The 72089-nt window shown below is 38.9% G+C and overlaps 1 protein-coding gene across 1 annotated transcript; it reads left to right on the top strand.

Moving 5' to 3' along the window:
* Positions 1-60970: 60970 nt before the first annotated feature.
* Positions 60971-71695, top strand: RXYLT1 (ribitol xylosyltransferase 1). The gene is made up of 6 exons (XM_084290116.1): positions 60971-61328; positions 61882-62058; positions 63024-63126; positions 67475-67789; positions 69772-69942; positions 70727-71695. Exons 1-6 carry the CDS (start codon positions 61184-61186, stop codon positions 71142-71144), a joined length of 1329 nt encoding a protein of 442 aa, XP_084146242.1. The 5' UTR covers positions 60971-61183; the 3' UTR covers positions 71145-71695.
* Positions 71696-72089: the final 394 nt, after the last annotated feature.

The following is a 72089-nucleotide window of genomic DNA, read 5'->3' as shown; positions in this document are numbered from 1 at the left end:
AATACAAATTACAGAGCATGAAATCTTATTCCTAAATCCTGCTAAGACACATATAACAATTTTATAAGTTAGAATTTTTAGAGCAATCTGAGCACAAAAAAAGTGAAAGAAAGATAGCTTGAGAAAAATGATCATGGATGACAGGCAGTAAAAGCAATGAACTTTTCACCTCAACATCTAGAAATGATCACAGAAGATCACCCAGCTACAGGTATTGAAAATCAGGCTAAAGGTTAGTTCTAATATGTTCAGAGTAGGAAGATAAATTAAATACCTCTCCTTGACATATCTCATATATATTTTTCCTCATTACTAATTAAATCCTCATTAGTAATAAAAATTAAACAGAAGAGCTTTGCCTTGATATTGAACTCCTCTGTGTGCTCAGCAACCTATCCACACAGCAAAGTATTTTCTTCCATGTAACTTCTCATCTGAAGTTTGGATGAGATTTATTTTGGATATTTGATGATTATTCTAAAACACTTAAATATCTGAAAATCATAATACACAACTCTTTTATATTTATAACAATTATAAAAGTTATTTTTTGGTTTCATGTTTCATTTTGATCATAATAATTTAAAACTGACTTGATGTAGCTCTTTATTAACATTTTTAGCAAATTTCTTTTGTAAATCTCTTCTTCACAGCACTTGGTTTCTCTGGAGTTAAGTCCTTGAACACTTGTGGTTTCAAGTTCATGTCAAGGGTTCAGCAAAATGTTCTAGGGAAATAAATTTTGTGAGCAGAATTCACTATAAACACTGAAATTTCCCAAAGTCTTCTGACTTCAGAAACTTGGGACAAGTTGGAGCAACAATACTTCCTTGATTAACGTTTAAGTGATTAGAGTAGAGGTTGTGAACTGTTAGATAACTGTCTTAACTTGAACTGTAGGAAACATCACTTCTTTTCTGTTTGACTTGTTTTTCTTTTCCCCTCACCCCTTAGAGCATTGCAGGGTGTTTGATGTTTGGAAGTAATTATGGTTGCCATATTACAGACAGTATTAATAACTGATAAGCTGGAATATAAGACTTCCTTTCATGCAAGACCGTTTCATGATGTCTCAAGTGGGAGCAAATGAGAGGAGAAAGAGGATCATAGAAGAGGGAGGGAAGAAGGAAGGGAGGGAGGGAGAAGAGAGATTCTTGGTCTATTAAAATGCTTTCATGGGTTCCATGACAAGCAAAATAGTCCCAGATAATAGTGGGGAACAAACCAGATCTCCAGTCACAGAATAAGTTTTACAAGACAGAAGCATAGAATGACACCTAGCTGCCTAACCTCAGGGAAAATCTCTGCCCATATCCCAAACCTGCCTATTAATTTAAGTAAAAAGGTTGTGGCTAAGACATATGAAATAACATTTTTGAGACTCCAGCATCTCTTGCCCCTGCATACCTTGAAGTTTCTGAGAAACTGTCTTTTCCCCAAAGAATAGAAAATATCCTAGATTTTAAGCTGTGTAAAAATTCTATAGCAGATGAATTATCTCTCAGTTTTTACTTCCTTATGCACAATACGTAACTTTCCCAGCAGCTCTCTGGTGTTCCTTTCTCCACAGACCAATTCTTATTTTCTCAGTTCTTCTCCTGCCATGTATCCCAAATAGAATAGAATGGAGTAGGATAGGATAGGATAGGATAGGATAGGATAGGATAGGATAGGACAGGACAGGACAGGACAGGACAGGACAGGACAGAACAGAACAGAACAGAACAGAACAGAACAGAACAGAATAGAATAGAATAGAATAGAATAGAATAGAATAGAATAGAATAGAATAGAATAGAATAGAATAGAATAGAATAGTTCAGTTGGAAGAGAACTACAAATGCCATCTGCTGATTCTGCAGCTGTAGCAGCAGATTTGGACAATTTGGGGCTATAGTGACTGAGCTCATCAGTCTTCATTCTCCAGCATTTTTCAGCATAAAATTCACTGAGTCTTTTTAAATGTGAAGCGTGTGCAATTATGTCCTTAAATTTCCCTCCTTCCTGACTTGCCTCCATGTCTCTGGTCTCTGAGCATTTTACCACACAGTGAAGGGCGGAGAGAAGCTGGTTGGAAAAAGACAAGCAATTCTTATGGCAGTCTCTGCATAAATTAAGTATTTCCAAGCAATACTTCCATTAGCTCAATTCAGAGGAGCAAGAGCTCTTCTGAGCTCTGAAGAACATTCCCACAACAGTCCTTGGACAAACAGCCTTGTTCTTATCATACCATTTCTCCTCAATGAGATGCTCTGCTAACTGGCTGAGTATTTTCATTCACTGCTTTTTCTTCAGCTTTGCCTACTCATAGCTCAGCTGTGAAGAAATGCAGCTGCCCCTGAGAGATCCTTGTTTGCTTTTTGCTTTTATGGAAAAGCCATTTCCACTGTGTAAATAAAGGGCTGCTATTTCCCACACAAACAGCTGCTTTCAAAATGGGAAAAAGAGGGCATATCAAGTGGAGTATCTTTCTGCATCACTGATGTATCTAATTAGAGCCTTTGGTCTCCACTTCATACCAATTTTACCCTGGTGTAGTGTCACATAGACCTGAAGGAAGGCTGATTTAAAAGCCTGGGCTTTCCTAATCAGGGGGTACCCACAGCTACTACTGAGTTTATGCCTTGTCATACTGCAGCACAAAATGTATGCACAACACATATATTTTTAAGCTCTGTGGCCAGCTCAGAAGATGCATGGCTCTCTTGTTATAATTAAGATAAATACATAGCATTCCACCACAAGACTGTATCACCAGGTTAAAATAAATAATTGAGATACTAACAGAAGTGACTTCCACTAATGGCCTACTGTCTAAGCTAGCTCATGCATCATCAAAAGATGGTCATCAAAGAAATCACTCTGAAATGGGTCCAGGTCTTGTGATTATGGTGAAGGTTTGTTTATCTAGCTATTCTAATTCTGCTAAAGTGATATATTTTCACTTCATAAGTTCATGCTAAGCATCCATCTTTCATTTGTTGTTTGTTTGTTTGCTTGTTCATTCATTTCCACAAGCACCAAGCGCACCCTCCCACTCCTCTTTTAGGACTTTTACCATTGCCCCAGTGCTCTGTACATCTGATTCAGATTCAGTGTCCCTGTTTTTAAGGCTTGTCATGCATACGCCTATGGCAGTGAACTTGCTTTCTTTTATAAACCATTGCTTCTTATTAGTGTTTTCATCTTCAGCTCAAAAGCTGTGCACTTCCTTTCTTGCTGCCTTACAAGTCTGAAATGCCCACCCTACATCTGTTCTAGTTACATGGGTCTTCCGCTGTCCCTAATCTTCTGCTGTTTTCTTAAATTAAATTATTAGGCTGGTTTCAATGCAATCAAAAGCTAACAAAAACTTTGTCATATAACAATCATTCTCTTCTCTGGTTTTCCAGACACATCAAATCAGAAATCTTGATCTTTTTTGCTGCTTGGGGACCTTTACAGCCAACCCCAAACTTTTAACTTGCCAGTAAGGTATATAGAGCAAATAGATGTGGTTTCTTTAATTCCTGAAAAGACATTTTAACCTTTCTCTTGCCATCCTTTGTTTGAAGTGGAAGAAAGAAGTGTCTGAAAAAGGGCTGTATGTAGCCTATTAAAAATAATGTTAAAGATGAGACATGGGAAAGGTCTGTCAAGTTAATGAAGTTCTTTTGGAATTATTATTAAGAGACCATGATCTTTCATTTTCTTAATTAGAGTCTGAAGACTCTTCTTTCAGATGCCCAATTAAAAATTATACAGACAGTGCTATTCTGGATTTACAAAAGACTCTGTAGTAACCGTAGTATGACTATCTCATAGCAGTGAATACATGAAGTATATACATAAATAATCTGCAATATGCATACGATTACATATAAATAATGTGTATGCATACAAGTAATGTTAACACTGAACACCAAAAATTTCAATGCCCCATTTACATGATGAACCTCCATAAAAAAGAACAGCATTGCAATGTCACATTGTCTCAGACTGTCAAGTCTGGGATTTTGCTCAGTTTCACAAAACACTTCTGAAATTCCAAAGCCATCTCCAAGGGTCAAATGTGTGTGAAACAAGATATTTGAAGGGAAGGGCACAGAATAGTGTCTATTTCTAGACACTCTAAAGATGAACATAGGTGAGAGCTGAACACGATTCAAATAGATTGAAATATAAAAAATACACTTTTCTATTTTTTTTATTGCCCCTTACAATTCATTCTTTTGATTTGCTGTCTTGAGCAACATTATGTTAATTAACAATACATAACATCATTTTAGAAATATTTGTAATTATCTTGTCCTGTTGGGTTTATAATTAAAGTTGAGTTATGGCTTTAAGCAAGGGTCTTGAGAAATGAATCTCTGCTACATATTCAGACAGGTTTTCTCAAGTTAACCCAGACTGGCACTGCAAGAAAATCTTCATAAATATCCATGCACAATAACGAGGGATGAGGCATACCTTTCCACCCAATAAATGGGACAAAAGAGTAATATCAGCATTCCCAACTGACCCCAAACTGCCTTATATGTTGGTTATTGCTTGCAGATGCCGATATTCATGAGCACATCAGTATCCTTATGGGCTAGCAGGAGAAAAGTCCATCCAGAAAGCAGAAGGCTTGGTAAATGCCAGTGCAGTGAGTCAGCCAACATACATTTATTTCTATAAATGTTAAAGGACTAAGGAACCTTGCCAGAAAGAAAGGGGATTTTAAAATAATAGCAGAAATAAATAATAGCAAAGATAAATATAGCAGTATCCCATTACAATAAACCAATTTGCAGACCAGTGACAGAAAATACCTGATGATGACACAGACACAGCCCTTATAATACTCCTTAGGACTGTCAGTAGGAGAGGGGCAAAACTTTCATTATTCTGTCATTTGCCCTTTCTTGTAAAAAACAAGCAGCTAGATACTGATAGAGGATGTATTTATATCAAAGATACTCTGAAGGGAACACGAACAATAACCTCTATATTCATCCACATCCAAAGACAATCCTCTAAATATTTTAGAGTAGAGTAGTAAATAATAATAATAATTTTTTTTTTTTTTTAAAAAAAAAAGGAAAACAGAAGAGAATTTCGGTGAGGCCATAAAGGTGGACTTTGATAGCCAGCAGCTTGTTGGGACAGGATGTGAATGGTGTTGAGAGGGTGAAGGATTTTGAACATAAGAACTATATTTTCCATGCTAGAACTACTCGAGAAATATCCTGGGATTGATATACCCCATTTCTCCAGCACTTTTTAAAATCATTTAATTGCAAGCTCAAGAGAGTGAGATGATATAATGAATCAGAATCATTAAGGTTGTTAAAGACCTCCAAGATCATCTGGTCCAACCACCCCCCTACCACCAGTGTGACCCACTAAACCATGTCACTAAGCACCACATCCAACCTTTCCTTAAACACCCTCAGGGATGGGGGCTCCACCACCTCCCTGGGCAACCCACTCCAATGCCTAATCATCACTGTATCTGGCATTATCCAGTTGGGAATCGACAGGCTAATTAAATACATATAGTGACATAGGCTGCTTAAGATGTTTAAAGATATTTTAAAATGTTGTAATGAATTGAAAAAAAAAAAATCCAGGAGAAAATCTTAAGACCCAGAGATAAGAATAAGTTAATGCAAAAATGCAAAGTATTCTTATTACTAAAGCTCTTCTTCTTGGTAAATGAAACAGAAAGCAGATAGGAATGTGGTTCCTTCAATTTTGCTGCTAAGCATCAAAATATATATATTTCCACACCTCATGAGAAAATACTGGAATATGAAGCAAATGGGATCACTCATGAAACTAAGCCAATGTAAAGAGTGTAAATGAGAGCTTAGGCAGACAACATAAGAAAAAGTCTCATAGGATGACCACCCCATAGGGACAAGAGAGATCTGATAACTAGCACAGATATGGGAGAGAACGGATATCACAGAGTAATACTCAAACCAATAGTAGAAAAGCAAAGAAAATTACTACCTCAAAGACCTGTCCTTTCTTTATTTAAAAACAGAAGATAGACAATGCCCTGGTATCTTATATTGCAGAAAAGAAAATGAATTCTTTTACAGTATTTTTAATGTGTGCATTCATTCGTTTATTTATTTAACAAAATCAAACAATGAGAAGTAGCTTAAGTCCTCTTAAATAGCAGTTTGGATAGTTCAGATGTCTAAAGAAGGGAGAAACTGGACTAGCTGCTTTCAGCATGAGCCGATTTTATTAATAAATGTTGACACAGAGATTCTTGCCAATATGTTTGGCAAATAAAAAAAAAAAAGAGAGAGAGAGAGAGAAAGAGAAAAAAAAAAAAAAAAGTGAGTATATCAGGGTTATGTGCAGCCAGATAAACCAGGATTTGTACTTCACTGAGTTTCCGCAGCATGCAGTAAGAAGACCCTTGAGCAATACCTAATTTTCAGAAGAAACCTTTCAGGGTATTTTAGGTTCTGTCTACATGACTGCCTATCCTGTTCTCACGCACTGAGAAGTGGGTGATAAGCTGTCTTTGTGGCATTTGATCCCAGACATTCAAAAGCATATTGGTATATTCATAGTAAACACAAATGCATTCTTGCCTAAAGCAGATAAAAAATCTTTTGACCAAGTAGAACAGGCTCTGAAGTACACAGACTGCAGAAAAATATATATATATCTCTGAGGATACGTTGAGGATTTTAATTCCATTTTAAGGATTGCAGAACTTCTGTTTTAGAGAGTGAAATGATCTTAAATAGATTTAAGCTAATAAAAAGTACCTGGCAGGGTGCTCTCTTTCCCGCATTGGGACATGTATCTGAGCCACAAAAACTGTCATCCTTGTTTCCTTATTTACTTATTTTACATCCTTAATTACTGAATATTCTAGACCTTCCCACATATGGAACAATTGCAGCTTTGCAAAAACCCAGATTGCAGCTTTATATAGACAATTGCTACTTTTTGTATAACGCCCTCTGTTTTCTTTGAAAGCAATAATATCCTTGTTAGATCTTTGGTTCAATTCCCATTTCATTGCAGATTCCCCAGTCATCCACACAACCTAGTGGTGGATTATCTCAAACATGGGGTGAACCAGGCCGTCCCTGGCAGGGAATCTTGGTGTTTGGAGGAGAATCTGGTCATGTTTCACTCCTGCCACCTGAGGATGCCATCTTGTAACATCCCAGCAAATCCTCTGAGTCATTTATCTTCTTGCCATTGGCCAATGTATTGAAAGCATTTCAGAATTTGTGTGAAGTGAAAGGGAAATCTCAGTGTGCTTTACCAATCAAAATATCACATCACAGAATACCTGTAAAACGATCCTTTAAAAGGCATAGTAGATAGTAATCCAAAGAATGTGATGCTCTTCTGTGTTGCCAGACAACTAATGCATCTGGTATCTTAAGAATGAATGAGTAAACCCCTGATTTGGAAAAAGGAAACAAATAAAATAAAATAAAATAAAATAAAATAAAACAAAACAAAACAAAACAAAACAAAATAAAATAAAATAAAATAAAATAAAATAAAATAAAATAAAATAAAATAAAATCCCTGTTCCAACAACAGTTGAGTATGTATGTGCTTTCTGCTCTAACTTTTCCATGCCTGAGAAACAGGCACAGCTATTCCTTTACTTTACTCTTCATAATACTCTATGCCTCTACCACCAAGGCAGCAAAGGTACAATCTATCAACTTACTGAGTTGTTAGTCAAATTTAATTTGTTGATTTCATTTTTTGTAGTCATTTATACCATGACACAGATGATCATTAATTTCTCCTTCTGACAATTGATGGTTACAAGCACAAGAGTTTATTTAATGATCCAGTCTTCCCCTGTGAATATTCCAGCCATTACTATTCTAGTCAGACCTAGCAAGTACTTTGACAAATTCAGTGCATCCACAAACAGCTTATTAAATTCTGTTAAAATGACATTTGACATTACCAAAATGTGTTGCTTTCCTTTAAACAATCGTGAAGGCCAAGTTCTTTGAGAACAGAGCTCTGCTACTGCATCTATCACTCAAACATCACCCTACTTGAGCATGGGATGCTGTGCTCTGCACTCAGTGCACGGAAGTCCCCATGAAGACAAAAGATGGGGCACATCTACTTGGCTGGGACAGAGGAAAGTGATCTGACATGTTGGGAGCACTATGCTGGAATGCCAGAGCCGTGCCCATGTGTGGTTCTCAGCTACAGAAGCAGCATCTCTGCTCACATGAGTGAGACAGCTGAGAAGCACAGTGTGTCATCTTAAAGGCAGCACCACATGAAAAACAGGGACTCACCAGCTCAGGTGAGCACAACCCTACTGCCTGGTGTGCATACAATGCAGTGGTGGCGGTTTGCCTAGGTCCACACCGAAAATTGGAGATGGAACACAAAGCTGAAGCAGATAACTACTGGAAAATCTTAACCTGCCAGCCACCAGCCTTTACTTCCTCTTTCAAAGGAGAGTCATAACTCTGAGGGTCATAAACTATCATGGGAGTTTGTGGGTAGAGTAGGGCCTTACAAACAAGGCATCCCCAGTCTTTCTGGGGCAGGGCTGTCCAAAGCTGCTCAGCAGGGCTTTCACTCACTGACACAACTCAGCAACAGTGGGAATAAGATTGGGCTAATGCTGAACATTTACAGAAATTTAACTGAGATTTTTAAAGCAAAAAATTATAAATATCAGTTTATTAACAGTCAAAGGTATTTAGGAAAATTACAGGAATGTGCACAGTGAGGACTTTTCTGAGGCTGTGACAGACTGACCCAAGCCTCCTGGATCATGGTTTGCACCAAAGATGCTCTGGTGCTGTTATTTCAACAAAAGTTTTTATATGTTTCCACCACAGTTTCAAGTTAAACTTTACTGTTAACTTGAGTTGAAAACAGATTTGACAAACAACTGATTAGGTCATTATACTTACTGAAGCCAGTTCAGATTTCTCCCAGGTATTTTTTAAAATTCTGGTGTCTGTTGTCTGTTATCAGCACCAGCGTAGAAATTTCCCCACTGTGCCTGAAGAATATTTAGTTATTTTATGAGTGTCTGGTCTGCTGTATAGTTTACCCAGCTCCATCTAGCCCTTTTACTGCCGTATTCTGATGCATTCCAAGTGACTTGGAAGATGGAACTAGCAAAAGTAGTACCTTATTTAGCAATTGAGTAACAGATAAAAATTGCAGTCATTTTTTATCTTTTTATTTAAGTGCACAAATGTGTGGAATCCTTTGCTTTTCAGTGAAGATTTCTTCTAACCCTCATTTTAGAAATATTCTACTTATTTCATTTTAAATCATATTCAGTCTGCATAAAATACAGCCCTGAAAGCTTCATTTAAAATAGTTGTGTTCATCTGAAGCATTTGCTTTTACCATGACCAATGGCAATAACAAAATTAAGAAAAACTCTTTATAAATAGACACTACCTGTAAAATCATGATTCCTACTAAAGCAGAGCAGCAGGTCCCTTTGCTTCCCTCCCCTTCTCAGCAGTGTTACTCCTCAGGTAGGAGGTGTGAAGCATTTTTTGGACTATTCTTCCCAGTTACATTAAGCGGAGGTAATAAAAAAATAAATGGCACTTTCATGATCATATTATTCTGGATTCACATTCCAAGAAAGAAACCTAGAAAATTCTTCAGTCCAGGCTATATACGAATAAATAATATACATAAGATATATGAGAAACACCCAGAAACAAGCCAGAACTGTTTTGTGTCAGAACATTTTTATTAATGTGGTGTACAAACATTTCTCTTTCCCATCATGATCTCATATCATTCCAATACTATAAAGCAACACATAAAAATGACTATCAGAAAGAAACGCTGGGGGGAATAAAACCTTTTTGGGATGATATCCTACCTACTCCACCAACCTCATTTCTCCGGGTTTGGTGTGGTATGTGTGGTATGAGTGCAAAGGAGTCTCTTTTCCTTGGTGTGACCCCAGGAGGGGTGTCAGACGGTGATAAATCTGCCCAGGGTCAGAGCAGGAGGCCCATTTCTGGCACACACAAAGGGAGGAAGCACGCAGCTGAGTCCAGGAGTCACCATGGTCTGCTGGTCCAGCTTCTTCCACCAGACAGGGCTGCATCTGCTCCCCTAGAGCTCCCACTGCTTGGAGTAGGCCAACGAGGAGAAGACTTCAGGTTTTTTTCTAATGGTGGCTTCTTTGTCATCCTGCAGGAGTGGTGTTCTTCCCCTCAGGAATGTGTACAGAAGGGATGTCATCCTGGTGCTACCCTAAAAGTACATACCTGCTGTCTATTGACGACCCCATAGAATAAAACCCAATGAGTCTGAGAGCTCTCCAATGGCTGATCGTGAAAATTAGGTGTGAATTCTGGATGAGGACTTCCATTATGTGTGCAACAGGATCAACAGATAGCAAGACCATCTCCCTACAACAGTTCAAAGAAAAATATTTATTTTGACCAATTATTGTTGAGGGTCAGAAGAAAGATGCTCTGGACTTCATTGTTTTCATCAGCCATCTGGGTTCTTAGGCAGGTAATTCAACAGAATAAGTTCATCCAGCATCAGAAGGGCCCAGTGGTTTTTTTTTTAAGGGGATTATATAGCCATCACTCATAAAAATGTTACACTCAAGAACCAGCCCAATCTGCAATTTGCAATGGTTTGTTTGACTGTGGGCACACTGGAATTCACTGATGTTTATGTTGGTTTTAGTAGCCACAGTAATCAAGCAAAAGATTAAATTAATCCACTGAGGAGGAAATGAAGCAGCCAATACATGTCAAGATATTGTTAATAGAACAGACCTCTTCAGAACCTTGCAAATTTGTCCTTGATATGGTGTAGGGAACTGTTCAGATATTCAAAAAAATTCCATGGACTCAGTACGCAGTTTTGTATAGAATGTTCTGAAGTGCCAAAAAATGATTTAGGACCTGTTTCTCAAGAACAACGCCTGTAATTTCAACAGTACAGTTGCTTTAAGCTGGTATTTTGCTGAAAACAAGACTATCCATCTAATGAATGGGACTATTTGTGTGAGAGGAGTTGGATTGGTTTCAAAAGTGGTTTTGAACTATAAGCAAACTGGTTTAGTTACAATTAGCAGCAAGCTTTGAAACTGAAAAGGAGTAGATGATGAAACCTAAGCAAAAAATAAAGTACATTTCATCTGATTAATTATCAATTTGTGGTACTCCAAAATATGCATTTATAAAGTGTTTTTCCATAACATTTGCATTGGCATGATGTTACACTAAAGATTAAAAACAAAACAAAACAACAACAAAATACCGTGAGATTTCACTATTAAAAGGTCCATGGGGTCATCTGATACTGTGCAAGAGCCAGTAATGATCACCACCTGAGAAACAGATGTATATAATTCAGCAAAATACTTCCTTGAGGTTCATGTCATCATTCATTAGAAATTAAGTTTACTTTAGATGATTAAAGCACAAATTAATTTTCAGCAATAGACTAACCTGTAAATTGTAATAATACAGTGATTGAACCTTGTTTTTGACTAGGTATGGAGGTTTTTCTTGGGACAGAAATCCCCAACCTTTCCAACAGAGAACGGAGAGCAAAGGAATGTTCAGCCAAAGATGATGAATGAAGAGTAGCTTATTTAATGTGGAGAAGAAAGCGGCACTGCTAGGTCAGCACAGAGATAATATAAGGATCAGACTGTCTTTATGTTGCTTAGCCAGACAGTCACCGTAAAATGAATTGATATAGCAAGGATCTGGTACAATGCTTTTTCGATTCCAGTTCAGCAAAGGATCAAGTTTATTCTTACATTCAAACACATTTTAATTCTTTCCTGTATCGTGGTGGTGTGGTCTAACCCAACAGGCAGCTAAGCCGCCGCTTGCTCACTCCCCTCTCTCTTCCAGTGGGATGGGAGAGAATATCAAAAAAGATAAAAGTGCAAGAGCTTATGGGTTTAAACAAGGACAGTTTAATAAGAAAGAGGAAAACAAACAATAATAATAATAATAATAATAATAAAGATGCATAATGCAATTGCTCACCACCAGATGACAGATGCCCAGCCAATTCCCAGCAGCCCCCTGGCCTACTGCCCCCTGTTTCATTGTCCTGCAGGATGCCATCTGTTATAGGACATCCCTCTGGTCAGCCTGGGCTGGCTGTCCTGGCTGTGTCCCTTCCCAGATCCTTTTGCATCCCCAGCCTCCTTGCTGGCAGGGCAGCATGAGAAGTCCCAAAGTCCTTGACTCAAAGCATGCACTGCTCAGTAACAACTAAAGCATCAGAGTTATCAACATTATCTTCAACCTAAATACAAAACACAGCACCAAACCAGCTACTATGAAGAAAAACTCTATTCCACCTGAAACTGGGACTATTTGGGGCTATTTGGATTCACGTTGCGTCCTACTGCTTATAGTTTTGCAAGACAGTCTGTCTGCTGACAGCTATGCCGTAGCTGTTCCAAACTGATCTGTAGTTAAATCTGAAATAACCATTTTTGTTTGTAAGTGTAATAAACATTGAGGTAGTTTTGCAGTCTGTTCCATGTTCATCTGTAAGTACCACCAAGAGGCAAAGAAATGTGAAGATTTTCAGAAACTGTAGGTGACATGAAAACAGGGCAGAAAAGCAGTGAGACAGAACAGTTACAGAGATTCTCGTTCAGAAAGGGACATAAATGCTTAGTTTTGTGGACTTAACTGGGGTTATACAAGTGCTTAAATTTAGGCATATTTTTAATATATTTCTGGATGTGCCGTAATGGGGACTTTTTCCATATGAAAGTTACATTTCAGACACTTATATAAAAATATTATCACCCATAAGCTGCTAGGTATTGCAACTTAATGTTTTCTCTTCTCTTTGAAATACAGCTAATGTGTCTCATGTCTAGACACTCTGTGGAGAATCTGGCCCTTTGATAAGGACCCTGCACTGAAATTCACATCCACAGGACCCAGCTCGATGCTGCTGCAGAAGTGAACTCTTCTTGCTAGAGTCTCTGGGCAAAGTCACAGCTGAAATACAGATATTTATGGCAAAATTAAAGTTTACAGTACTGATTTATAGCAAAGTAGTTCTTTTACAATCAAAGCAATAGTTCATGAGCTAGTACAGATACCACTCTCCTTTATGCTACAGCTTTCATCAGATTATTCACAGCACTGTTTCAGGGCATATCCTGAAAGCCTTTTTGTTGCTGCTCCTGATTACATATGTGAAAATATTACTTACAACTATTTTGACTACCCACCCTCAGAAGCCTCTGTATGGAAAAGAAGAAGAGGATGTTAGCATAGATAGCTGAGATGTCGAGACATGGTTAGATGTCTAGTCTAAGGACTAGAAGGCCCGCTATAATTTACTGAGCCATGAAATCAGTGAATAACAAATAGAAAGAAAAAAAAAAAAAAAAAAAAAAAGCACAAAAGCAAGGGCAATATGCAAAATGTATGTTCTCTTCATTCATTTTGACAAGTGATTTCATTAATCCTAATATAGCAGACCGATCTGGATGATGTATTACATATTGTGGAAATGCAAGCACCATGCTAGAGCTGTGTGCTTTAAATAGAATCAAAAGAGTAGTAACTAACAGCAATAGATTCCACTGGAAATCCTGCAGAATCTGTGAAAAGAAGATGTCTTAGCCCAGGCTGCTGCTGACAGCAGTCCTGTAGGTCTGGCATCCATCCTGCCCATCACCAGAGAATCCCCAGAGAGGACGAGGAGCAGAATGCCCATATTACTGAGTTGCAACAGCCTCTCCCCAGCCATCCACCCTCCCCAGACCAGCCAACGCAAAAGAAAACCGTGCTGCAAACCCAACTCTTCCAGGTAGCCCCTGTCCTGCTTCACTGGCAGGGGGCACCCAGGCCAGGCAGCTCAGAGCTCCAGGGAAGGATGGCAGCAGGGCTCTGCTGGAGCCAGCGAGCTCTGCACAGGGACCCTGCTCAGGCCACAGAGAGGGAAACAGGTGGGCATGTGGCTCTTTCCTCCCTCTCAAAAACATGGATACACTCCTGGCCAAAAGGTTAGCTGCCATACACCATGACGATTTTCCACGCACATGTAAAACATGCCACTGAAATTTCCAGCTTGCAATCAACAATTATCTAATGTTGATTATGTCTTTATAAGCCATTTATAACCTTACTATCCCATAACCCTACCACTAAATTCATGCCACAAAAAGAGGAGAAACTGCTTAGGTTGGAATTTGCAGGAGAAAACAACAACAAAAACAACAATGAAGAACAACCCTGCCTATAATTTTTTGGCCATCACCAACATCTTGCTTGTGCTGGTGCCAGACTGTATTTTCAATAATTTTACAAAAGTCAATATGTGTACAGGCTGTACCAGTTATATGGAATGCCACTGAACTCTAGTACATCTCTCATTTTGTTTGGAAGGTAAAACATACCAAATAGGAAAGGCGGGATATTTTAAAAAATGAGAAATCTTTCTGTTATAAAAATTCCTGTGGATGACCAGCTCAGTGAGGTTTCAGAAAGTTGTGTTATTGAACCAACAAAATATTGATAAATATTATCATTTACCAATTTAAAAGTTCAAAGAACTTCTGAGGGAGGGTGAAAGTAGTTTGCAGGAGATATTGTTAAGATCTGTGACTATTTTTAGGACCAAACAATTGTAATTTCACTCAATTCTATTTCAATCAGATCTGAAAAACAGATAATGTTTCCAAGACTTTCTGTGTCTAAATATAAATATTTTTTTCATTCTGCTGTATATTTCATTACAATAATGGTCAGAAGGACTTTCAGTGTATAACATGAACCATCTCATATAAAATATATTCATGTCTGCTCTGGTCTGTTTGTAATAAATAAGCATCTGTATCTTCAAATTCAAATTACTCTGATTTGTTTTACATAAGTAGAGTATATGCCTTGTTATTCTGAGCAGTTTCTGAAAGTAGGATCTGTAAAGCCATAAAACTTTCCCTGTCCACTTCTTAATTTATATCTCACTGGTCTAGTTTTTGCAACATGATTTCTGTCAGAGTACCTTCAATCCAACCACCAAATCAACCTCCTTGTAAGTAACTTGAACCTCTGGTTCAGTCTCTTACAAAACATCATGCTGCATTATTCTTTTGCTGTACAGACGTGCACAAAGAAACCTTCTGAGGCTTTCTGCAACAACTATTTTTGCATTAAAGCACACTAAAAAAGAAAAATAAAAAGAAAAATAACAGAACTTTTTGGAACAATCATCTGGACCATTTGTGCTCCAGTGTGATACCCAAAGGAATAAAACATTGGTTTCTTTTAAACAAGTCCTTGAAGCTCAGTTCATCCAGGAGTCATAAAAGAAAAACAGTATTAGAGAATTTTCTGTGTATAGGGACTATCATAACCCCTTTTGTCCATCAAATTCTGTGTTGCAGGGTGATCAATAAATTTGATTACTACATTCTGATTGCTTCTGAGTTTGGACAGAATCAATGAGGAAGAGCTGCTAACCGGCTGCCGATGATGCTCTGAAGTATTCTTCTGAGGGGAAAAAATAACAGAGGAGAACTTGGAGAGCTCAGTAGCAGCAAGCAAATATTATTTCTTACCGGATATAACCTTGCTGCATCTGCCTGTGGTCACTGCCAGTAAAACAGCTTCATTTCTGAGACTGTAAATGAACGTCTCTGCGGCATCAGTGCCATACACAGGGTGCTGCATTCAGCAATGAACCCACCCACCAAAACCCACTACCCAGTAAAGCTGCAGCCCAGGGACATGTGGCATGAGCCACATGGCTTTCTGGAGCAAGGCTACTGTCCACTGGTAGGAGCAGTTTTGATGAAAACCCTTGCAAAGAAATTTAGTAGAGAAGTCCACGGAAGTCATGATGTTCCAGAAGGAGGCTAGGAACCAAACTGTGTTGCAGCAGTGACAGTTTGTTGCCCTACTCATCATTTGTTGCCTACTCAACCATTTCCACCATGACAACCTATTAAGTTGCTGTCTTCTTCATGCAGGGCTGCACAACAGGACTACACAAGGCCTGGAAATGCATGAATCCCAACAGGAGTGAAAATATTTGGGAAAATGGTGTGAAAAGTTAGTCCACTTATACTCAGTACCTGGAGACATCTCTACTGCAGAGCTACAGCTTGTAGTTCAGAGCTACAGCTTGTAGTTCATGAGCAAAGAATGGAGATCATTCGTTGTTAAACCAGAGACTGTTTGCTGAGCTGAGACAAGGTGTTGAAGAATGCTCCTGAGCCACACCACTGAGGGATGATCCTGCTTTGTTCTCAGACTACCTCCATGGATGGCAGCTCCCCCAACAGTGCAAACCAAGCTGACTTCAGAAAACCCTGATGACAGAAATTTCTTGAACTTTTTGATTCTCCTGCTCAGCCTTCTGCTGCAATTAAAAGTGCTGAACTGTTCCTTCATTGACCTAAATGCCTTCTCATTTACTGAATATATACAAGTCATATTGGTTGACATGGCCATGCCTCTAAGGACCATGTGTGTCTTGGAGAACTGAAAACTGGGGCACATGCCTCTGAAAGGCTTCCATACCTTAATAAAAAGTGGTACAAGACCTCTACAGCTTTGCCCAAATTTTTTTTGAAACCGTAATGAGGTAAAAGACAAGTATACTAACATCCCTTCCAATACAACTTTTTCCTGGTTAAAATATGAAAATAATTTTTAACTCTGAAAACAAAACTGTTATTTTTGATCAATATGTTTTGCATTAGTATCCATAACTATAATAGATAAGCTACCTCTTTCAGCAGATAATTTGTTTAATAAACAGATCTTTTAGAAAACTAATTACTTCATTCTGATGCTGTTAATCTTTCAGTTTGATGTCTGTAATGACCTTGGCTTTGGCATTAGAAGGAAAATACTTGTGAACTCCTAGCTATAAGCCATTTCTCTTTATTTTCAAATTTTATTAAAACTAAGAAAAGGTTACTGTGTTTAGCTTGGAAATATTAAACCCAAAGGAGAAGTTTTAGCAGCAAGAACAAAAGCACCAGGGTGCAAGCTAAACAAAGTTATTCTTGAAAACAGGTGATATATTATTTTACCACAACCAAAATGTTATGCAATAGTAATTTGTCTTTACAAGTAAGTTCACAGGGCAAAAATATCAACCAGACTGTGAGTCATCAAGTGAACACTGAGCACAATGACTACAGGGAATTCAACTGAATTAAGTTTTTAGGAAACTTTCTCTAAGTTGCTCTAAAGAAAACAGCAGAAAAATGATATTAAGTAACCGCTTTCTGTTGTTGATCCTGGATCATGTGCAAAGGGCTAAAGCAAATACTTTCGTCAATAAGATACGGTAGATTTGTATCGACAACGAGCTTCTTGGGCTCGTTGACCCACAGAGCAGCACCCCAAATGGCCAAATGCAATTGGCAATCCCTCCTGCTGGGGCCATGCAAGACAAGGCCAGGTTGAGCTGGCCAGGTGCTCCAAAGGAACTGTCAACAGACAGAGGGACATATGAAGAAAATCAGGTGACATCTAAAGAAATCTCAGAGGAAAAAAAAATAAAATATATATATATATAAAATATATAAAATAACATGATATAACATGATATAACGTAACGTAACGTAACGTAACGTAACGTAACGTAACGTAACGTAACGTAACGTAACGTAACGTAACGTAACGTAACGTAACGTAACGTAACGTAACGTAACGTAACGTAACGTAACGTAACGTAACGTAACGTAACGTTATGTTATGTTATGTTATGTTATGTTATGTTGTTATGTTATATATATTCTTTCTTCTATGAGGAGAGCTTCCCCGAACAAATCAACTGCTTTTGTCCTGTCTTGCCAGGTCACCAAGGACAGAGATCAGGCATTCTTACCATGGCCCAAACAGCCTGATCTCCCCAGTTATCACGCTCAGGGAGCAAATGAAAAACCAGTTTCTTTGCACAGAGTCATGGCAAGTGCACCAGACACCCAGTGGCATGGTTGTAGTATGGATTTAGTTGGCAGCCGTTAAGACAGAGATGGATAAAGCTCCATGGAAGTCAGGCACTGAACTGCTACAACATTTTACAACCAATACATTACTACATCCAGTATTATTCTGAGGTAAGGTCTTCTTGTTTTTAATTCCTTCTGCAAATTTTATTACTGAGTTCAATTTATTTTATATACTCACAGTTTTATGTAGCTACTCGTTAAGAAGAAGGGGATTCTTCACATGGAGATGTCAAATAAAAATGATCTGAATTAATTTCTAGAGCAGTCTGATTAAACTGCTCCAAATCCTCTCGGGAGGCCATGCTTTTACTGGGAATTAAAGCAAATTGAATTAATTTGCTTTTTGTTTTGGAAACAGAATACAGATGTTTCATTTCTGTATGACAGGATACCCAAGAGCATAATGTAGTGTAACTGATCCTCTGTAAATTCACACTGTTACTTACAGCAGGGAAAATTTTCTAAGTTCCATCCAGTGATAGGACTGAAGCCCCTACTCCCTGTGTCATTAATCACCAGAAAGCTGAGTAGTACGAAAGTCAACACACAGGCACTATGTTAATAGATCACCTTTTGTTTTAAAATGGCAGTAAGTAGTACTAAAAAGACTGACATTTTCTTTTCACTCATTGATTTGTCTAAAAAAAAAAAATGACCATATTGCACACAGCTTGTCAAACTCTTCAGAACCAGGCTTTATTTCTCTGCTAGATGTAGCAGCTTAGTTTTCCAGTAACTAAACAAGCCATCAAATATTGACTGCGCCGAGTTATGTTGTGGGATAACTATATTTAAGCCTTACTGATTTTTATAATCACTAACCCAGTAATACTATTCAGTGTAGTTACTTAGATGTATAGAATTTTAAAGTCACTATTTCCTAATTCACAGAATCACAGAATGGTTGAGGTTGGAAGGCATCTCCAGCAGCCATCTGGTCTAACCCCCTGCTCAGCCGGTCACCTAGAGGAGATTGCCCAGGACCATGCCCAGGTGGTTTTTGAAGATCTCCAAGGAGGAGACTCCACAGCCTCTCTGGGCAGCCTGTGCCAGTGCTCAGACACTAGCACAGTAAATAAGTGCTTTCTGATGTTTACACAGCATGTAAACTCTGCTCCATGTTGTACCTTTTGCCTCTTGCCCTGGCACTGGGCACCACTAAATGAGCCTGTGTCTGTCTTCTTTGCACCCTCCCTTCAGGTATTTATGGACATTGATGAGATCCCCCCCAAGCTTCCTCTTCTCCAGGCTGAGCAGGCCCAGCTCTCAGCCTCTCCTCACAGGAGAGGTGCTCCAGTCCCTTTACCGCCTTGGTGGCCCTTTGGTGGACTCTCTCCAGTTCGTCCAGGTCTGTCTTGTACTGGGGGGCCTAGAACTGGACACGGCACTCAACATGTGGTTGCACCAATGCTGAATAGAGGAGAAGGATCACCTCTCTTGACCTGCTGGCAATACTTTGCCTAAGGCAGCCAAGAATACTCAGCCTTCTAATCAGCAACAGCACACTGCTGTCTTGTGTTCAACTTTGTGTCCACCAGGACCTCCAGGTCCTTTTCTGCCAAGCTGCTTTCCATCTGGGTAGCCCCCAATGTGTACTGGTGGCTGGGGTTGTTCCTCCCCAGACACAGGACTTGGAACTTCTTGTTGTTGAACTTCTTGAGACCCTTGTCAGCTCACCCCTCCAGCCTGTCAAGGGCCCTGTGGGTAGCAGTATGGCCCTCTGGTGAATCAGCCACTGCCCCCGGTTTTGTGTTGTCTGCAAATTTACTGTCAGCACACTATACCCCATCATCCAGATCATTAAGGAAGATGTTAAGGAGTACTGCTTTTTGCTACCTATGCTGCTATGTCAGCCGTTATGGTTGCTTTCTTATCTAATTACAGAGAGAAACCCCACCACATCCCACACAGTATTTAGCAAATGTGAGAAAATATTAATATTCAAGAAGTTGATATTGTATATGGAACTGACTGGTTTGTTAACCTGGGCTGAGCCATTTTTACAGTAAATACAAATGATGAGGATGGCACTTTCCCTTCTTATATTGATTTACCATATTAGTAGGTTTTTCTGGGAAGATAAGCTGTCACCCTTTGAATGTCAGAAATAAATACAGCAAATAACCAAATGACATACTGTCTGTCCTCATCAATACTCTGACTCACTTGCTCCCAATGCTTAGATCAAATCAAATCGCAATGCGTATTCTGAATTTTGTATCCAATGGGACTGTGCTCACAGGACAGCCACTTGACCTTTCCATTATAAATGTCAGACTGAATTACATCTCCCACAGGTAGATACACCCAGGAGCTCTATTAGACCACTGGGTGTTCATGGGAGTCCACATAAACCTAAGAATGTTTCTGCCTTAGCTACTGAAGTAAAACACCATGGCAGGAACAAAACATTGCAGATTCTAGAAGTCTCCTATGAATTTATGGGACTGTCGTGGTTTAGCCCGGCTGGCAGCTAAATACCACGCAGCCGTTCGCTCACCCTCCCCCCTCCCTCTCTGGGACGGGGGAGAGAAATGGAAAGTGAAGCCCGTGAGTTGAGATAAAGACAGTTTAATAAGACAGGAAAATAATAATAACAAAATAATAATAACAATAATAACAATAATGTTACAATTATGATAATAGGAAAGTAATAATAATATGTACAAACAAGTGATGCACAATGCAATTGCTCACCACCCGCTGACCGATGCCCAGCCTAACCCCGAGCAGTCCGGCCCCCTCCCCCCGGCTAGCCACCCCTATATATTGTTTAGCATGACGTCAGATGGTATGGAATACCCCTTTGGCTAGTTTGGGTCACCTGTCCTGGGTCTGTCCCCTCCCAGCTCTTACTGCACCCCCAGCCTGCCTGTTGGCAGGACAGAGCAAAAGGCTGAGATGTCCTTGGCTTGGTATAAGCACTGCTCTGCAACAATTAAAACATCGGGGTATTATCAGCACTCTTCTCATCCTAAGCCAAAACACAGCATTCCACCAGCTACTAGGAAGAAAATTAATTCTGTTCTAACTAAAACCAGGACAGGGACCTTTCCTAAAATATATTCTTTTTTTCTTTGAGTAATTAGAGTCCGAGTAATTTCAATCAGCCTTTCTTGTAGGTGAGAAGACTGAACAAAATCAGTAGGTCAGCCCCCAGGAGTGCTCCTCCGGAGAAATGTCCTCCCAGTAGAGATGATGCCCAGAGGCAGGGACATCCAGAGCCTCCCCCAGCTAGAAGCAACAGTGGAAATATTTAGTTGAAAGGTGCTTGTTCTCACAAGGCACGGCCTTCTACTTCTCAGAAACACCCTAATCTTCACTTGTCAGCTTCCACCCTGTGGTTTTCTCCAGAACAATGACATATATATCCCTCATATACCTCTGTTCATGAGGAGAACTGGGCGACAGAATTCACTTCATGTTTTTAATTGGAAGTTCCTCTAAACCCTCAGTACAGCCCAGATAAAGGACTTTAAAGAAGTATTTAATTGATTTAGTGTCTCAGCTAAGAAGCCTTCCCTTGATAAATTTTAGATATATTTTACTCCATTAATCGTCTTTTTTTTTTTTTTTAAATGGTGTTAAAGGAGACGTTTTCTACATTTCACCTCATGGATTGCTCTAAACTCCCATCCAACCTATGTCACATCCTATGGTACCCGGCAGGAGCCAGGAAAGATCACTGATTAATTGTCTGAACTTTCCACTGTTTCCTCTGCTACATTAAAGGAGCTTAAAGCTAGTTTCTGTCCTCATAACTGCACCCAAAATAAATATGCTCTTCTTATATATATGTATTTTTTTCTATATAGAAAGCCCTTGGGTCATGATATATTTTTGGATGGAAGGGATGAAAGTTGCAGTACTATCTGCTCAAGTTTATTCTGCTCATGAAAACACACAAGAAAATCTTCTTAAAAATAAGAAGTTTCCATTTCCCCATTAATTTTTCCTCAATTCAGGGTATAGATTACAACTGGATACCTATGAGAAGCCTCTACAATTAGGAGACAAATCCTCCCTTTAGAAAGAGCAAGCCACGAGCACAAGGAAGATGGATATTGCATGATTTCAAGTTATATTTCAGCTAATTCATATGGATAAACTTTTTTGGTATCACGAAATGAGGGCCTAGAGAGTGTCAGAAAGAGAGAAATGGTCTCCAATATCCTTTAACGAGTGTTATTTTATTTATGCGTGGACAACTTCCAAGGTGGGAACATAAAGTACATAGCAATCTGTTGCAGGAACTAGGACAACAGCACAGAACTTTCTTAATATCTTGAGAAAATTAAAGGCAGAAACCCCATTCCTCTAAAGCAATTTCTCAACATGGAGGAATCAAGCTGCCACTGCAGATTTTTCTAAGCAGAGTTTCTCAGTCACTAGGCTGGTTTGAAAAAACATATTCCATCTCTGCTTTTGTCTTCCTGTTATTGTTTTATTTATCTTCTACATTTGAAGCTTTGTGTCTCCAATTTCAATTTGCTGAGCCATTCCTTGTGAGGCAAAAAAATAGACTTTAACTTTCTCCAGACATCTCATGACAATATAAGAGCAGGGAAGCCCTGGAGACAGCAACACCTATGACACTGGTGGCATAAGGAGGCTGGAACTTGACCCAATGCCCTTGTTCTATTCCCAGCACATGAGCAGGAACAGGCAGGGCCTCAAGCTGCCCTTCAGGTGCCACCCAGATGATGAGCATCTTGGCCTCAAGCATAACCTTCCCAACCATCTACTTCTAGTTTTTCCCTGTAGAGAAACAGAGCTGCCCGTCTCATAGCTATTTTGGAGAGTTGAGGACAGAGCAGATGTCCTGGATTTCACATCTTTATTGACTATCTGATGACACTTGTCCTTGGTCATGAAAATTTCAGCTTTATGGTCCTCTCTGCTTCAGTTTTCCTGTCTCCTCTTGTTTTGTTTTTGCATCTGATAGAATCTTTGCATATGCATTTTATTCCATCTGCTGTATAAGGAGGGTAATCTGCAAAGGAAAAGTTATGCATGAATTTTCAGCATGCAGCAAGAGTAGTTTACATGCTTATCAAGAAAATAAGGCTCTCTCAGCTCTTATGCATACTATGTTTTCACCCTTTATAACTAACCCTACTAACCAGATAGGGCTGAGTGGCTTCAAAGAGCTACAGAATATTGCCTCAAAAATGCAAGTATTGTCTTTAGACATCATATTAGGGTTGTCAAGAGAATCACAATTTCATCCAAACAGCAATATTTTGAAGACTTTTTGTACCTTTTTTTTTTTTTCATTTTAGATTGTTTTTTATTTTAAAAATGGCACAAGCAAACAGAAGACGGTGGAGAAGAAGGATGCCAGAATGGGTGCTGAAGGATCAATATCTGAACTTCAATGCCTTTCAGGTGGCACTAAATAGCACTGGTCCATGCCAGTAACTAAAAATCACAGATATTTAACTGCTTTTGTGGAAATCTGCTTTCACTTGCAACAATAAGAGTACAGGCTTAGTCGGGAAAGATTCTTGCAAATCTGTGTTGCTAAATACTGTTTTATATTTTTTGTCCCATGGCAATTTTGTCCCATCACAATTATTTTCTTTAATTTCATTTAAAACTTGAAATTATTCTATCTTTTACTAGGAGATTCAATGATTTCATGATTTCATGTGGCAAACTTGTATACTTTTTTTGTTCTTGTTTTTACTTCAAAAGAAGTCCATAGAGTTCTAGTTTGCTTATTTCTTAGTTTGTCTATCAGTATTTTGAAAACACTGTATTTTTACATACAGAATTTTCCAAGTAATCTAACGGATGCATGAGTTTTGATGAAAGCCTTTAAGGACTATTAAAAATCCTAACCTAGTGTCAGAGCAGACCAAACACTCATTATTAAATTTCCGTGGCAAAAGGACAAATTGAATTTCATAATACATTGGACTTCTAATCATCATTAGCATACACAATAAGAACTACAATGAATAGATAACTACCCTAGAGTTTCAGAATTTTATTCCTATTGCAAAATGTATAGACAAAGAACAAAGTAAAAACAGATCAGACACAATGGGGGACTGTTGTGGGGTTTTTAATTATTATTTCTTGTTGCTGTAGGTAGCATCTTTATTCTTTCAGCAACACCACATAGTCTTCATAAAGCCTCAGCTGTTGATTTAAAGGACTGCCTGAGGAGAAAAAATATACCCAGAAAAGAATATATTACCAGTTCTTTTGTGTGTGTGTGTGTAAAGATCATAATATTTGAATGGAGGTAATTCGCAAATATTACCGTATTGTACTCTATTGTCTCAGAAACCTAAGTAAACAAAATGAACCCATCACTTTTTTGCTGTTTCTGACTCTTAATTTTTATGTATATCACCTCATTTGGGGCTTGATTTATGATTTTTCCACTTCTAGGGTTAAAAACCCTCTAAAACTTGACACTGCCCCTCACTATTTAGTCCATCTTTAAAATTCCCATCCATTATCAAGATGGTAGATGACACTTGTATGAGAACATTAATCTGTGTTTGCGTCTTTTGAGTTTAGCAATATACCATTTTTATTTAGTTCTGCATTAAACAAATCATGTACAGCTATTTCAGCTTCTTAATGTGATTGAAGTATTGCTTTAAGAAAAAAGATATCTGGCTATGCTTGAAAAATGTGATTTAAAATTTCTTTGAACATGAAAATGCCTCATTAGCTTTGAAATGTGTTTCTGAATAACAATGATTAAACAATAAATCACCATTTGAAGTCAGCTGATTCTCAAAGATACTAATTAAATACAATATGTTTTCCTTTGTGAAGAAATTTAGATATATTTGAGCATAACCATTACATTAAAAATCATCCCCTTCTCAGTAGGGTATATAAGGCCTAATTCTTGCTCCATTTAAATCTGTAGCTAAACTTCATTAAACTTGACAAGTGCAAGACTAGTTTTACAACGTATTACAATGTTTGATTCTTCGCTTTTTAGTATCTTTTATGCATGTGCCTGGATTCGCTCCATAAAAATATAAAAAAGAATATTCTAATAAACTGAATGTCTTTCCTCTAATTAGAAGCACTGCTTCTATTCAACAACACTGCTGCTAGGTGGAGGAAGGATTTGCAGAATTTCTGTGTGCCATCAACAGATACAACTTTCTGAAAAGGATGAAAGTTTTCAGGTTTAATTAGGCTAGCATGACACCTCCCTGATCATGTCCATTTATTTCAGTTGTTTCATTCAAAAGATAATTTGACTGAAGTCTTTGTCAATCAGAACAGATAATTCAACATTAACAAGTATAGCATGAAGGGAAATTCTCATCATTTCTCTTACTAAGGCTTTCTGAAGCAAGGTAAGCCTTAGTTAACATGTCTCAAAGCTCATTTCTATGCTTAACCACAAATTGGATGCAACTCATCCAAAATAAGATGATGTCCACCACCAGGCCAGCAAGCATTACATTCCATGTTTCTTATAAACAGAATGACAAGATGTGGCAGCTGTGCACAGCTGTGAGTTTGGGTTGTATTTTGGGCTTGTGGGGGTTTTGCTTTTTGTGTTTTGTTGGTGTTGCTGTTTTGTTTCAATGTTGGGGGGTTGTTTGTGGATTTGGTTCCTTTTTTTTTTTCTTTTTAGACATGTATGTGCATTTTTTGTGCTTCTTAACTAAAAATCACTTAGAGTTGAAGTTGGAGAAAGTTATCTTGCATCTGGAAAGTTATCTTGCATCTTTCATCTCGGAAATCCGAGAGGAACACCTCTCGGATTAATCAGCCATACTCAGGGGTTAGGGTGAGTGAGTTAAAACACTCAAAGTTGGAAGAACATGTGCATTGTGACTGACAGAAGTGTTTGGTGTCTGCCCTGGCAACTTGCAGAGGCCATCCAACTGCTTGCCCTATCTAGAGTCAACCAGTGATGGGGAAATTTCCAGTGCTGCCCCACCTCTGCAAATCCCTCCAACCACAGATGTTTCTTCCCCTTTCTTATCAGGTTTTTGCCTTGGAGGCCACATCCTTGGCAGGGAGCCCAAAATATGATTTTGTCTCTCATCTCTTTTCTCAGTTACCCAGTTATCAGGCAGCCTCTCTGGGTTTCAACTACAGGTTGGACATGAGCTCCAGGTTTACAAAAAAAAACTAAGCAGGTTTAGTAAACAGAAAGAATTACTTACACTATCTGCACCTTAACGCTGTGTTGAATGTTCCAGGAAAGGTCACCTAAAACTTACAGTCCCACACCAGCTCTGTGGTCACATGGAATTCTACTGCATTTAATCACGGAGTGTATAAAATTTACACCATCCTACTTCATATGTACAAGACCCTTTTTCACTGTTATTTGTCAGAAATCTCAGCATGAGACTTCCACTACTTCAAAGTCAAATTATTTTTATCATTGACCCGTAGAATAAATGCTATCTGGTGGTTCCTCAGAGCTAGAGTGTTTCCTTATCAATATTTTGCCAGTGTTAGCCCAAGAATGTCAGTGTAACTCTTGGGTGAATCCTAATATGCTGTATAGTCTCTTTAGCAGAGGTAAATTCTGAAAATGCACTGTAAGATGGCACAGAGGTTTATTGTTTAAATAAACACTTTATACTTTTGACATATTAACTTACACATATGTAAACCCAAAAATCTTAATGTACACTTAGTTTTCATAATTTGTCCCTGTAAAGTGTTTCATACTAACTTTCTATAAAAGTTACAGGAAAATGCATGAAGTTGAAGAAAAGGACTCAGGTACATTTAAAGAAGATAACAGGTATGGAATGTAATTTTTTTCTGCATAATGCTTTATGGGCTAACATTGAATGTGTATGTAGTCTATGGAAAACATATATGTAACAAATAGTCTACACACTAGTCTATCACTATCTATGGCACTTTATGGGAATCATAGTGGAAACCAATACAAAAATGTATTTTGAAATTTTATTTTTATATTTTCATATGCAGTCCACACTGATCATAATATGAAGAATCCAACCAGAAGATGATGAAATAGGACATTCAAATGGAAATGAGAAACATAATTTCAATTTGTGAATGATGCCATTAGCATATTTTATTAGGCAATAACATGTTTAATCTCTTTCAACCTCAAGCTATTAGGCTCAAGTCATTTCCTTTCTGAGCACAACAAAATGATTTCAAGTGTTGCATGTGCTCCTGTCAGAAATTCTGATGTCCCTACAAATGTACCTACTTTTGCTGGATGACAGTGTGATCTTTTAAAATCAATGCATGTAAACTCCTCAGTGCCATCAAAATAATCACTGAGACCTTTAGGTGTTACCTTAATAGAATAAAACTATTTACAGAGTATATACAGAAAAATATCACTATAAGAAAGAAGATCTCAAAGAAATATCCAAGAGAGACTGGAGGAAATAATTCCAGATATGAAATCTCTGATCTAACACCTACTGAATTCAATAAAAAGTAGGGAAAATCTGATGTATATGAAAGGCAATAAACCACCATAATCTCTACATACAATATTGCGTCCTTATAATTCTTCATTAGACTTGCGAAAGCATGACTGCCAGAGTTTGATATTTATTTATGTGTTCTCCCAGACTTTGAGGGTTAGCATTACAGTGTATGACAAGTAATGGAATTTGCTTTCATTTCCTCTATTTTTAATGGAAACCTTTCTAAATTTTCAGTCCTTGGCACATATCGTCACTTTGCACATTTTTCTTCATAACACAGTTGGTGACTGAGCAATGTTAAGAAATCAAATGAAGTAAGGAAATCAACATAAGTAGAGCCAATATATCAACATAATTACTGATAACAATGACACCAGATATACCACATTGGTTATCACCAAAAAGCACTGTTCTGAACCATGCCATCTAGGGCACAGTAGATAAATTGTTCTTTTATTCTTATAATTAGGAAAATTAGAACAAACAAATGAAAATCAAAGTAAAAGAAAAGAACATTTCCACTAAGTTGAAAGTATTCCAAAACAGTGTACGTTATTGCTCAATGTACACAAAAATCTTCAGTAAGAGTTGCTAAATATCCCATCCCTTGCACAGCATCAGGACACTGAATAAACTATGCTCTTGTGCATTTACATGTATGTCTGTGTTCTGCATTCTGAAATATCTGCCAGATGGAAGAACCAATCTTCAGCTTGGGTGTTGCCCTACAATCTCTATCACCCCACAGAATAAAAAGCAGTATCTTGAAAATTAGAGCCAAAAAAAAAAAAAAAAAAAGCGAAGGGCAAGTGCTGCGTCATGAATGTGGAACAGTGAAGGAATAGCACCCTGGAACACCTGCTGTCAGTTTTAGCACACCTATGCACAGGCAGACAATATTAATGAGGCAATGACTGCTGGGCAGGGCTGGGAAGGCCACTAAACCTCACAGGCTTTGAGAGGGATTACTGTACCGATTGTTTTTCCGAGAGCTGCCCAGGCAAGCCATCTAATCCAGTCTCAGCTGCAACTTCACTCAGCCAAGAGAATTATCCCTGGGACAAGCCCTTTGGCCATCCCTGGGGCAAGCAGCCGCTGCCTAGGTAGCGGCACTGAGGAACAAGGAAGGGTTGGAGGGAGAGGTATTCATGAACAAAGAAGATGAAGATAATTTAATTAATCTTTATTCGAAATGTCTTCTGCCTAAATTTGTGGTTTCCTTTATATAATTAATTAGTTTTGTTGTGCTGAATTAATATTGGCAAGAGTATCCCTTCCTTCTTCTTTCAGAAAAAAAAAAATAAAATATATATATATATGTGTATATATATATATAAATATATATAAAATGTAATAATGTTGAGTCCCCATGCTGAAAATACCACACAGTTCAGTATTTTGAGAGAGCACTCCTTTACTGTGAGGGTGACAGAGCATTGGCACAGGTTGCCCAGAGAGATTGTGGAGTCTCCTTCTCCGGAGATATTCAAAACCCACCTGGATGCCATCCTTCACAGTGTGCTCCAGGTGATCCTGCTCAGCAGGGGGTTGGACTATATGGTCTTCAGAGTTCTCTTCCAACCCTGTCCATTCTGTAATTACCTGCTCTCACCCTGAACTCAGCTGTAGGCCTGCATCTTCCTTTAGTGTGGCAGAGTGAGAAGTCACAGAGCTCTGGTATTAACATCAGCTACCAGTTTAATTCGTTTTTCATTTCGTAGCATGATTCTCACAAAAGTACTATGTGAAAATACACTCAGGTTTTAATTTCAGTAATGGATGTAAATAAAGTCATTAGTAATTCAGAATGAGTCATGCAGGAATTTACCCAACAAAGTCCAAATGAAGAAAGACATTTATTGTCCAGTACTGGAAAGGTACCCTATAAATACAAAAACCTGCCCATTTTAAGTATGGTCAGGAGTAGAAAATCATTTCAAGGACTGATATTTTATAAGACTTTCAAATAAAGGTGGTGAAGAACTCCTCTCTGCTCATTCTGCAGTTGCAGAATTGATAACACAGTTGCTAATTGATATCCAGGGACCACCTAGCTAAAGGAGAGGTTTATTCTCAGTAAATCTGGGATAATCCAGAACACCTTATGGCATGACATTATTAACTGAATGTGTTTGTTTGAAAAGAGTTCTTTGCAGCTAAATATATTAAATCCACAACATTCAGCCCAAAGCTATTAATTTAATTTTAATGTGTGCATACCAAAAATACAGCAAGGTAGGCACAGGCTGGAGGTTTTTGCTTGTTTGAAAGTTGTGGGGGTTGCCAGGGGGTTGTCAGGTTTTCTTTTTATCCTCCCTAATAACAATCAAATGAGGGTTAGAGGCACATTATAAATAGCAGCAGAAAAGCATTTGATCATGGCATCAACTAGCTAAAATGCTGGTTTGTTTGTCTTGGGTGATGACAAGATCATTCTTTTCAAAGCACAAGCTTTAATTATTCAGTTGCAAAACAGTCAGTTTTACTGAATTTCTCCTGGCACTCTCCAAAGACATATGCTGTGAAACTGCTGGAGAAACTATCCCCTCACTTTGAACACTCCCAAGCAAATGCCCAACAGTGATACATGTGGTTAGGTTCTTCAGATATGTTAGACTATGTATTTCATGCACTACATAGCTATTTTTAGAAGATAAGTTGGTTGTTGTAGCTGTTTTTTTTTCCTTATGGGATACATCAAAACTTAGGAGCAGCCAAGTGAAAAGGCTTGTATGCTAAAAGTCTCTCTTTTTTTTCCAACTATGTGAGATGACTTAATAAAAGATATTACTTCTCCTTGCAACCTAAAACCCACACAACATATGAAAAATACACTTTTTGAAGTAATCTCCTGACCTCTAAAAATCCTTACAGTTTACAAATAACAGCATGTGCTAATGCTGCTTATTCATGAGAGTACCTTTTCCTGTCTGGCTGGTATCTGTAACAGACAAAATAAAGAGGGAAGATCAGGTAGGACTCCCAAGGTACTGTTAGGCTGTGCTCTCCGACTGTCACCTCAGGAGCACTGTTTGTCATTTCTGAATGTCAATCTGGCACAGACAGAGTTAATTATCAGACAGTGCAGGTTGGCGTACATGGACTGGTGTGCTGATCGCTTTTAAGCGTTATTTTGTGAGATACTTCCCCACTCCCAAATTCATTTGAAGCATCACTTTTAGGGTGTTATTCACAGTAAGTCTGCAGGGGAAGTGCACTTTACAGGCTACAAAGTTCAGCAAAATCAACAGACCCAGACAATTTAATAAAGTCTGTTTCTGTGGATGAGTGGTAAGAACTCATTTCTAAAACATTTTCCACTGAAATAGACATGCCTGACAAGAAAATGATATATTCATTAATAATGGTGGATGGACTACATCCTTGATTTCTTTCCATGCCATGTTTCTTCACTGGTTGCGGAAGGGGGGAGCAGCATGCAGAGAAGTGCAGCTACTTGGTGCTGTCTGATACTTTCTATACCCAGGGTGGACACTGGCAGCCTGAATGTAATATTTCAAAAGAAAAGAATATTCTCAGGAAGAGTCTCTGCACTGCACACCCTAGTTCTGTGTCTTGCTAATGAATGTTGCAGAAGCTGGAAACTGTCATGCAGTTAAGACAGTGAGGTGCACTTTTGTTGGAAAAGCTTCAGAAAGTGCTCATAGCCATCATGCTCAGGAGGGCACACTTTGTGGGTCTCACAAGCGTGCCTGACAGCAATTCAAGCTTCCATCTTTTTATTCATTTTTCACTGTTTTTTATCCATATCACAATGGAAGCTTCTATTGAGGGAATTAGTATGATTGACGAATGGATTAATTGAACACCAAGAGCAGTATACCCCTCAAAAGGTACACCTGAACTCTTATGAAGACCTACCCAAAAAGAACAAATCTCTATCTGAAACCTCCCCAGATCTGACACTGGACCTGTCCTTTGCCTCCTTTGCCCTGAGAATCAGCTGAGAGCCACGGGCAGAGCGAGTGCTGCTTTGCTCTGCTCCAGCAGCCCTGCGCTCGTCTGAACTGGCAGAGGAACAAGCCAGCGTCCGTGTCTTCATGTTGCCAAAACAAACCCGAATAACTGGAGTGAACAGTTTGCCTTGGCTCCTATTTTATTTACAAACTATGGAGTGAGTGGTTTTCCTAAATTAATTTTTTTTTTTTTTTTTTGCTTACGCCAATTTTGTGGAGTGAGTGGTTTTCCTTGATTCACTCTGTGTGTATATATACACAGAAAAAGCCATGAAATGGCCCTGCTCATCCCACCACTGAGGCATTGTCACGCACGCTGAAATGAAGCAACGCTGGCAACGTGTGGGACTTCAGCACGACGCTGCAGGAGGGCCTTCGCCCAAGCTGCTCAATTAAGTTGCTAAGCACTGTCCTCGTTAATAACTGACCAGTAATGTGAAAAGAGAAGCCGCACGCTTCGGCAGACTTCGACATGTTGTGTGAGGCGGGCGCTGAGTACACAAAGAGCTTTTAGGCCGGGCAGTGCGCTCGCTGCCAGGTTTTCCCCAGACCCATTGCCCTGCTAATGGATTAAACTGCGGCTGAGTGGCTAAATATAAATACTGTGCAAACGGCAGTGGCTTCGACAGCCAGGGCCTGGAGTCTGAGGCATGGGGAGGGGGACAAAGAGGCTACCAGGCCCTGCCTGCACCTCCTTGGATGGTGTCTGCCAGCTGGGCCATTTTCTCCGGGCCGTAGTACTGGGGGCTGCTCTGCTCCTCTCTCCCAGCACTGTCCAGACATATGGGGCCCAGCACACAGCTTCATCAGCCCCATTAGCCTTACACACAGCTGTCATGAGCTACTTGTGTAAAACTGAACTGGCAATGTGCTGCCCTCGCTTGTGAGGAGGTGCCCTTCAGCCGCGTTACTCACCAGGTGGTCAGTCACAGTGTGCCTCTGGACAGCATAGATAAAAGTCTTACCCCAGGGAAGCAGAAACTACAGGTGTTTTTCTCAAGCACAATTAAAGCTAAGCATTATTTCTCCTGTGTATACAGTGCAATTGACCGTTGCCTTTGGCTGCAGGGCTCCATCTCCTGGTTTTAGGAAGGCATTGTACAGCATGAGGAGATAGCTTATATTCTAAAAGTCTAGGAAATAAGGATATTATTGATATACTGGAGAGATACCGATTTCTTGGGTTAAAACCTGTGTTATTCTGTCTTTTTGAACTAGTGTAAACACTGCCAAAATTTTCTGATAATATGTGCTGCTCTATGGATCTTCGGTCTTGCTGTTTTGAGATGAAATGGAAATCTTTAGCCACGTGGTTTGTTCCTGTTGATAATGAAGCAGTGTTTTGAGGCTGGAAGGGACTGCTCTTCTGCCCTAGCCTTTAACTACTTGCTGTAGCTCCCTGACTCTCTCTGCATTGAATAAAATAATCTAGTTGTTATTTTTTTTCAGCCCTACAAGAAAATAAAGAGAGCAAAATGCAGGTCACAACACTGCAAAGAGGAGTTTCGCTGTGTTTTCCCTTTGACAGGACAGGGTCACTGAAGATGTCACCACAGTGGTGAGGAGTGAAACGGTTCCTTGAGGACATTTTCCAGACTCCATTTATATTTCCCTAGGCTCCACCTCATTGGTACCCCCAGCTCTGCCCAGATGTGCTGGAAATACTGGCCTTCAGCATGGGAAATGTCCTCACTAGCATTCACATACCAAACAGCTCTCTGTGATTTTATCCTAATTAAATGCAAAGAATGCATTTAATTTAAAAGAAATTAAATGCTTTTTTTTTTTTAACATAATTGTCATCCATATGCTACTCAAAGGCATGTAAACATCAACAGATTTAGTTCATAGGCCTGAAGCTGGTTACCAGCATAAGGATTGCCTTTGTGCAAAGACTGAGCAACTTGAAAAAATAATCACAACGGAATGCAGGATTTGTGCCAACCGCTCTAACAGCCAAATTGAAAGAGAAGCAAGATCTATCTTTACTCCCAAACACTGCAGTTCAAAATCGGTTTTACACATAAAACATACCTGAAAGGCAGGATGAAGGGCAAGCCTTGAGGTGATCTGCAAGGGCAATGTCAGTGGAGATGATGTAGTATATGCAGTGAAATGAATAAGACAACCTGGTATATAAGAAAAAGCAAAGTTTAATGGAGATCGCCCAATGTAAAATTCTTGCCTATTATTTTTAATTATTAATGAGAAAGATTTTTTTATTTCAAGCTACATATTATTAATGATGACACACAGTGCAATATCAGAGGGGGCATTGAGAAAAGTCAGTGCTCATCGCAGCCATTATTTACAGATAATATTTGATCATCAGTCCAAAAGGCAAAGCATGTCAAGCAAATAGCAGATCCCTACATCACAAACCTTGCAGCCTCACTTTCTCTCTTTTCATCTGTCATTCACACAGGCAGAAAATTCTTTCAGTTCTTCCTAGACAATATTCTCCTTATCTTCCCACTCTCTTTGAAGTCAATGGAAATCTACTGCTTTTCAGCACCTAGTCCCATCTCTTTAAAAATACCACTACCAACAGGAATAATGATTCCTCTTCACAATAGATACCACTCCACATGGATCTGACATTTTCAAAGACTGGGGAGGTAGATAAACAGAACTTAAAAACAGTTGATACAAATTTCATTTTGCCCTCTCCTCTTGGTCTCCTTGAACATAACACATTTTTCATACCATCACCGATACCAAAAAAATTTTAATTTTCTGTTATGAGGCTCTGTTTTTGCTATGTTGCCAGGCATCTATTTTCCCCAAAGAATATTTTGTATATCAGTGGATGACATAAATATAACTGATGGTGTGATGTTGAAAGGCAATTTCAATGCAAATGAGCTACATGAGAACAAGAAGATTTCAAATGTTCCTGCATCTGTAATGCACAACAGGTTGCCCTGCCCAGTGATGTTAGTATGTGTTAAGGAATATTGTGGCAGTTGAATATGTTGAGATTTCAGGCATTTTGCAACATAGTAAACGGATCATTAACACATATTTCAACAAACCCTTTTGGCCAGGCTGTGGTACTTTGGACATACAGTGTTTTCTGGTGCATCATTGCCATCGGGATATGAAAAAAAAACATTGCTATGAGCCACCACATTTGATCATACTGTATTTTTTTCTCTTCTCTTCTCTTCTCTTCTCTTCTCTTCTCTTCTCTTCTCTTCTCTTCTCTTTTCTTTTCTTTTCTTTTCTTTTCTTTTCTTTTTTCTTCTCTTTCCTTTCCTTTCCTTTCCTTTCCTTTCCTTTCCTTTCCTTTCCTTTCCTTTCCTTTCCTTTCCTTTCCTTTCCTTTCCTTTCCTTTCCTTTCCTTTCCTTTCCTTTCCTTTCCTTTCCTTTCCTTTCCTTTCCTTTCCTTTCCTTTCCTTTCCCTTTTTTGAGGTTAGTATTATGTACAACCAAGTTACAAAATGCTTTCTCTTATCACCAACATATGAAAAAATATTTTGGCAAAACCTTTATTTTATTTTTTTTAAATAACTTAGGCCTAAAACCAAATGGAGACAAGAACTTGATAATACCTTGAAATCAGACCGGCCTTAGATTTGCCTACATTTGAAATGGCACATGAGCCACTGGGAACCAAACCCTCCCAACATTACAATGGTAAAATTTTTATTAACATCACCAGCTATGCAGTTTTCAGATATTACCTAGGGTAATTGAAGGTATTGTAGAAGACTTCCATGTTCCTCTAACTTCTACATTTCATTGTTGCCTAAGGCAATGGCTCTGCCTTCTCATGACTCTCCAGAAATTGTGTTAGGCTGGCTTCAGCGAACACATGGCTGAGGACACAGGGACAGGGCACTGCACTGCAGGCTGGCTGTGCACCATTCAGGTTGTGCTCTGCATTGATGATTTTAATAGTAAAGTGAGGGGAAACAGCCTCTACCAGCAGCCCTTTCAGAAGTCCACTCTCATTAAGAATGTAAGGCAAGCCCAGATCTATGATATTTAAAATCTCCTTATGGGAGTTGGTATCAGCTTTTGTATGATGTTCCTTAGGAAGCAGAGCTATTGCTCTGTCAGTGTACAGTCAGTCTTATGAAGAGCACATCACCACACATGATGAGGAAAACAGGAATTGCAGATGAGCAGAAAGATTGAGACTGCATTCACAGTTATATGAGAGCAGGTAGTCTGTGCTTCGAGCTACACATCAGATGTGTTACATGCCATAAATTCTCCCACTTCATTCCTTAATTATAAAAGATGTAAAGATGAATTGTGAAAATGATGGCAGCGGTGTATGAGGCTTAATACTTCTGTAACCTACATACAATGCTACACTGATTCTATTGTGGTGTTAGTTTCCCTTCCCTTCCCTCTCCTTTCCTTCCCTTCCATTCCTTTTTTTTTTTTCTTTTTTTTTTTTTTTTTGACACATTTTTGTATATATCTTTTATTCTGTGCAGAGTTTTGAAATGCATAACAAGATGCCAAAGTGCAATGAGATCACAGAATTATAACCTCAATTTTCCTGATTTTATTTACTACTGAATTTCAGAATGCACATTTTCTACTGCCCTGGGAATAATGCAACTCAATAGAACTATTTAAAAAGGTGGGGAAATCTATACAATGTTTTCTTTTGTTCAAAAGGAAAGCTGCATGCGTGAATCCATTTGAATACTTTTCCATTATGTCCCCAGACCATCGTTACTCGCCTTTCCTCTCTACAGTGTATTCTTCTCTGACTTCTTGGGTGTACCCAGGAATCAGTATGTGGTTCCTACAGGCAGGTGTGAATTTTTTTATGCTCTGGTTGAAAGGGGCGGTGTACCATTCATTCCTGTATTATCTAAACCAGTATTTCTCAAATAGTGGAGATGGGCTGCTATCAGGATGCACGTCAGTCTGCAGCACAGATAGTAGCCCATAGTGGTTGAAGCCTTTGAGTAATCACTGAATATTTCAAGGCAGACACCAGGCTGCTTTCCCAGGCAGAATCCTCCTTTCCAAGTGTCAGCTGTGAGTTTGGTAAATAAGAAGTACTGGGTCAACCTCTTCACTTTTGTTCCACATTTCCAATAGTGCCGTTACTATGAGAAGGAAGGTGAATATGTTGTATGAATCACACTCTGTATTTAGTCCTTGCTAAAACAACAGTTCAATTCCCTACGAGCAGCTAATTGCACACCTAACATGGTGACTTATAGAGATCAGTGACAAGTTTTCCTTCATTTTTATGGAGCAGCTGATTACAAACCTCACTAGGCATGGCTGCTTTGCAGGGCAGCCTGGAAGAACGGGATGTCACAGGGAGCAAAAGGCTTGCAGGGCACAGTGCTGCAGGCGTGCAGAGCAAGTCTGGCTCCAAATCTTCACATCTCTTTTCCTGTACTCTTCTTCAGTGCTGGAGAAGCACCAAGGAGAGGGGACCAAGAGGAGAACCTGCTGGGGAGGGTGGGGATGAAAGTGTCAACCTAGGCAAGTGTGTGGCCTTTGTCTGCTCGTGTCTGCATTGGTAAAAAATGTTGAGCATGCTTCTGACAAATATCTTTGATAAAGAAATTATTTTAGAGGAAATTTTGCTGCTTTTCATTGGACACATTTTTGCCTTATGTTCTTCTTTGATTAATATTCTTTACTTTCTAGTGAATACAATAACTTCAGTCAATATGGATGAATATTTTGAGGCTACTTCCTGTGGCTAGATTCATGTAAAGTAGTTCTGGTGTAATTAGGGCTCCAGCTCCAAGGTCTATTCCCTCACTCAATCATGTGTCTTATGGAAAGGACATGCAACTCATGGACTGAAGACAGATCTTTTTCACATTGCTCCCTTAAGGGCTCATTTCGATGCTGGTGAGTAAACATTTATTTCATAGCTTACTTCTGGCATAGTACAGAGTTAAAACAAGCCAGAAATCACAATTTTACTTTTATGAGCCCTAAAACATACTGCTTTAAATACAGACAAATTTGGCTATTTCATTATACCACAAAAAAATTACATAATGGCATTTGAAACTTATTGAAACTTATTCACATAGGGAACTTAGGTATGAAGGTAAGATCTCATACCCCTTCCAGCAAAGAAAGAAATGATCACCCCAGAGTGTAAAGAAACATAATTTTGCTCAGTGCACTACCAGACTAGCTTAAGTGTTAAGATGCAAATAAGAAAATCAGAAAAATATTATATGTCTATATATTTTCTGATTCTGCACCACTCTTGAAGCCTCCCAGAACTTCCAGTGCTTTGTTCAAGTAATTTTGCCTCCTGGAGACCATGAGGAGGTGCTGGTGCAAGACCAATGGGAATCTCTCTCAAAACTACTTACATATTTCCATCCTCCATGCACAAAGATGATTCCAGTCCTCTGACTCTGTCATTCAAATGCCAGAAAAGACACAGGTAAGCAGTAAACACTGGAGACACTGTGAGGACTTTTATGAGATGGGGTGGCATCCCCTAAATGCCGCAGTAACTATGATGAGAAACAGAACACGGCATGCATACACAAATAAAATTGAGTTCCAGTTTCACCAGAGAACATTTTTAATTCATTGAGTATATATTGAATATTTATTTTTTTAGAAATGCTTCTTGTCATCTACACAGGTTCTGCAGTTGAAGACATTATATTTTTTTCACAATCAGTTTATATAGTTGGAAAAAAATGGGCACGTTTTCTTGCTCCAAGTTCTTTCATTAGCCATGACAAGTTGCAAGTCCCTGGTATTGCTTGTTCAAATTACTTTCCTTAACAATGAGGGGGAGGAGAGAAGAACATGGGGAAAGAGAAAGAAGGGGTCATGGAAAGGAGGCACAAAGAAATAAGTCTGTATTTCCATTGTGAACACTCTTCATTTCTTTATTATTTATCTATCAGAAACTGCCTTTACCAATTTTTTCTATATATACATGTTTATTTCAGAAGCTTCAGCAGAATATCCTCATTTGATTAGAGCTGCAGTTAGAGAAGGTATAGAAAAGTGTAAAGAGGAGTTATATGGAAGTATACACAGAATGTATATGATCTTCCGTCACTCACTACTAGTTCACACCAAACCTCAGATTTTCAGGAAAATGTAGAAAATGCTGTGTTTTGTTTCAATACTATGCATTTCTGGGTGCTCAACTCTTCTCAGACTTCAGAGAAATACACTGGTTATGTGAGCCTGCATCACTGCTGTCAGTCATTTTAGAACTATAGGGTATGTCTGATCTTCCATTCGTGATCTTCCATTTAGTTGTGAAAAGAATCACTTCAGCTTTGTTATTCTGCCATCCGTTTGCAGTGTTCTGTTTTTTGAACAACTTAGTTTCATGGTAAGATCCATGCTTCTTCTCTAGCCCTCCATGTTACAAAAGAAGGATGTAGACCATAAAGGAGCCCACAGGGAACTTTTCCCTGGCAGGACCCAGTGAAAATCAAGTCTAAAGCTGCCTGCCAAGCACATCCATGGTCCCGCGGCACGAAACACTGCAAAATGTTATGTACTGCTACAAGCCAAAGAGACAAAGGTAGCTGCATCACTCACACCAGGACCGTGCCCAGCTGGAGCTGCCAGCACAGAGGCCCCTCTTCTTCCAGTGCTGTGGCTGGCTGCTCACCCAGAGCATTTCCAAATGCTAGCATCCTTTTACATCCTCCAAATAAATACAAAAGGTTTGCATCCTGAGTATGATACAGGATTTGCAGAAGAAAAACAATAATTTTTCAATTCAGTCCATGTTAAGGTGGCTGCTCTGTCTGAAGGCATTTCCTTCCCCATACATGAGATACTGAGACTGACGTTCACTTGAATTCAGTGACTGGAACAAGTACGGCCTTATCCATGAGTGGAAGCTGTAACACTCCTTTCTTTGGGCAACAGTGTGAAATTCCTCTTTGCTAACAAAAATGAAGCATTGGCCAAGCTGAACAGAACATTAGGTCTCATCTGGCTCCACCACTCTCCCAGCTGCTGCATGAACTCAGATTCCCAAATAAGATTTCATTGTGCAGCTGCAGAAATTGAGGAGTCAATGTACAGGAGATGATGTCTTTCCCAGAGAACAGCTTCACACAGGTTGTTGTCATTTCCCAAGGCTGATTTTGTAAAAGTCATCTCCCAGAACAGAAGTTCAAATATTCAGAGCTTATTCTTGTTTTCATCTAAATCCGTAAATGAACACTTATTGACTTCAGTGGGATCAGGACCTAGCCACCACAGTACACATACACTCACTGTATGTATGTGGTTCTCCAGCTGTAGTTATCCTTGAACGTAGCATTCTGGGGAGAGGGGGGACAGCCTCATAGCTCCCATTTCTCAGCAATATCATTATGATTATGGGTAACAACTTAATGCTGACCATCAGAGTCTTCAAATTTGGGTACAATTTAAGTAGAGGAGAAAACCTGGACTATCGTGAAACAGACCTCATTGAGGTCTCTTATTTATCTCCACCACATTACAGGAACTCGGAGGTGGGATTTGCCTCCAGTTATGGCATACAAATGTAAATGTCAACTTGCAGTTGTCTAAACAGCCAGCCTACTCCATGAGGACCTAGTTGATGGGGACCAGAGGGTGATTCAGCCCTGGGGCCTGCCTCTGCGGCCCAGGCAGAGCCACCTCATGCTCTTTGAGGTGCCTGGAGGTGGCTGAGGCCTGTGCTTAGGTCTAGGAAAACTAAGGCCCAACCTACACAAGACCTGTGCTGCTGTGGAGAGGAGGTTGGTGGCCAGCCAGGCCCCCTTGTGCCTTCCCAGGGGCAGTAGACACCCGTGAGAGGGCATAGGTGGCTCACTCCAGCCGTTGACTGTGTTGGCTGGATCCCAAGGACTACAGTGGGAGTTTTGACACCCACATACCATCTCCTACCCTGAAGTGTATGAATCTCAAATCAAACACTGCTCTGGAAGTTTTTAAGGAGTGTTTGCCATGTCTCCCTTTGCATGAGTGCAACTCTCTTTGAAGAGGGATTATTGTTTTTGATTAAGTTGTTAACTCCTTTTTGTTTTATCTGGTCTCATGAGGATTTCTGAGGTAGATCAGGCATCACTGTTCCCTACATCTTTTAATGATGGAAAATGATTATAAAATATTCCTATCATAGAGCTATCACATACTGACTTCTTAATGCTTAATCTAGCACCATCTTCAGATTATAAAATGAGCTAAAGATACGTTGTTATATAGCTAAAACATGATGGTCCAAGTGTTGGTGTTGTCTCTTTGCACAAGGCAGCAGTTGATGTACCACAGAGCTTTCCTCTTCTTGTCTGAGCAGTCCAGCAAGCTAACCCACAGAAACCCACTGGGTAGAAACAGCGGTCTTGAAATGGTTGCCCAGCTTCAGTGGAATATTTGTAGATTTCTTAATGGGCAAAAGAGAACCTGGTGTATTTCAAAAGAAGGGATGAGTGTTTGAGGAAGCACTGCCCTCCCATAACACTGTAATTGCAGCAAGAACTTCCTACTTTTTGGCAGCTGCTGACATTATAAGGTCAAATCCTCATTTATGTTGTAAACTGCCTTGGTTGGATAATACTTTAAAATGAAAAGAATGTTCATAAAATACATTTGCTTATGGCCTTCTTAGCTTTTAAGGTATTAGAAAGTTTATTTATTACATAATTCAGGGTGCTATATAAATTCCTGTTACATTAAAATAGCACACACTGTTTTCATTAAAAAGCAACTAGCTTAGGTTTAATTGAATGAAAACAAAACAAAACAAAACGAAAATTCTTCAAAAGTAAATAAAACTGAAAACTCTAAACACCATTATAATTTTTACTTATAGCAGAACCTGAACAAAAAGTAAATAACATACACTGTTATGCTCAAAATAACCCAATGTCTGCTACAAAAACACTGCTAGTGTTTTCTGTTTCATAAAACAGCTACTGTTTCTCTCAAAGATATTTGAGGTATTTTCTTTTTTACTGCATCAATACTGCCTAGACACAGATTAATTAAAATGTAAATAACCTTTCCCGACAGGCTTATTAAATTCTGTGGGAAAACACTGATGAGATCAATGCATTTCTGCAATGTAGTGTTACACACGGTACATGTATGCTGTGATGGAGAGGTCTTCTCTGCTAGAACATGAGAAAATTTCAGAATTAATGAGCAGCTGTATTTTGTCTGTATCTGAACTTCCTACACCTGAGATGTTTGTGCCCAGGATTTCAGTTCATCCAGAGAGAGGGACAAATGCTGTGCCTGTACCTCAGCTGCTTAAGTATTCAGGAGTGATGAGATTCATTGTTTTTACCTTGACCCAAGCCTAATTTACCACCGGCTGCCAGGTCTTTTATACAAGATCAGGCTTTAGAAGATGAGTATTAGACGTCATGGAGAAGCTATTGTTTTAGTGAAGGCAGGTTCTTCTCACCATGGAGCAGCCTGCAGCAATAAATATATTTCCATTTTGACCTTATTCATGATTTTAGCTCTTTTTTTCTGAAGCCTGTTGAGGGACTTTTCAAGTAGCAAGCTCTCAGGCCATCCTGATGGTGTATAGCACTTATCTCTGTACACATCTTGGGATCAGCTGCTATAATTCTAGTATAAGCAAAATATTGAGATTAGAAAATATGAAAATAGACTGAAATGATCATGGTATCAAAGATTTAATGTAACTCCTCAGCATTCCTTGTCAAATCTTGAGAATTACAAGTTGATTTCTCTTGTATTTAAAAGCTCGTGGAAAGCAAGTACTCTTACTCCTACTGACTGCCTTATCTAAATACAAGAATGGAAAAGTCAGAGATTTGTTCACAGACCTCAGCATCATAAACCCTGTTATATTCCTTATGTCATTTATAGACTGATTAGAAGATTATTACATCTAAGCATGTGTAAAGTAGCAATCAATAGCTGAGGTGAAGAACCTGTCTTTCATATCTGACGGGAAAGAGAAAAAAAATCCATGAAGTTTAGTGAAGTTCTTTTTAACTTTATTTTCTCTGATCAAGTTTAATCCAAATCTTAATGTATTAACTGCTACTAGCATTAATTGTCAGGCATGTGAGAGAGATGACGCCTAATCAGTTTCTACACCATATCATCCAGCATTCATATGCAAATGTGCCCATTTGGATCACTTCATCGAGTGAGATATTGTTCCTTAATCAAGCTACTGAAAACAGGAATCCTGCTTAGAAAAAGGAAATTATCCCCCAGATAAGACAAAGTGAGATCTTTTCAGTTCCAAATTCCTTTCTGTCTTTTAAACCTTACCAAAGACTTCTTATGAGATTTTTTAAGAAATCTAAAAGCACATATATTGTATGGCCTCTGGATTTGTTTTCATAACCTTTCTTTTAACCTGATCATTCTTTCCTCTGTCCAGCATCCCTGAATGACCAGCTGGAACTCTACTGGTCCACCTCTGTTCTCTGTGTGCTCTGGGGTTAGACAGCACATCAAGGAGGTTATTAGAAACATCATAATTCTGTGGTTAAAATTAATCATGATTAATCAGATAATCCAGTTGTTAAAGTACATAGCTGATGGATCAACAAATAAAGTGTTGATTTGTAAAGCATTCAAAATTCTTTTTTAGTTTCAATACAATTTAATTTAATTCTAGATTTCCATTATCAAGAATCAGAAGCCCAAGAATCAGAAAGGAAGTCCACGTTCTTTGTTTGGGATTCTTCTCATCTAACCTTGGCTACCTCACAAGAGCATTTACATCTGAGTTTGTGGTACAGTCTCTCTCCCTAGTAAGTGGCAAGAAATACATGTATGCCTTTAGGGAATGCCATACATGTGGTCTATTTTATCCATTTACATTCAGATGAGTTATTGATATCCCGGGAATGCTGATTTTCATCAATTAGGTAGAGGGGAAGAGTGCATGACCAGCTCAGTTGTAAACATTTTAAAGCTCGTGAGATGACCCCCGCCTTTTTTATGTATATCAAGATAGACACATGCACACACACAGACAAAGAAACCCCTTGTATTAGAAAAATTAGAACTTAAAATCCAGCATCCAAAAATGTAGATATGTACATATGTAGATAGTTTCAGCATCTTTAATTTACCCATCGTACATGAATCCATTTTGATACAGACTTTAATTACAGGACCCCATCTCTTTCTCCCAAAAGATGCCTCCTTCACTCTATGCACAATTAATGGGCACTCATTCAGTGACTGAGAAAGGGAATAGGGGTTATATGGAATAGACAGAATCCTTTAAACTTGGCAGTTTAAAGGATTAAGTTTAAATTCAGCAGTTTGATAATTAAAACAAAAGCAATTTGGTACACAGAAAATGAATTTTAAAAAGGTGTTGACAGGTCTCAAAATAAATGTGTAAACAGTGAAGCCCCATTAAGGGCATGTACTCTTAAGGCCACACGGAGGTCAGTTCTTGGCCTTTGCATTTTGATTAATGATCTGGAGGAAATCAGAGAAGCCTTACTGATTAAAGTTTACATGTGACACAGAAAAAGCATTCACTGAAACAAATAGATTCATAAACTGCTGCAAGCAAATGATATGTGAATCAATACAGATAATTGTAATTCAACAAAATTCAGGAATTATGCACATAATGAGGTGCAATGTTGAGACCAGTGACTGAAATGATTGGGGCATCATGTCAGTCATCTGGAGATGAATTCCTTGTACAGGATGTAAAGGGAATAACAGCAAAACAAAAATCCAGTCCTGGGATAAATGAGCAAAATAGTATTGAAAAGTATTAAAGAGGTTATGTAACCTGGCAAGTCTTCTTCTGAGATGCTGCATGCAGTCCTAGCCCACAGCTCAAGAAAGAATAAATTGGATCTCTTGGTTCAGAGATGAACCAAGAGAAAGATTAAAGGATTGGAAAACCTGTCTTAGTGGAAAAGTGAAGTTCAGTCTCTTTACCTTCACAAAAAGGCTAAAGAGTGCCTTGATCACAGTTTCTAATTGCCTCTAGGGGGAATAGAAATTCGATAATTGAGGGCTTTTCAGCCTGAAAATCACAAACATAACAAGATAAGTGGATGCAAGTTGAAAGCAGAGACATTCAGAAATAGAAATCACACTCATTAGTATTATGAAAATTAACCACTTCAATAATTTAACAAAAACAATGATAGAATGTCCATGCTGCAAATATTGAAATAGAGATTTTCTATCTTTTTTAAAAGAGATGCTCTAGTTAAAAAATAATTCAGGGAAGAATTGACCTGTGCTACACTGGAAGCAGGATAAACTATCATCTCTGAAATTAGGATCTATGACTGTGTCACTTCATTTCATTGCTTAGTGGAGGACCCACAACTTATTTAAAAACTGATTATTCAAAAACTGATATGATTATAATTTTTTAAATTTTTTTCAAAGAATTTATTTTACTGTGCTGTCAAGGTGCTTCACTGACATTAACTTGTACTACAGGCCAGTTGGAGATGGAGGAGTGGAATTACTGGCATTTTAGGGAACCAAAATGAGATTAAGATTGAAAGCACCTGTTGACTGTGGATGAACAATTTGAAAGGCTTGTACCTGATCTTTCAAAATACTTCTCATTTCTGCACAGCTCACATATTTAAAACACAGCTTCTCATGGCATCAGCCACAGCACTGAGGACATGGTTGCTGGATTGGCATGCGTTCTGGAACCACGTACTGGTAGTGCTGTGACACAGCTGGGGACACCAGGCTGCTCTGCCACCATCGCCTGACCTACCAGATACACTATCTTAACCTAACTACTTTGTATTTGCCATAATATTTTAACAGAGTCAAGGTGCCAGGGAGGAAGAGACTGTCTCTAAAATGAAGGGAGTACAATCTGCCTAATTTTATGGGTCCCTATTGACAAAAGGCTCTATCTTTGCTTTCCATCCAGTTAACTATAAATCTCTGTATTTGTGAGTTTTGACTCATGGGAACCCATATAATTTAGTTTAATAAATTATTTTGTGTTTTATGATGAAATCTTTTGGTAAGATGTCCTAATTCATTTCCTGGTAACTAATGGGGGACAGACAACACAGCACAGAAATAACAGACTGTCAAATCAATGGATAAATCAAAGTGAGACAAAGCCTATACAAGCTTCCACTTAAGAATTGGAAAGTGCCTTTGTAAAAGTGCAAAATCCAACACAAGGTGTAAGAACAAATTATAAACAAATTTTCAGGCAGTCTCGGTTCCAAATATATATATACCAGTAGGTATCAACTTAAGATAGTTGATTTAATAGTTAGACAGATGATAAGTCCCATTTAATATCTTTAAAAAGTCAAAAATAGAGTCAATAGAGAAGTAGGCAGCATGTGTCTAAGAAGAAGAGGAGAAGGAGAAGGAGAAGGAGAAGGAGAAGGAGAAGGAGAAGGAGAAGGAGAAGGAGAAGGAGAAGGAGAAGGAGAAGGAGAAGGAGAAGGAGAAGGAGAAGGAGAAGGAGAAGGAGAAGGAGAAGGAGAAGGAGAAGGAGAAGGAGAAGGAGAAGGAGAAGGAGAAGGAGAAGGAGAAGGAGAAGGAGGAGAAGGGATGAACAGGTTAAAATCAAAGAAGTCTGTCGCCAGCACTGCAGCCCAGGTCAGTAGTGACCCAGAGAAGAGTGACCATGGTGCAGAAATGTGCAAGGATGTACAGCAGTGCAAATGATTGCTTGTTCTGTGTGCAGTTCCTTAGGTTACTTTTCTGACACTACAGCATGTCTATGTCATTAAATATGAGGTTAGATGCTCTACCGCAGAAATATTTCTGTGACATTTGCCATTTAATTAATATGCCATTTGACTTCTTATGGGTTCAGAATTTCTAGAAACTTGTATGTCAAAAACCCATTAATGACTGCATGAATACCAGTCTCACAATTTGGTATCAATATATTTTTATTTTCTATATAGAGGCTTTCAAAAAGACGTTTCTTCATCTTATTTGTGGAAAGGTCAAAATAGCATTGCAGAGGATCCTGTTGGTATTCTTTATATATTCAATATATGTTTGAAAACAAAAGGTATAGACCATGGCTGACAGTCTAGATAGATCAACAGATGTTGATACCTGTAAATAAAGCAACTCTTCCATAATTAAACCGTAAAGTATTCAACTGTGAAAATCCATTTAAAAATACAGTGTTTCCCACCCAGTAGACTATGGTATTTCTACTACGGTTCATTAAAAACACTAGCTAAAATAAGAAGCAATTTAGAAGCTTTTATGTCTTGCTGCTGGAATATCTCCACAGAGAGTCTCTCCATGATCAGCATACTGATTTGAAACTTGTATATAGCATTCATGAGTAAAGACTGTGACTTTTCTCATATATTAAGAGATGCTTCCCACTGCAAGCACTTGGTCCCTATGTCCCATCAGCTGGGCCGGCAGCCACTTCTATTCTGAATACTGCGTAAGATTCCCTTAATCCTATCTTTGGATATATTGACCTTTACAATGTACTGTGAGAAGCTTTCCCATTTATTATTATTATTATTATTATTATTATTATTATTATTATTATTATTATTATTATTATTATTATAATATGTGCTGGAGAACTGGGTGAATTACATTTGGAAGCGGAGGTCTTACATAAATGTAGATGCCATCAGTGTAAGGGTAGGGCATGTGGTATAAGGGAGATGATGGGAAGTTATGTTTTAAAACCTGTTTGCTACATTTAAATTACCTTTGAAATCTTCTCAGAATAGCATCTAGACACAATAAAGACTGATTTTAAACAGAATTAATAAGTGAGCAGTAAGACAACTGTTTGGGGAGTTCACTGTGGGACTGTTATAAAAGGGAAGTGAATGCCTGTGGTGGGACTTGAGTATCTGATTAACAAAACTATCAACAGACATTATGTCTCTGTCTTTCCTCCCAAGAGTAACAGCTCCTGCTGCTGTGGTCTCTGTCCTCAGCCTTTCTTGGAAAAAGAATGTCTGAAAACACAGACTGACCCCTAGGAAGGAGTCCCTGGGGGAAAGCCAGACTCTCTACTCTGTTTCTGGGGTCTCTTGCAAAATGAACTGCCTCAAGTGGATCTCCAATCCCTGTATTTGGGAGAACAACCAAATTAGGCAGGTCCCAATCCTCAAAGTTATGCTTTTCACAAATAAGTGTTTACAAATGACTTTTAGTAAACAGAAAATTCCTTTAATAGAAGCATCAGAAAGAAAATATTTATCTACAGTCATGCTGGTCTGTGCAAGTGGTCTCAGCATTAATACAGAAAGCTTCCTGCGGTGTTGTTAGCATTTGACTCAAGTGAGAAATGAACCTGAGCAATCGAAGTTCGGCAGTCATCTGGATGCTTGTTGTCAACATCTCTTCCGAGGGGCTGACATTTATACGAGCCAGTGTGTGGTTTGGCTCAACGTGGTCCCTGACATGAGCACAAGTATTTGCCATTAACAATCCCTGCACCTCTTCTGCCAAACCGTTAACAGGAGTTAACTCCGAGGGCTAAGTAAAAAGAAAACATTTAGGCATTTTATTACCTGTGTAACTGGCTTCAATTATTGAACTCAGATGCTATCCACAAGAGTTTGGATATTTGTATGTGTTATTTCATACAGTTAGCAATGGGGCTGTTTTCATAAACACAGTGCAAACTACTGTCTCACGTCCTGCCCTGTGGGATGACACTGGCAACATGCGTCAGAGGGAGAATCATCAGCCAGAGGGCATCACCTGCAAGACAAGACTGAAAGAGATCCCTTAGCCTAATGATGAGTAGTCTAAGGAAAAAATTACCAAAAGGTACAGATGTGGAAAAAGTTGGTAACGTAAAGATTCAGGGGAGAAAAAAATGAGTTTCTGGCATAAGCAAAAAACCTTCTTGGATGCTGAGAAAACCCTCATAATGGTGTGAATAATTAAAGACAAGAATATGTGACCTGAAGTGATCAAATAATCTCCATCTTTAGAAATTTTACAGAATAGATTGAATAAATCTTTGAGTGGTATGGCTGCTTCTGTCTTAGAGACTGATAATGGACTAGATGCATTCTCAAATTTCCTACCTTATGTCTCCTCTTTTCTACAATGTTGTGACCCAGGTATGCTTTTCATAATTTTTTTTTTTTTTTTTTTTTTCAGAAAATGAATGAATGAATGAATGAATTGACAAGTAAATGAATAAAGGCAAAAGGAATGAAAATGTTTCTCTCCATTAAAGCAGCCTAGTTTGACTATGAGCACAAGAAGAATAAAATCAATGTAATGTACGGGTTAATAATCTGCTTCAAAAGTTACATTGCAGAGAGCCACCAGCAGCCAGCCCAGATGATTTGCTAGTCTGAAATTAGGCAGCCAGGCTCCTGCAGCAGTCAGTATAACCAGTCTCCATTCTGCTTCTGTGTCTCTACAGAACCGTTTCTCTTTTGAGAAATGGTGGAGGTTCATGCAGCCTTCCCAATGCACACCGATTATGCTGGTCATGTTGGTGATTCCTGCTGTTGTGGCAGGGGGTGCCACTAAACAGGTGTCTGAAAATGATGTGGGTAAACAGGCTAGCGGATGCCTGGAGAGGAGTCATGGTACACACCTAGTCCCAGATTTCTTTTCATTAACTATTGAACTGCACAGACTCTTCTTGTGAACGTACCATTTATTTATTCAGTGGCATAATGATAGTTCTGCCTTGTTTTCTGTCTCCTCCATAACAATCTCTGATGTGAGGCCTTCTTGACCTTCGCTGAGCATCACATTGATTTTTTGTAGAGCACTGGCCATGGTAACTCCAGATCTCCATGAATAATAACTTATTCACAGACAATCACTATGCATCCCTAGTTAGAGAATTTCTGTCTTTTTCAAACCAGAGACATTAACTGCACTCATTGGCACTGAGATCGATCTGCCATGCTGCTATGCAGTTATTCAGAGCACACATTAAAGCCATCCAAAGGGCTGAACTGAAACATGATGCAGCCCAAGGAAAAATATCTCTTCCTCTATTAGCTGGAGGATTTTTCTCTTTTACAGAGTATTATAGACGATCATCTCATATCCAAAAACAACTGAGTTATATTCAGTATGACCAAAGGTTCCAGATTTAACATGTGCTGTATTTCTTCAGTTATTTCATATGAACAAAAATTAAAAATAAATCTCTCTACTCATTTTATTGTTAGAACATATATAGATGGTGTTCATGGTAGACTGCATTTGTTAATAACTCTCAACAGAGTTCTCAGAAAGCTGTATCTTTTCTGTCAGATTCAGGCTGAAATTTTTGAACTGTTTATGGGACCACTTTGTTTCAATCCTAGTACATAAGCACATGGCATATGACTTCCAGATAATAGATACATATATATAATATATATATAAAATAAAAATATATATTTTATATATTATTTTTTTAATTTAAAAATGTATATATAAGGGAGAGAGAGAGACATGGCATGCCAGATGTTACCTGCTAGGATATCCTGAGAAAAAGTCAGCTGTTGCAGCAGTGTTTAACGCTGATGGTTTCTCTTAGGTCATAGTACCCTAGCAGGCAGATAAGACATGCAGTGATGGGAATTAAAGCAGTGACTAAGATACAAGATTTTCCCTCTTCCTTTTCTGAGCAGTGTGCACTTTGTATATGGATGTCATTCACCCTCCTGGGGACCTGGCATTACCTGAGCCTTGGGGAAGTTGCCCTTGTAGCACTTCAGCTTCAGCTGTGGAAACTCTCTGCCTCTGAAACCATCTTTGCCAGCAATGTTTGTGTTTTCGTATCAAATACCATTTATAAGCTTGTGTAGACACAGGCAATTTTAGCACTTCCTGAAGTCTGTAAGGAGGCTGTCACAGAGATGTAGTGAAATCTTCTCAAACTGCTAGAAATGCAGTACATCACTTTATTCAATCAGATCATCTTGCCCATGAAGCCTGAGGGACAAGTCTTACCACTACATGAGATGCATGCAGAGAAAGTGAGCCTGTTTACCTCTGGTTGATAAAAAAGATGCAGTGCTAAAAAGTCAGTGCCTTCGTTTCGTTATGCCAGGATATCTGGCATTACAGCTTCAGCAAGAGAACAGATTTGACCTCCTAGTGGAGTGTCCCCTACATGATGTACACAGAAGGCAATCAGAGTCCCATTTTCATTGCATTCACATCATAGGTTTTTCTGTTTCACTGACTTCCATAATGCCCCCTTGAAAGCTATTTCTCCTTCCTGCCATATTAAAGGAGAAACATTTTGTTCTGATTTAAATAGTTTCTCTTCCCCCATAACTTAATCATTAGGGAGCTGTGAGATTGCATAAATAGATGCCATTCAGAATATAAACACTGGAGTCACTTTGATTTGTTCCCTTTGGGCAGAGTACATCTGAAAGGATGATAAGCAAAGATAATGTATCTTGAAATTCCATCCTAACAAACAATAAATTACCCTGCTGAAAGCTGACTTTCAAAGTATGGTTCACAATATTTCTCAGCCCAGCACACAATCAGATGCCTTGAGGCCAAGGAAGCAAGTAAATGACAGGTCAAGCAAAAAGCCAAATTATGAGCATCACACGAATCTCTGCAAACAATAGCAAATTAATTTCATTACAGATTCATATTTGAAGTTTCAGAAGAGTAGGAATTCTGAAGCTAAATACCAGTATTATACTATTATGCTATCTATCCAAGGACTCCTTTAGAGTTCACCATATAATTAAAATCTTTCAGTGGGGTGAAAGATTTCAACAGGAAAAAAAAAAAAAAAAGTTCAGAAATAAAAAGGTAGCTTCTAAATATAAAATCATCATTTGTTACAGCTTTCATAATTAGCTATGTGTTTAGCTCTATTAACTCACTTCCTTCCGGGATACATTCAGAAAAGCTTCCATTATTTCCACGTCTAGCAGGAAAAGAATATAAAAATTAGAAAGACAAAATAGACACAAAAGATTTTATTTAGACTGCATACATAAGTAGAAGGGCACAGCTGCATTTCCTTAGGTAATTCTGGTATAAATAACTGAGAGCAATGCTCACAATCTCAAAAAAAAAAAAAAAAGATGAGTTAGTGTTTCAAAAAATTATCTATCTTCTGCTGAGAGCTGCCACTTCTCAGCTAAGAAACATTTACTAACTGATTACATGTGCCTCCTTAAGACCTGTATGATGGGAAAAAAGATCCACTTAAGCCACCGTCAGGCTGACCATTAACATGACACCCAAACGAGCTGGGCCAGCATTTCCTCTAGGTGCCCAACCCAACTAGCTCATGGAGGGCTGAAGCGACCATGCTAAAGGAAGAGTTTGTTTTGGTTCATCTCAAGACATTTTCTTTTGATTTATTACTACCAAAACCCAAGCAACCACCACCAACAAAAAAGCACAGATACCTTCTCTTCAAAATGATTTTTTTTTTTTTTTTTTGTATTGGGTCCAAAAACAGACTATGAGGTGGAAAATAACATGGTTCCTGTCTCCTTCCTGGGGGGAGGCAGCAGGGGGCAATCATCATTCTGCAAAAGATGTCAGGAACTAAAAGAGGTATTCACAGGTGAGCAGCACAGCCTCCTAGGATTTAAAGAGGAATGTGAACCTTTGTATCCTGGAAAAGGAGAGAGACCATGAACCAAGATGGTAGAAAAAGGCAAAGGGAACAGCAGGAGTGCTACAATCACAGGCACCCTACTTCCTAAGCCTTTTGACAATTGTATTAGGTGAAATTCCATTCTGTTAAATAATACTATCCAGATCTATCCTTCACAATCCTTTTATGGGTGTTTGCACCTTACTAAGCATATAATCAACCTAGTTCATTCAACCTCGTTTATTCATCTATATAAGTCTTTTAAGTCATTGTCTCTATCTACTGGTCTTACGGTTTGTTCTTCTGTTATGTTTCTAACTGATTGATGTATTACTGTTTTCTTTGGGATAGACCTCTGTGCAAAAGGTCCTGTGTTCCTTTCTGTTTGTCACAGAAGTCAGTTATTAATTAAATGTATCATGATTTAATATCATATTTTAAAATAGGAAGATTATGACTGCTTTCACACAAAAAGGATTACATCCCTGATTTCTGCAATTCAGGTAGAATTCTGGTGGCATTACAATTGCACTTGCATAGCCATCCATTCCACTGCGTGGGGGCAGAGGACCAAGGCAGGTGCCAAATATTGGCCAAAGCACGCCAATCCCCAGGTGGTGAAGCCACATTCTTAAGTGCACTACCAAGCCTTGCAGCAGCAACCATTACACTGGCATGTAGTGTAATGGTTACGTGCCTGCCTAACACTAACTCAGTGAAAGATCAGGTGTTTCTGGTACCATCATTTCCCATCAGCTGATGATATGAAGCATGGACAGCTCATGTAGCCATCTACATGAGGCTGCACTCCAGCACAGGGATATGCTGGACTCTAAACTCTACAAAGATTAACCTTTACTTAAAGCTGCTGTACATCACATGGGAACAAGCTAACGCTTGGACATCTTTTTGTTTCCTTGCTCAAGCATGAAACCAAACAGCCATCTCCCAGCTTTCCTAGTGAAGGAGGCGCAGATTGATCTCTGTGGCAGAAACAGTCCAAAGTCTCTAAATGCTTGGTGCTCCCAAAGCCTTTATTCTAATTGCATCTGTTGGAAGGTTTTTTGCATGGTGAATGGGCACTGGTGAGAATATCAGTGTTGCAGAATAATCACCCTTCTGAGAAAACAGACACATTCAAACACATCTAGTTACACCTGAACCTATATTCTTTTAGACATAGGAAAGGTAATTTCAGGGATAATCTTTCTTCCTGAAATTAATTCAACATTATGCTCTTTAAAAGCAGCATTTTTTAATTCAACATTATGATCTCTAAAAGCAGCTTTCTTTTCCATCTTTCACATCAATTGGGAAAATATTCATTTGTTATAGTACATCATCCCTCACACCATAGCAGCATGATAGCGCTTCTTGATGCTGTGTTCTTTGTCATGCTTTAGAGATGTGATGGCTGTCTGAGCACTTCCCCATCCACTGATAAAGGATTATCTCCTGAAAAGATTACACATAATGGGTTTGGATTTATGTGCAATCACATAAAACATTACTTACAAAATGTCCTGCATGAGGTACCCAAGATATGGCTCTGATCTCTGCATACACAAGAGATGGAGCAGAAAAAGCAAAATGGAGTGGTATTAACAGGACTGCTCACATGCCAGGAAAGGTCTCCAGCCTCTGCTACTGGTGTCCTTTGGGGAAAATTCAAATGAGCCAAACAGTAATCTGAGTTGTTAGGCAAGCAACTAAGATCTGGAAGAAGCCTAAGGAAGATATGGTTCAGACCAGATCAGGTTCAGAAGAGTTTGATTTAAACATAAAGACAGCAACTTAAAGAGAATGTTTAAAATAAGGAGGCACAGAGCTACTGGTCATCTGATTTCTTCCATCACAGACAAGGCATACAGAAATCAAGATGAGTGAAATCAAATCTCCATAGCAGAGCCCCATGCTAAGCATTGAGACTATCAAAAACGCAAGTGAGAGACTGTCTTCAGGTCAATAGACTTCAATTCATTCAATTTTTGGCAGTTTGGGGGATTGAAAAATTTTCATGGCATTGAAATCACATTCCAGGAACAACAGAGTCTGGCCAGTTAGTAACAACTAATTCTTCCCCTTCCCCCAGTATGGAAAACTGTCATTATTGACGTCATCAAACAAATGGTAAACCTGAAGTCACCACATGAAAGAGACCAGCTACTACAGCAAATAGGGGATGCTATCTAAAAATTAAGCCTTACCTGTTACTTTAATAATAACCGAGGATAACCCTTAAATGTGCCAAAGATGTGAATACACCCAACGTCTCTAAAGAGTCCCTAACCTATTGCTTTGACATTGTCTGCTGTTTCTCTTCTTCAAAGCCAACAGATTTTGCCCACAAAGACTGGAATGAAAAAGTTGTTGAAACACTATTTTCCTTATCCTCCATCACCAGATTGTCTCTTCTCCGTCAGTAGACCCACATTTTCTCCATACTTTTTTTTGCCACTGTGTACATGGAATCCTTCTATTTTTCCCTTTACATGTTAAATTATTATTTTTTTCTTCAAATGAGTCTTTGACTTCCTGATTTCAATTTGACACATCTGAGTACTTTTTTTTTTATACTCAACATTTTTAACCTGTTCATGTTTACACTTACTGAATGCTCTTTTTTTGAATTTTTCATTCAATAAGAATTTCTTAGAAAGAGTAGTCAGGTATTAGAGCGGGTTGCCCAGGGAGGTGGTGGAGCCCCTGTCCCTGGGGGTGTTTAAGGAAAGGTTGGACCCGATGCTTAGGAACATGGTTCAGTGGGTGACATTGGTGGGAGGGTGATGGTGGACCAGACGGTCTTGAAGGTCTTTTCCAACCTTAATTACTCTATGATAAAAGAAGTCTTTCTATAACTTTTTAGGTGAGAAGGCCTTCTGCTGAATCTTCCAGTCCTCCCACACAACAGGACAGTTTGTTTCTGAGTCCTCAGTATGTTTTCTTTAAAAATAAGCTTAATAAGTGAGTCACCTTCCCACAGCATGGCAGCTGCCCAGGTGATTCTGTCAAGAATCTACACAAACAGAGGCCTACTCTCCTGAAGACCTGAGTCCTAGCTCTGCTGCTTAACATTCTGTCCCTCCTCCAGCTTGTAGGTGTAGGGGGTTTATGTGGCAAAGGATTGATAGCAGGGGGCTGTCAGGGGTGGCCTCTGTGAGAAGATGCCAGCAGCTGCTGCATGTTAGATAAGGGCCAGCTCCAGGCGGCTCCAAAGTGACCTGCCTCTGGCCAGAGCCAAGTCACTGAGTGACTCTGGTTGTGCCTCTGTGAGAGCAAATTTAAGAAAGGGAAAAAAGAACTGCTGTGTCACAGCAGCTGGGAGAGAGAGAAGTGGAAAGATGTGAGCAAAACAGCCCCGCACCCCCCAGGTCAACGCAGCAGGAGGGCAGGAGGTGCTCCAGGCAGGCAGCAGCAGTTCCCCTGCAGCCTGTGGAGAGGCCCCCGGTGGAGCAGGTGGATGTGGCCTGGAGGAGGCTGTGGCCCATGGAGGGCCCCCACAGGATAAGGCCCCAGGCCAGAGCCTCCGTGGAGAGGAGCCTACACAGGAGCAGGGGCAGAGTGACCGTGAAGGAGCAGCAGAGACTAAGCATCAGGGACTGAGCACAGCCCCCGTTCCCTGTTCCCCTGCACCGGCCGGGGGGGGAGGTAAAAGAGGGCAGATGAGGGGAAGGTGGTTTTAGTTTGTTTGGTTTTACTTCTCACTGCTCTAGCTTGTTAGTAACAGGTAATAAATTACATTAATCTCCATATGCTGAGTCTGTTTTGCCCGTGATGATAATTGCTGAGTGATCTCCCTGTCCTTATTTCAACCCTTGAGCTCTTTGCATCGTATTATGTCCCCATTTCACTTTGAGGAGGGGCTGTTAGAGAGCAGTTGTGGTGGAGTTCAGCTGCCTAGCAGGGTAAAACCACCACTGTAAGCAATCCATTGCTCCAAATAATTATAAAAAGCCATTTAAAAACAACAACAGCAACAAACAGAGCTTAAGAATAGGTTAAAATCTTCAGTACTGAAGTAGACAAAGAAAGATTAAATCCCCAAATGCACAAACTTTGACCAAACTGACCCGGTATGGATGCAATTTCGAAAATTCATCTACTTCACAAAATCTGTCTCCACTTAGAGCTCACTGATATTTCTAAACCTAAACTGAATAAAGCCTACTGGAAACCTGTGGTACCCAGCCTGTAAGCCTTCCCTGACTCCTGATAAGTCCCCAAATAGAGGCATTGAATAAACTGCAGCTCATCTGAATCGTTCAGACAGTGCACACTGCTGCCCTTTGCCAAGTGCTCTGTGTTCCTATCCTTATCACCTGTGTAACTGCCATAGAAATGAGGCACATACATGAATATCACAGGAGATGTACTGATCAAGTGCCAAAAGCATAACTGTTCGTGTCCCAGAGGGAGCCACAAAGTACAACGCTAAGATTCCTTCATGACAAACTACGTTTGCCCTCCAGAAATTCATTTTTAGAGAAATTACAATTTCAAGTGATTTTAAAATGGCCCCACAACCAACTTAATTGACACTGAAGACTTTAAATGATCCTTCTTTCCCATATAGATCATGTGACAGAGAAATTTAGAGCAACATACACCAGTGTGATAATACCAATATAGTTTTATTCTAAAATATGGTCAAAATTCCTGTGCATATATAACTTACTTCACTTGTTCCTATAAGAATAAATGATTTACTTTGGAATTTGTTAGATGGATGTGATCTACAGATATGTTTCTTCATGCTACTAAAACAAGAATGCAGGGAAGAGAGATTATAATCCTTTCTATCCACAAAGCAATCAGAAACCTTCAAGATTTATGCAAATGGAAAATGTATTGGTGTTGGTTTTATAAATATTTTAAATATATTTGTCTTAGATTTGTTCTTAAAATAGTAAAGGATTGTACAAACTGTGTTTTTAAGACAGTGTACTTGGCCTATTGCAATACCAAATGAGCTGTAACGGTTTTATGTGGGTGGGAACATCCAAAAAAAAATCTTAAAGAAGCAGGGAAATGACTTTCATTGTATATTAAATTAACAAAGTATTGTATATGCAACAGTTATGGGAACAAGGGAGACCATGGTTCAAAGTGGGCATGGCAAATGCCAAACTCATTTAGGTTATTGGAAAGGTCTGACCTGGTCCTGATGTAGATGTTTGTTGTGGTTTAACCCAGCAGGCAGCTCAGCATCATGCAGCAGCTTGCTCACTCCGCCCCCACCCCCCCCGCAGTGGGATGGGGGGACAACTAGGGGGCAAAAAGTAAAAGCTTGTGAGTTGAAATTAAGACAGTTTATTAGGAGTGACAAGAATTATTATTATTAATAATAATATACAAAGCAAGTGATGCACAATGCAATTTCTCACCACCCACTGACCAATGCCCATCCCATCCACGAGCAGCCGGTCCTTCCCCCTCCTGATGTAATGTAAAATGTAATGAATGCAACACAGGAGGAAAACCTTTGGGTTTCTAAAAATGTCTCCAGATAGGTATGTCTTGTATCAGAGACAAACACAGGAGATTGGCAGTTAGGTTTGCATTTCATTAGGATGAAAAAAAAAACAAAACAAAACAAAACAAAACCTTTATTTTGACATGTCTTCAGTGCATCAGTTTCTCAGGAAGAAACTGTTCTCATTTTAACTCAGAAACTTCAAGGCCATGGATGAACAATTTCTTATTGATCCCACTGTACCAACAGAAGAGGTCGTCGCCCTTAATTTTTCCCCACTATTGGCAGCTGCTTACCATCACCTCTCTACCAGAGGCAATCACCCCATCAAGGTAACAGTTCAGCCAGGTAAAAACGAAGTTAACCTCAGCCAGATTCTGCCTGCAAAGTGATGTTAGGGTGTACTTATACAAAGCACAGCCAGAAGTATTTCCATTAATCTAGCACTGCACTAGGGGCTGTCATTTCTCTAACCACAAGAGACCTATCCAGAGGAAAACCTCCAAGAACAGGTGCTGTGATCTGCGGCCTGCAGAAAGGCCTCTCTCTGTCTTTAATTTCTTTAATTGCCTCCTGCAGACTTTTCCCTTTCATTCAGCCTTGTACAATACAGCCTAAGAGGAGACTCTGGCCTTTGCAGAAAAATAATAATAATAATTGCAGTATCAACTGCTTTCTACATTCTGCAAGCAGTACTAATCTGCAAGGTTTCTGCAGACTTCTTAATTAATGAAAGCAGGACTAATGGAGCAGTAATTATACCCCAAAAGCTTTCCGTAGAGATTCTGGCAACAACTGCCTTCATTCTGTGTTCTGATTAGGTGTCTAACTGATGCCTTCTTTCATTCCAGCTGTGCCCTAAAACCTTGCTCAGGTCTGCCTACTTTACATATTGATCTATATAGTTTTCTACAACTTCCCGGTGACATCTGTCAATCAATTCCAACCTAACAGTGAGCAGAGACTAACATACAACAATTAACACTGTAGAATTTAACAACGCTACTTGTTTGAAGGGTGTAGAGGAGACAAGAGAATAATTTATTGTAAACAGTAATGAGCAGTGAAGGAAAAAAAAAAAAAAGAAAAGAAAAAAAAGTATGAAGTATTTTTTTTACCATAATATGTATGAAAAAAAATACTATTTACAGTAAAGAAAAAAAAGCTTACTTCTACAGCTGGTTACTCAAAATGACCTGATGTATAGCAGAATGTGTTCTGACAGGCTTCCAGCCACATTCATTATAAGCATTTTGAAACTCCGGGTTAACTTTAATTTGTTGTAATGAATTCTTGAACAGAACAGGCATTTGTTGACTGTACTTTATACTTCCTCTGTTTTAGGAATGTACTTTACAATTCTGCTGTTTTATGATTTTTCCATGTTTCATTAGCTGCTGCTGTTGGGCTTTTTATCCCCTCTTACACTGCAGATGTCTGCTTCTTAGCATCATCTAGATTTAAATATCTTGTTTGTGTTTGCCTAGGACATTACTGACGCTCTCCTCCTCTCTTGGCTTTTGTTCTTCTACAGCATATCTGAAGTTTGTCATAGAGTACTAGGAAGTAGTACATGCTATGCCTTTGTAGGCTGCCACAGACATTCTGTATGAAGTACAGGCATCTCCTAAATTTGACATCTGCTGCATGATTTCCCATGATTTCAGGAAACTCCATGGTTCAGGTAGTTCCTACCGGTTTCATGTTCCTGTAAGACTTATCACTCTATAGTCCCTGGACAAATCTCCCACTCTAAGATCCTTATTCCTCAGGCTTTCTGTTTATTCCACACACCCCTGTCCCCCATATATTCTTAACATTAAATATGTTCTTAAGTCACAGTAGTTTCTATATCATTTGAGTTTGCATTATAGGAAAGGCATCTACTAGTATTCAGTATAGACTAGTTCAGTATAGATTCAGTATGATTATATAGTTCAGTATATATATATTATATATATATACTATAATATATATTTTATACTTATATATATTTATTTATTATAATATTATATATATTACATAGTTCAGTATAGATTCAGTATAGACTAGTTCAGTCTATACTGAACTCAATCGATATTTTGCACAGGAGCCAAAGCTCTTTTTATGAAATGAATACATTTTTTACACTATTTATAGCATTTTCCATCTTGTTCTGCCCATGAAATGAACAAATGCAACTTGGAAAATGTAAAATGAATTAATATAGGTAGGAAATAAAAGATTAAAATTTTATGCTCAGGAAGTATATGCTGTTCCTTCTTGCAGCTATTTTCACTATATTTTCTGCATTTGATTTTCTTTCCAAGTGATCAAACATTGTCATCTACTCTGAGGGCAGTCTACTACAGTTGCTGTAAGACTGTTCTAAGTCCTTCTTAACTCATTTCTATTGTTCTCTTCTTCCCTTTTGGTTCTACTGTTTGGCATACTTTTATTACTGTATTTTAAATTAAATTGTAAACTCCTTGCACAAGGATTTCTGATGAAGTTTTGCAGTTCAGCACATGAATCCAGTTACTGATGATAGTCTGAAAAATAGAATCACACACAGAATCACAGAATTTCTAGGTTGGAAGAGACCTCAAGATCATCGAGTCCAACCTCTGACCTAACACTAACAGTCCCCACTAAACCTTATCCCTAAGCTCTACATCTAAACGTCTTAAAGACTTACAGGGGTGGTGACTCCACCACTTCCCTGGGCAGCCTGTTCCAGTGTCTAACAACCCTTTCGATAAAGAAGTTCTTCCTAAGATCTAGCCTAATAGGCTATAGTTAAAGCCGAAGATAGTTTAATATTCCATGATTCTGGTCTTCCCAAAGTTTGTGACTATGCCACTTCACTGTGCATTCACATAACACTAGGCAAGAGAAAAACCCAGTCATCATTTTGAAAGCATTTATCTAGCGCACTTATCCAACAAAATTACAAATCACTCTAATCAAAGGAAAGTGACCATGATGCCTAAGAGGCAACGAGTCTACTGACCTTCACTTTGGCAACAGATTACCACCAGTCTTGATAAATGCATTATATGCAGGTTTTAAATGGGCAGAATTAGCCAGGGTTAAATTTAGGGCTAGGAGCTGGGCTAGAAAAAAATAAGTCAAGCTGACACAAACCGTAAGAACAGGATACCAGAATAAAGGAATCATTGCTGCCGCTGTTGGTCATCAGGGTGCGTTTCTAGTTCTGTGCGTGTGTAGGTCATTACATTACATTTAAGACTTGGCAGCGGGCTGATTGTAAACCTGTCTCGGAAGGCCTGCTAAGACAGACCAGGTACATTTTGTTTGGGAGCAAGCAGAGGGTCCATTCAACAAGTTTTAGGTCAGAGTTAGAGCAAAGTTTAGTGTTTGTAAGGATAAATAAATAAATAAATAAAGGAAAAACGCCTAGATCCAAAACAGGCTGTGAGGCTGTATGTGGTGTTATAGCCCATGCTGTAGCAGACCGTGCTTTAGTAGGTGAAGGGCACTGTGCTTCGGCTATCAGTAGGATCATGGTGTTAGAAAAAGGCCTGGCAGGGGCTTGAGAGATATTGTAGCATCTAGCTTTAAAGGACTGATGCTTAGTCAAAAATATATGCGTATATCCTTCCTTTCGCATTTTGGCCTCCTGAAGCCCTCGTGGGGGAGGGCTCGTGAGGCAGCAGCAGCGCCTCGCCTGTGGGGCAGCAGCCGCAGCCCGCAGGGCTCGGCCATGGCCTGGCCTCCCCGCCTGAGGAGCGGGGCGAGAGGACGGCGCCGGGACCCCTCAGGGCCGGCCGCGGAGCCCGATGGCGGGGGGCGCCTCTGAACCTCCTCGCCAGGGAACGCAGCCCGGAGCCGCGGCCGCGGCCCCTCCCGCCGGGCGGCATGCGGGGCGCTCGCAGGCGGCTGTGCTCCGCCCTGCTGCTCGCCTACGGCCTCTTCTCGCTCTACGCGGCCTACACCGTCTTCCTGCGGCCCCGCCGCCCGGCCGCCCCCCGCCCGCCGCACAGGGACCGCCGCGGCCCGCGAGGTGAGAGCGGCGGCCGCCCCCCCGCAGCCCGCTCCCAGCCGCCCGCCGCGGGCCTGCCCGGCACCAGCGGCACGGCCGCAGCCGGCATCGCTCCGACGGGGCCTGGGGGCGAACAACGGGCACGGACCGGGGAGCCCGGGCAGCGCCGGGGGCTGAGGGGAGCGCGGGGACGAGCCGCCCCCCCCGGCACTGCACTGGCGGCCGACATTTTGTGGGTGCCGCGGGCGGGGCGGGCGCCACCTTGGGAAGGGAAGGGAAAACTGAACCTATCTGGGGAGGACATGCCCCAGTTCTGCTATAAGACCCCTGTTTATCAAGCAGTTTGCACACTTCTAATAAAAATCACATCTCGTTTGTTTTTCTGCATGTCAGTTCATTTAGCGTGTATAGAGCTATGTCATCGACATAAACATATTTTAAATTATTTTTCATATAAACTATGTTATACTGACTAAGAGGGTATTTGGAATTCAGTACTGACCAGAAAAATTATAAATTTTCTACATTTGTAAGCCCAGAGTTTTTATATAAATTCTCTTTTTGGATTTCCTAGATAATGATCATGTTTCTTTGGGAAACGAAGAGTGGAATCCTTGGGAAGCTGATGAGAAGAATGAACAGATTGCTTCTCAACAGAGATATGAAAATAACGTTAAGATGATAAAAAATGCAAGATCTCACCTAGAACAAACCAGTCTTAGAGTACAGATTTGGGGAAAAGCAGCAATTGGTAAGCAGATGTAATCTAGGCCTATGTAATCACAACTTCTGATAAATCACTTTGCCTTTTTTTCTTTAGTTGACTCTAATGTATGTATATGATTAAAATATGTGGACATCTATAAATGAAAAGTGTTAAAGAAATAGAAGCTATTACTCAAAAATATCTTAATACCAATATAAGAGTAGTTAGGTGCCAGATTCTTTGTATCAGTTCTTTTGGGAGCTGTTTTTCATTTCTATCCAGGGAAAGTCACGCAAATAGCAGAGTTACTTTTTGAAGCCAGTGTAGTTTACAGAGCAACAGATAAACAGGCATCTTATTTGGTTAAAACAGAATAATTGTAACATTTACACTTTATGAACTAAAGCATTGTACAGTGAGAAATAAGGTAATTTGTGTACCATACTAGTATAATCACTGATGAACTTGAAAAATGTTCTGTTGTAGAAGACACTGAGAGACTTCTCAACATGAACTGGGGGCCAAGGTCGTCTTAAGATTTTTAGCTACTGCTGAAGACATCTTGTTGTTTGTATTACAGCTTTTTTAGAAATGCGAAATTTCCAATTTAAGTCGAATTTTTATGTAGTATTGCAGAACACGTTGGTATTCTGACATAAAATTTGGTGTATTTCAATATAGCTTAAGAGCAGTATGGTTGTCCTTAAAATGGAGATTAATATTTGTTAATTTTTAAGTGTTAACTGTACCAGAAAGAGATGCTAGCAGAAGTGATAGTGTGATATATCTTCATCTACTGATATTTTGACAGCCAAAGAATCTTTTCATATGCTTTGATGTTTGAAAAATTCATCTTAATTACCAAGTCATACAGAAATTGGGGGGGCAATGTCTGCATTATATAGGAAGCTTTGACATTTCTTAAGCAATTTTTTTTGTCTTGTTGGTAGTGTGGAGTAGGCAAGGTATGTGCATTCAAATTGACCATCATGTCTTCATCATCTATGTAGGTCTTTACCTTTGGCAACATATTTTTGAAGGGCATCTTGAGCCAGCTGATGTGACTGCACCATGGAGAGAAGGAAGCCAAAAGGCGGGAAAAACATACTTCAGGTACTATCTTTGTGAAGTTGACTTAATCTGTGCAAAATTTAGCTTTCCAATGCATAGTTTGTTAAAGAGCATGATAAGATGCATCGGTGCAATATTTTGTCTATCAGAGTTGCAATTATTTTAATATCAGTTGCAAGTGCTTTAATTTTGTAGTGTTTTGATAACAGAGAAGTATGCATACAATTTCTCCTTTAATATTACCGCAATAAATGGTTACATGAATGGAAAAATGTACTTGATAAAACCAACAAATTTTAGCCCAAATACACTGCTATTAAAAATCAAAAGCTATGAAGCAATTTCATCAGCTCTTTTGCAAAGATCTCTGTATTTGAAAGAACTGTGAAAAAACTATGAATGGTGCTGCTTTGTCATCTCCTTCATGGAGATCAAGAGATATTTCCATTCACAGACTCAGAGAAAGAATACAATAATACCTTTTTTCAGTAGGGAGCGATGCCTGTAGTGTTTTGCTGGTGGGAAGAGACTCTTTTTTTTTTTCCTAGATATAAAATCTCAAAACCAATACAAATCATTGACATTCTATCATATACATTGTCTTCTTGGCATGCACACAAGGATATTTTTCAAGACTTTGCCTTTCATCTTAATAAGAAATAATTTGCTGCATGTAACTGAGACCATCACTTGACTGATTATGGATATTTTCTCTCTGGTCTGCCTGTTTCAGATGAATAATAACCTCACATGGTCTGTGTATGTGTATCTCTCAAAGAAAGACTTTCATACTAGCATATGAATATCTTCTTGTTATATTTAGAGGTATTGGGGATAATAGCCTTTAACTTCAACTTGAACGTTAAATCCTATGAAAATACAAAGTTTATATCAGGTACCAATATAGCAGCAGTTAATATTTGACAGGCTAGTAAGATTTTTTTATGAAAATTACAGGAAATATGTGAATATAACTGTGATTTTAATGATTGGGATTTTGAAATAAAATAGTTGAAGTTCTACTTTTTAGTCAAATTGGAAACAATAATCTGTAGCTTTTTGTGAGGACAAATTAGTATGATTTTGGCTGCTCAGTCATAAAAATATTTTCTGGAATTGTTGACTTCTTTATTGTCTGGCTGAGGTAAATTATCTCCATTTGATTACTAGATGAGGCTAGAGGGAGCTAGCTGAGGTGGCATATTTGGAGAATATGTGCTGCTGTGCAGTTTTGTGGTAAGTCTAATGATTGTTAACACATAGAGCTCACATGAACGTTTTTAAAGAACATCAAATCTGAAGACACAGAAATGCCAAAATAGCACTTGAACACACTTGCATGAATAAGCCCAATGCATATCTTTATGGTGGAAAATGCACGTTTTGATGGCTTTAAGTTTTTACTCAGAAAGTTGCCTAAAGGATACTGAAAGTATCAACTTCTACATGAACTTCAGGGACATTTACATAAAAACACAGGTGAAGAAGGAGCTGCTGAGCTGTGATTTTTAGCGATGTGTTGGCATGTTCCTTCAGGAAGTAGGAAAAGAGAGTTTATCAGCTTTCTTGGCTTGAAGTGATTCACATCCTTCTCTCTCTTGTCATCCAGGAGGATGTTTGTAGAGAAGAAGGTGTCAAACTTATCATTAAGTTAAAGCATTCCTAAATGTTTGTTCTGTTGAGAGTCACACCCCTCTTTTAACATTGAGAGCTGCTTTCCCCCAGGGCCTGATAGATTTGGTTGGTTGTTCAACAGTTTCCTTCTGCCCCATTCTCCTGTCCTCTTTATGCAAACCTCTTTATGCAAATTCATTGCAGGTACCTGAATGAAAACATATTGGTCAACAAAATTAATGAGCAAAGACTTCTTTACCTGCCATATGATTTCCCAAAGGATAGCTTGTGGCAATTTAGTTTCCTTAATAGCCTTCATTGATTTTTTTTTTTTTCGAAAATCCAAATACACTATTTCTACTGGATTCCCTTTATCTGTGTTCTTACTAACACACTCAATGGATCTCCATCAGATTAGTGAGACAGCTCTATAGGAGCCGTGTTTCTCTGCATGTGTGATTGGTGATCTTACTCTTTATTATAGATTCTTCTGGAGAGGGAAGTCATACTGACTGGTCTGTAGCTCCTGGAGTTTTCTCCAGATGTTTTTGTAGGAGTGGTGCTGCTTTTCATTAGGCATGGTGTCTCTTCGTAACGACTGCTATGTATGCTTTTGCCAGTAGTTCTGCAATTTCATATCCGAATTTCTTCAGAACTCTCAAGTGAAAACCATCCAGGTCCAAGTTCTTGTTGTTGATGTAGTGCTTCATGTTTAGGACACCATGGGGAGAGTGGACAGGCTGCATTGTTTCCTTCTTGGATTGAGGCACACACTTTACCCGGACTTCTTATACAGTGTTTTTAAACAGTTAGTTGTACTACTTCTCTCAGAGTTGGTCTCGATTTTCTTGTTTTTAAGTAGTTCCTTTATTTCATATCAAGTATCCATGCTGGATATATTTGGCATGTTTTCTTCTGGTATGGTGTTAATTGTATTGCTGTTTCAGAGAGGCTGTCTGACTATCACCTTTGGAACCAGGCTCATAGGGGTTCTAAGACTAGCAAGGAAAATCAAGGACTTCATAGGAAGCAAGTAATTTATTGAGTAAAAAATGTCATCTCCATATATCACCAGATACAGTCTATACAGAATCACAGAGTATGCTGAGTTGGAAGGGATCCACAAGGATCATCGAGTCCAACTCCTGGCAACGCAAAAATTCAGACCATGTGACTGAGTGCACAGTCCAAACGCTTCTTAAACTCCAACAGGCTTGGTGCAGTGACTACTTCCCTGGGAATAGTGAGACTCTCCTAGTGCTACTGCACGTCTTAATTTAGTAGCTTCTGCAATCCCCCTTACATTTCCCAGTCCCTATTGTATTCTAACTGGGAGTTAATACCACAACCTTAGTATGATAATTTTTTACTACAGTATGGGATTTTCGTAGTGTTCCCCCTCCAGTGCAGTTTCATGCTGCTACGCTTCATGTTTTCCTACACACCGACCATGCTTCCCCACCTCTTCATCCTGTTACTCCTGTGAAGTTCGTAGCCTTACAGCACTGTGTCCATAGACAAAACCCATTTCCCCCAGGTCTCCTTTACAAGGTGGTCATCGAGGCAACTTCATATCCCACCCGCTATTTTAGGCATTTTGATGTTCTCTCTTGCAAATCTCAGTGATGAGGATGTCACTGTCCTTGTGCCCTACAAAGTCTTTTGTCACTGTATGTTTGGATTCGAGTATTGACCTGATCTACATTTGATCTGTTAAAAGTCTTAATTCCAAGTCGTGTGTCTCCCGAATCTTGGCTCCAAGATGTGCCGCTCCCACAGAGGCAGCACGATGACAGCCTAACTCAGGTTTAGAACATGCTTGCTGAAGGTCAGTCTGTTCCAGGTATCCTCACTGGAGTAGTTTGTATGGCTTTTGATGTGAATTTTCTTATTCTTACAAAACACATTTGAACTGAAACTAGCTGTCAGTCTCAGCATTTCAAGTTCATTCTCCATTAAAATTCTCTTATTCTAAATTAAGTATAGCTGGTAGTTGAAAAAAAATATAGTAATGCTGAAGACCTAGAGAGCTAACACTTCATTGATTCCTGAGGAGAACAAAAACTTCTTTTTTTTAATTTGTTTTTTCTCCTCCACTCTTTCCTGAGGTGTGTAATCACTAATCCTTTGAGTTCAGTCAATAGTCTGTTAAAACAGCACTTAACTGAAGAGCAAGAGCTGACAAACACTGGTTTGCTTAGTGGCAGTTCATAAACAGCTGTTCATGTACTTGTACTTCAGATACTTTTAAATTATCAGTGAGGTAATGATTTTGCTACATGATTGAAATGCCTTTGTTATATTTATTGTTTCATATATATTTATTTTTATATTGTGATAGATCACAATGTGCAATTTTATACCTAAAATGTTTGTGCTACAAACTCAAAACCTGAAATTTGTCCTGGGTCATACAAGCATCATAAGTTTACCTTTAGGTACCTACCTCTCGTGTTACAGATTTTACTGAGTATCAGATGATGCAGTCTGTTTTTTGGTTACCTTACCGTAACCAAAATTTCAGAGAAAAATCAAACACCAGACCAGCCAGCTGTTCCTCACAAAGACACATGCAAAGTGTCATGTAAAGGCAACTTTATTTCTGTGTTACAGCTGTAGTTAACAACAGAAACGGTTACAGATGCATAGGTACTTCACGGTATATTGCATTTAGTTTATTGAAGAAAAAAATATCTGGAGTGTTGTAAGGATGATGAGGATTAAGGTCAATAATTTGTCTTAAGGTTGTTTACTGTTTGTATTTCGGTTTTCACAGCTTCATCACTGGTCCATCTGTAGTTCCTGGCTACTTCTCAGTTGAAGCTGAAAATGTTGTGCTAGTTCTGAATGGAAGAGAAAAAGCAAAGATCGCTTACGCCACTCAGTGGCTGCATTACGCACAAACGTTGATCCAGACTCACAAGATACAGCGTGTAGCTGTTGTGCTGCTTGGAAATGAGCAGTGCAACAACGAATGGATTCAACCATACCTGAAAAGACACGGAGGATTTGTAAATCTGCTCTTTGTAACATATGACTACGCATTGGTAAATGAAGAAGATATTTTCCAGTGGCCTTTAGGAGTAGCCACGTAAGTGCTGTAGACACAAATTATAATTGAAACTTAATTGTTATGTGTGAGGTGTGGAAAATACATCTGAATGTTACTGCTAGTTCCCAAAACGATTATAGTAAGTAAATTGTAGAACTTGGTCCTGGTAATATTTTTCTAAATGAAGCATTGGAATCTTTGGAAATTACATTTAACAATTAAAATAATAACATAGAAAAAGAAGGCTAGGATTTAGGGAGCTTTTTTTTTTTTTAAAAACTGTGTCCAGCGGGGTTTTCAGTTTGATTATTTCTACTTCAGTAGGTTTGCTCTTGAGATTTATTGTAACTGCTGATGTAATACATGCGTGAGGATTTAAAAGATATTTATGACACAAGGATTTAAAAGGTATTTATGTAAAAAAGGTTCCAACTACTGCTTGTTTCGGACAGGAAAGCAGTGGTACTGGCAGTACTGTTTTTTAACCCCTGTTTTGGCTCTCAAAAGGAAATTGGATGGCTCCCATTTGGGATTAGTACACTCCAGTATCACAGTAGCATAAACTGGCTTAAGTGCTTACTCACAAAACCTTTTGGTTATACTTAGTGCTCAGGCTGTTTATCTGGAGTAAATACCTGTTCGGTTCAGTTAGATGTACTCCTTCCTGTTTACTCCATATTAACAGAGTTAATACTGTCGTAGCTACTTACTGTAGTAATAAGAAGAAAAGAAATCAGGATTGTTTTCATAACTCGTGTTGTATTTGAATTTAGTATCTATACTGAGACAGTCTGCAAATTGTATGGAGTAAGGTGCAAAGCTGGATGGGGTAAGATAGATAGGGTATCAGAATGGGGCTTTGCAGCCCTTTTACACCAACAGTTGCAAAAATTGTCGTTAAAGTTATGTAAATGGGACAGATTTTCCAAGGGAAGAGGGAAAAGAAAGATGTAGGAAGCTGCAAAAATACTTGGAATGAAAAAAACAGTTCTCTGAGAGTAGGTAAATTGACATTCATCAGGTAGGAGAAGAAGTAGGAAACGGCTGTTCGTTAAAAATATGGGATGGTCAGGAAAGTGAGTGTCTGTTCAGAACTATTAATGACAATTAAGAAATCGCTATGAAAGAAAATAGAGACCACCTCTAAAAGCACTAAAGAGTTGGTATCAGGGTGTATTTTTTCTTCAAATAACAGGAAAGTAAAGAACAGTGATCCCTCTAAAATAATGACATTGGAAGGAATCTCTATCTTAATTCGAGAACGTTAAGGGGCAGAAAAAAAGGACTTCTTACCATTCATCTGTTCCAGACAAAAATATAAAATTAACTTTATTTAATGAAAAAGTTAGTGCCAACCCTTCTGCTGAAGCAGTTTTTCAGCTGACCAAAATTCCTGACATAAGATTTGAAAAAACAGTCAAAAAATAATAATAATAATAATGAAAATGAGTCTAAAAAGATAGCATATAGCTCACATTGGATCCCAGGATTTTGCACTGGTTTTGTTGAGTCCTAAAAGCAAGGTTGAATAGCTTGTACAACAAGCTGTTTAGTAGCCAAAGATTAATGAATGCAACCAGGTCACAGTGACATTTTTCCTTTGAGAGGTTACCAGTGTGTTTTCAGCTGATGAACATGCCCAGAGGTCAGGTAACTGAGACCTCAACTCTGTAATTGCCTTTATCCTGGCCTTTTCAGTCAAAACTAGTGGTTGCATCCAGAACAGAGCATTTCAGAAAAGTGTGTCTCTGAGTGGTGTTTGTAGCATGCATACGTAATTTCTTTGATGTCGAGACAGAACAGAAGTCTTCAGAGACATTCAAGAAGAGAGTGGTTGGGACAGAGGGAATAAAGACCAACTTTTTGGACAGGACTTGCACTGCTTTGCTTATAGATGTAGATTGGTAACAAACAGGTGTTTTTAGTCTTGGAATCTTCTATGGTAAACATGAAATAGCGCAAAATGTATTTTCTCTTGACATAAAACATGTCATTATCTAATGTGTACATTGTTTTTACAGCTACAGAAATTTTCCGGTTGTAGAACCCAGCTGGTCAATGCTACACGATCCAAGGTCGTATCTATGTAATTTCTTAGGAACAGTTTATAAGAACTCTTCGAGGGAAACTCTAATGGAAATCCTGAAGCAGGATGGACTTGATAAGCTTTGCTGGATTGCAGCCAGAGAACAGTAAGACTCTGATTTACTTCATGAAAATACTCTGACATTTTTGCTTAGTTCATTATTAACAATCCTTTCTTGAATTTAAAAAAACAGTGCAAATAAAGGTATCCAGTCATCCTTTGTATAAGGCTTCATAGTACAACCTTTCTGTTTCAATATTTTAAAGTATATTTTTAAATGCCTTGAAAGATCTATGTATACTACATAGAAAGACCATCTGCCTTTTTTTTTTTCCTTACATACATTTGATTATGATAGGAGAAGAAATACTTGTCTTGCACCTTGTATGTCTTAATATCTTACTAGGAGAAAAAGGCAGCTATATTTTGCTGTGTTCTATGCAAGGATGATTTAATCTGAACGATATTAGTCTTCATTGCTCAATGGGTAGAGCAGATGTCTTGAGTAACAGGAATAGGGTTCTGATAGTTTTTCTTAATTTTGCCAAGCAACGCCTGTAAAATGATTGATAGTAGGCACAGCAGTGCTTAGGAAAACCTGTGCTACCCTGATGAAGAGTCTCAGGAGATGAGTAGTGTCTGGCATAAACCCTTACCTCACAGACATTCTGAGGCACTCCAGGCAGACTGATGGTTAACAGATTGTTTAACATTCTAGAGCAGAAGGATGTAAAAAGCGAGCCTCTACTGATTTGAAGTATTTAAGACCAAAAAAATTCATTGGGAAGTACATCAAGTGTTTCCTTGTATGTCTCGTCCCTGTATATCTCTACCTTTCATTGTAATGTGTGTGGGAAAAATATTAATGTTCAACTCCTTTACTTTCCTAGGTGGCAGCCTCAAGAAACAAATGAAAGTTTCAGAAACTATCAGGATGCCTTGCTGCAGAGTGATCTGACATTGAGCCCAGTGGGAATAAATACAGAATGCTATAGGATTTACGAAGCTTGTTCGTATGGATCCCTGCCTGTGATAGAAGATGTAATGACACCTGGTGATTGCGGAAATTCATCAATGTACCACAGTGCTCCATTACAATTATTAAAAACCATGGGGGCTCCATTTATCTTTATTAAAAACTGGAAAGAGCTTCCTGCTATTCTAGAAAAAGAAAAAAAAATGAGCTTACAGGAAAAGATTCAAAGGAGAAAAAAGCTTATAGAATGGTATCAAAACTTCAAAGCATGGATGAGACAGAAATTCATTAATACTTTGGAAAATTCATTTCTGCCTAGTGATAAAGGATAAATTTCCCTTTTGAAAATCTAGAATAGATTGAAAGTTTAATTTCCATTAACCTTCTGAGGAAGCTTTTATTCAAAAAAAAAAAAAAAAAGAAACCTCAGAAGGCAGGTGCATTCCTTTTGAAGTCAACAGAGTTGGGCTAGCTTAGCCAGGAGCTATGTTTGGCCCTCCATCCGTAACAATTTCCAGAGAGAATGTTAATGTAGAGGGATGGTAGCCTGTAAGGGTGGCAACAATTTTGACTGTTTTTATAATTTCTGTGCTGGTGTGTAATGTGGTAAATTACTTTAGGAAAATATCTTTCAGCATGTGAACTTGTTAAAAATCCAACATGAGAACAACGGTTGGTTTTGAGGAAAAGATAAGAAGGAAACCTGTATTGTACAGAATAATGTATTATGAATGCTGAAAATTACCAGGTTTAACACAATCAGTAAGGTATCTCCTGGTAAGTGTTGGTTTTGAAAATGTGAACTCTTTACTTGATTGACATGTTTCATTTCCAAGAAAGTGGACATAAAGCTAATTAAACACTGTGGAATAAAAATGTATATTTCAAGGTAAAAGCAGAGAATTCTTTCTTAGAAATATTACCTCACAATGTATTTCCCCTTTAATTTCAGATATCAAAATATCTTTCATTTCCGTGTAGTTTTAAGACATACCTTTACGAAGCTCTGCTGAGGGAACAGTCATTGCCTGCAGTTACAGCTGCACATCCTGAGCACTTGGCCTTCAACATGAACCCGCATGTGGCTTATCTGATTTCTAAAAATCTGCTGAAACCTATCAGCTCCAAAAGATGACAGAAATGCAATACTGCATGTTTATGACAGTTTTCATTAAATGTAGTGAAAGGGATCTGTTATTGTTCTTGTACATGAGAAATGAGTACGTGCTATTATCTTCTGTGTGTTTGGCTGAGCTGCTTTTCCTGCATACACAACA

The sequence above is a fragment of the Netta rufina genome, assembly GCF_964035555.1.
Source record: "Netta rufina genome assembly, chromosome: 1".
Taxonomy (NCBI): domain Eukaryota; kingdom Metazoa; phylum Chordata; class Aves; order Anseriformes; family Anatidae; genus Netta; species Netta rufina.
This window is presented reverse-complemented; position numbering and strand designations above follow the sequence as displayed.

What these genes read in the sequence shown, in the direction of transcription:
- RXYLT1 (XM_084290116.1), top strand. Translation starts at nt 61,184, where the DNA reads ATGCGGGGCGCTCGCAGGCGGCTGTGCTCCGCCCTGCTGCTCGCCTAC. An exon ending in GGACCGCCGCGGCCCGCGAG is followed by an intron (nt 61,329 to 61,881) that starts GTGAGAGCGGCG and finishes TGGATTTCCTAG; the next exon opens with ATAATGATCATGTTTCTTTG. An exon ending in GCGGGAAAAACATACTTCAG is followed by an intron (nt 63,127 to 67,474) that starts GTACTATCTTTG and finishes CGGTTTTCACAG; the next exon opens with CTTCATCACTGGTCCATCTG.